Source organism: Triticum aestivum, chromosome 3B (genome assembly GCF_018294505.1).
Source record: "Triticum aestivum cultivar Chinese Spring chromosome 3B, IWGSC CS RefSeq v2.1, whole genome shotgun sequence".
NCBI classification, from domain to species: Eukaryota; Viridiplantae; Streptophyta; class Magnoliopsida; order Poales; family Poaceae; genus Triticum; species Triticum aestivum.
In genome coordinates this window covers 808,776,219-808,848,307 of record NC_057801.1, presented here as the reverse complement: position 1 = coordinate 808,848,307, position 72,089 = coordinate 808,776,219, and the positions used below count along the sequence as shown (strand labels likewise).

The window sequence follows — 72,089 nt, the reverse complement described above, 5'->3', positions numbered from 1 at the left end:
TTTATTTACATACATATTCTGCTCAGTACTAAAGTTGGTGTAAACTAAACTGTTTAAGAGAAATGATCAGAAGAGGCGTTCAAATATCACACTCGATTTGCGGGTGGCTAATTAGTTCTCTTTTGTATTAGTTTCAGAGAAAGGATAAGAAGAGTCACTCAAATATACTACTGGATTTGGCGAGTAGATAATTACTTATCTGTTGTATACAGTTTCATAGGATCAAAAGAGGCATTCGAACATACCATTTGATTTGCTGAGTAGTTAATTAGTTATCAGGATGCATTTTCACGTGTGGTGTTTCATTTCTTTCCCTGAATGTTCATGTACAGGTGTGGTGAATTTGTTTTGGCTAGGCCAAGATTTGTTAGTGAAGCATGTATGTGCAGTTCAAGAGCTATGATTTTTTTTCCTGGTAAGCTTGATGTACACTAAAAATACTTCTGTAGTCCTCGTCAATTTCTAGATAGTAATACAGTGGACTTTGATTCTATTGTTGCCGTTTTGGTTTAGAGATTGCAGTTCCAATCATATCTTATGGTTTATGTGAATATATGTTATATAGCAGAATCAATGAGATGATATTTGATGTTGCCCAGTTTCCTTATTACAGTATGAAAGTTCCTTCTCATGTCTCATTAGCTGAATGTTGTTGCGCTTTATCAGTAATTAGAGGGTAAATTTACTTGCAACAATTGTTTTTCCTTAATTCAGTTTGAAAATAAGTTCTTCTGATGTTCTCACCAGCGATTGTGCCGTAGTTGACCCACCGTAGTGAATCTCTGTTTCTAAATTACAGAGTACCTCGCCTGGATCCGGAGGTGAAGTTACAGTGAACTCATGTAGTCAAGGTACGAACCCTACCCCTCTCCCTCCCGACGGAGCTCTCCTCACGCCTTTTCGTGTTTCCCTTGCTCGAACATCGCCTGGTTTTTGGAGCATGAAGGAACTTGTGTGATTCTTGGCAGAGACCTAGGTCTGTAGGGAATATCAGTGATGATGATTTCTCTTGCCTTATGTAAATATATTCAGTTAGTTCATCTGAGACCATTACAATTTGCAAATTGTGGGAGTGAAATTGACGGCTTCAATCTTTAATTAGTTTGCATTTTCCCCTTAATTTAAGTCTTAGATACATTGCTTTGGATCTACCATGTTTACTTTGATTATATGAGATGCGTCTTTGCCGTTTTTTTATCTATTCCCAGGTTAAAAATGTTGATGTCAATGTATATGAACGTATTTCTACCTACCAACCTACCATGTAGTCAAAAGACTACAATCCCTTGAATGATTTTAGGAGATGTAAATTCTCTGAAGCTTACTGTTTGCATTTGACACCCAATGTTTGTTCCTTCTGTCCATATTGTTTGCTTACATACTTATAATCAAGCTTTGGCTCGATCCTCTTTACGATGAGAAATAATCTAACAATACATGAAAGTGCACCTTGATTCGAGAATAGAAGAAAATAGGTGTATGTGTATAGGCCTACTGAATACCTACGGTTGTTGGCTTGCCCTTTATCTGTGTATGTTTGCAGCGCTAGAACAAGTATTTTCAGTGACCATTTAGAACAAACACCATTTTTCATGCGACATTATATATTTATTTGCAGTGATATCTAAACACCATATTCCAAACGATTTTTCACTTGTATTCTACAGATGGGGATCTTTATGGGGCCATTATACATTTATATCAAGTTTACAGTAGTCTTGTTGTGAAATGAGCTTTGAGATGTCATTGATGTATATATTATCAACGTATTTTTTAACCGTGACGTTTATCTTGGTCGATATGTAAATTTTTATTTATTGAAATTACTTTAGGTGATTAGTTGATGCACAGTCCTGAGCAAACAAACCTTACTCATCCCCTTCTCTGAAATCATTGTTGCTCTGTAGTGATAATACTTTTGACTGACAGCGAGTTCATAAATTGTTGCTCTATAGTGATAATACTCTTAGATTATTTCAGCCTTATTGATTTGAATGCTGAAATATCTTTCTGACCCTATACAAAAAATATTGTTTTGTGTAAATAATGCATCGCATATTTTTTACTGTTGGCGAATGAATTATTTATGTATAGTCACTACCAAATTATCAGAATAATAAATCTATCACTCGCTCCAATTATTTGTAATTCTGGGTTAGTCTTTTCTTATCTAAACTACTTGATGTGACAAAATATCTTAAACAAGCTCTGTCATTTGTATGCTCTCTTATATGATATGTTTGATACTTCCTATATACTCCGAAAGAAAAAATAGCTGATGTTCCGCTCCCTGCAGGCCTGCACTCACGTCATGCCCTTTCCTCTCCCTGCCGCCTCGCCTCTCTCCCTACCTGCTCGTTGCCCCGGTCGTCTCTGATGGTGCTCCTAGATGTGCTATATATCACCTCCTCGCCTCCTTGGCCACTTCGGTGCCCATGGCTTTCGTGCTCGTCGGCGGGATGGTGCAAGGCGCAACTCCGACGTGGTTCCTCACTAGTTGGATGGCGTTTAGGCGCAACCCCGGTGCCCTCTGAGTACTACCTCGGCTACAACCTCCCTCTGTGAGCTCCATCTTCCCCTGCTTTGCTTCGGCGACTATATGGGACATGGCCAGGGCTATGATGACCAGTTATGGCTGATATAGGCATGCTCTCAAGTAGTCGAGGCACTTGTGGGTATTAATTTGGATCCTCCCTTGTTTCTTTGAGCTGTTTTGATCACGTTCTTATTTTAGTGGCTCTGTCCTTGGATGGTCATTTCTAATGAGTGATAACCAGGGCAGTTAAACCCTCGTAAGAACATATTGATCCGGTGATCCATCCAGAAATCCAGAAATAAGTCCATCCAGAAATAAGTCCATCCAGAAATAAGAATAGAAGCTCCTCAGGCTGCTCCTCAGCGATTTGGGATTCCTGGCCGTCGGATCTGGTTGCTTGATGGATCTTGGGCCGTCGGATCGACCCCTGCAACGACCTCGTCCGTCGGATAAAAAAAAGTTACTACGGGAATGAATAGTTACTCCCAAAATGAGATATCTCGTGCCCCATCGGTCGGAAGCCATTCTTGCTAGGGCGATGATGATTAGCCGTGGGTATCAAGTTCGGTCCTCCCTCTTGTCTCCAGAATCCTTTTTGATCCTCTGATACTTATTGTTCTGTCCTTTGGATGGTCATTCTTATTGAGTGATAACCAGGGCAGCTCCACTGTATAAACAGATTGATCTGGTGATAAGAGATGATGGGGGTAGATTATATGATCGAGGAAAGGCAAATCTGAGCCCATATGCATTGAAGCCTGAACCCTTTTTATTCGCACGTGTGCCACCGGTTGGAAGCCATCCTTGCTAGGGCGATGATGATTCGCTGGGGCTGAAATAAGTGTTCCTTTGAGCAATCAAGGCACCTGTGGGTATCAAGTTGGGTCCTCCCTCTTGTCTCTAGAATCCTTTTTGATCATGTGATACTTATTGTTCTGTCCTTGGATGGTCATTCTTGTTGAGTGATAACCAGGGCAGCTCCACTGTATAAACAGATTAATCTGGTGATAAGAGATGGCGGGGGTAGATTATATGATCGAGGAAAGGCAAATCTGAGCCCACTATGCATTGAACCTTGAACCCTTTTTATTTGTATTTAAAGGTGTTGCTTATTTATGCTCCAGTGTTTATAGCCGTCTTATGTGAATATTTCTTCTCTCTCATACCTTTATTGCATATAAGTTTTTCTTGACTTTTATTGTTTCACTACTAGGGAAAACCTTATACACAGAAATTTAGCAACAGCGCGGGTCAAAAAAGCGCGCTAGTGCTATATAGCAGTAGCGATTGAAGAAAAACCGCGCTACAGATACAACCTTAGCAGTAGCGCGTGTAGTTGCAAAAGTGCTACTACTAATATTCCCATTGGCAGAATGATAGGCTACGCATAGCAGTAGCGGGCTTGGAAGAAACGCGCTACCGCTAGGGCATAATTAGCAGCGCGTTTCCTAAGAAGAGCGCTACTACTAACGGAAATAAAATAAGATGAAAAAAATAGAAAAGTAAATGAAAATGAAAGAAATAGGAAAAGGAGAAAGGAAAAAATAAAATGTAAAGCAAAATAAACGAAAAAGCGAAAAAACGGAGGAAGGCATAGCAGCAGCGTGTGTTTGTAAGAGGCGCTATAGCTAACGTAGCTGCAGCGCATGTCCTAGACCCCCGCTATAGAAACAGAAAGGAAATTTAAAAAGGAAGATATTTACATAGCTATAGCAGCAGCGCGTTTTGCAAAAACCGCTATAGCTATCTTAGCTATAGCGCGTTTTGCAAAACGCGCTACCGCTAAGTTTGACTTAACCAAAAAACCGTTTCCCCCCGGCCACCACTTCTCCCCCAAACCCCTCAACCCACCCCGCGCGCCGCCGTCTTCCCGATTCACCGTTGCCCCACTTCGCCGCCGACGTCGACGCCACCAGAGCCGTGCGCCGTCGACGACACCGGAGCCGCCCCCAACGCCACGGAGCCACGCGGCCTCGTCAACGCCACCGGAGCCGCCATCGACGCCACCGGATCCTTCCTCGCCATAACTGCCTTCCTCGCTGTCACCGGAGACGCCCCTGCCTCCCTCACCGTCACCAGAGATGCCCCTGCCTCCCTCGCCACCACTGCCTCCGCCGCCACCACCGGAGCCATCATCTGTAAGCCCCCACCCCTCCTCTCTCTCATGCATAGGTTAGCCAGTTTAATTAGGTTAATTATCTAGGTTAGGGCAAAAATTTAGTTAGGGCTTTGACAGAGAAGCAGTTAGGTTAACTAGTTTAATTAGGTTAATTATCTAGGTTAGTGCAAAAACTTAGTTAGGGCTTTGACAGAGAACTAGTCAGGTTAACTAGTTTAATTAGGTTAATTATCCAGATTAATTAGTGCAAAAATTTATTTTAGGCTTTGACAGAGAACTAGCTGCGTTAACTAGTTTAATTAGGGTTAATTATCTAGGTAAACTAGATTAACTAACTAGGTTAAATAGGTAGGTTAATTAGGTTCGTTGAATTAACAAGCTAGGTTAAGTAGATTGGCTAGGTTAGAGGAAATTTTTTATTTTAGAGCATTAGGTCAGAAGGGTTAGAGAAATGGAGTTCCTTTGCAATTTAATTGGGTTCTGTGTTTAGTGAGGTCATTTTGCAAAGGTTTTTGATTTTTGAAAAGACCAGTATTTTTCAAGGAAAAGAATTTAGGCAAATTTTATTTTTCATTGAAGTGGTCATGTTATATCTTTTCATTGAAGTTGTTCGATTGTGCCCCAGTGGCTTTGTTGTTTCTAGGGAATGATGCTGAGTGGCCTATGTTTTGCCAGAATGTTGATTCATTTCTGTTCCGGCAAATTTCAGGTTCTCTATTTGTCCACTTTTTAGCAAAGGTCATGCCGAAATTTCCCGTGAATTTCAGAATGACTTGTGCTACAAACTAGGACATATCGAGTGCCCGGGATTTGCCGCACTAGGAAGGAGTCAACATTCCTGCAAAACAATAGTCCTTTTTTATGTCATTATTCATTTTATTAGGTCTAGAATTAATTGACTAGATTTAATCATAGGAAACATGGCTAGCAACGATGAAGGACAGGGTTCTGGTGGTTGCGACGACGTCTTCCGGGCGGCAGACGGATTTTTTAGCCTTACCGACGATCAACAGATGTTGTTGCGGGGCCCACCGGTAGCATCAGGGATTGAGACCGACACGCAGACCGGTGCTGAGACCGACACGTAGACCGGTGCTGAGACTGAGACCGGCGCTGAGATTCAGACCGGCATCGAGACCGGCGCTGAGATCGGTGCTGCCTCGGGGAGCGGAGCCGGTGTAGAACCGAAAGCAAAGAGGCAACGGGTTCCTAACAAACTCAGGACTACTAGACTGGTGGTCACGGAGGTGGACGACGGCAATTTTGAGCCAAAGGCGCCCGAGGAAGCGCGCCGCTGCTACGGCAATCAAATAGGCTGCATCATACGGACAACCGCCACCATCAACGATGAGAAACTAAAGAAGATAGAAAATATGAGGAGCTCCCTCCTAAAGAAGTTTCAACAGATATTCTTGTTCCCGGGCCGGAATGAGAAGGATTATGAAGATCCAGACAAGGACCCGACAATGAAGAAGATAAACAAACACGCCATGACCAAGTTTAGTGACGCGTTGGCCGCCTGGAAAAATCGAGTGAAAGCAAAGATCAACGACGGGGAACCCTACTCCGAGATTGTAAAGGATAATCCGACAATCACAGAAGAGCAGTTTCAAATATTCAAGGAGGCTTGCGAGGCTGAAGCTGCCAAAAAAAGTCTAAGTACATGAAGGGGCTTCAAAAGAGGAACATTGGGACCCACCACCTCGGAAGCCATGGTTACGGCGGAAAGAGGTCCAAATGGGCCAAGTGGACACGGAAGCCGCGAGTCTGGGCATCCCAGACCCCTTGGCGGATTTCACCGTCCCGCAGGAGCGTGACGTCCTGAGGGCCCGGCACCGTTGGGACCAAGTGAAGAAGGTTTACGAGACAACACCGGTCATTACGGAGTTCATGAGACTGCTGGTAATTTTAGTTTCTGATCAATTCGACTGCACACGTTACTCATATTTGTAAACGATCCTTGTGCCTTTTGCAGAGAGAGCAGCACCGGATTGCGGCCGAAAGCGACTCGCCGTCTGAGTCATTGGCGAGGCCCAAGTGGGACACTCCATTCAACCGGGCGTTGAGCATATTGAAACAACAATCGGTGGATACTCGACCGTCGTATGGACGCGTGCACAGTGTCGGAGACGGCGCCACGTGGAAGAAGTACTACCGTGAGACCACGAAGGAGAAAAAGGAAAGACGGAGGTTAATTGAAGAAAGCATCGACAAGAAGGTTGAGATTGCGGTTGAGAAGAAATCATCTCAGACAGCCGCAACAGCGGTAGCTGCCGCAAAACAGGCGATTGCAGATATATCTACTTCCTTGGTGACGGGCGTTTACACTTGGACAAGGCAAAATCCAGAAAAAAATGCAGAGGACTTTCCCCTTGCTGACTTCTTGGGAGCACCTGCTCCCGCACCGGCTCGCGTACCTGCTCCCGTACCGGCTCCCGCACCTGCTCCCGTACCTGCTCCCGCACCGGCTGCTGCACCGGATGTGCTCGGTGGTGCCTCCTCTTTGGCTGAGCTCGACGCCCTCACGGTATCTGTTACACCGGCCCCCTTCAATATAAATGTATAATCTCCCGTTTTTGTTGCCTTTCGGATGTCTCATGTCGCAGACTTTTCTTTGCAGGCCGACGAAACCCCGTGCACCATATTGTACACCATCGGCGAACAGAAGGTGGACGTGGGGAAGGGGACGATAATGGAGCCGAAGGAACCATTGTTCCACAGCCGGTCGATCCCCCGGACGTCTTCAAGGTTTCCGTGGCCAGTGTCAAACCGGGCCACGAGAATTTGCCTCCTCTAATACTGGTGGGGGATGACGACAAGACCCCGCGGCGGCTTGGTGATTGTTGCAATGGGTGGGTCCTGTTGTGGCCAAAGAGTCTGCTTCGTCTGGAGGCGACCGGGAGCACACCCACGAGCACGCAGCCTCAGCAAGGTATGAACATCAACACCCCACCTACCCAATTAGCGTTGGGTGTCGGGTTGGGTAATAGCGGATGGGGTAAGCACGTGGATCCATTAGTCGCTGATGACGTCACCATGGATGAGGATGAGGATGACGATGGCGCTGAACAGTATGAATTACCGTCTCAACGTATTATTGACGACCATCCGGTGGTAAAGAAGTCTAGGAAGAGAGCGAGGAAAGGCAAAAAAGTTGATTCTATGATCCAGCCGCCTCAGCAGCCTCGGCTTCAGGACCGTGTAGATATCCCCGATGCGGATAAATGGCATATCCCCGGTCGACCAATCCTACCTGAAACAGCGCTACGGGCCAGATTCAGCGATCTAAGGAGACTTCATGACGATGTGCTGCGGGTAGAGAAAGGCCTCATCGCCTCGAAAGATCCAGGATACCCACTCTACGTGGTTAACGTTCCGCGGCAAATGTCGTACGTCGACGGCTTCCCCGCGGATAAGTTCTTCCTCCGATTCGACTACATATTCGACATGTTTCACGTGAAGAAGCTGGATTTTACCTTTGTCCGCCTTTATGCCTTGCACATGAACTACATCATTGGGGTTGAGCAGATACGTTTTATCTGTGTCACTGACCCGTACTACATGCACGAGGGCTTCTTGGGAGTCTGTGCACAGCATCGTGAATACGCGAGGGATTACATCGTCAGTTTCATGCTCGCCAATAAGGACAAGGAGGCGATTCTCGTGCCTTATCATCCCGTGTAAGTCATCCGCGCTGCTATCCTTCCTTCGATTTCAATAATTCATTTGCATGGTGGAGGCTAATTAATTTGAGGTGTACTTATTTTGCGCAGCGGCGGGCGCGCCGTCCTCATCATCCTCTACCCCTGATTCTCCCACGCTCTTTACTTGGACTCGTCGAAGAACATTCACAAAAAGGATTACACCCACATCAAAGATGTTCTCGACAGTGCTATGTTCTACTACCAAGCAAGGGGTGGAGAGGTTAGGGGCAAGAAGAGAAGGGGCGGCAGGGCCGCCTTCAGCCATAAGATCGACTTCTGCTGCATCCAGCAACCGAATGATTCTCTTAATGATGGATTCTATGTCCTACACCACATGCTGGAGTACAGACGGGATCAACAGAACCTTCAGATGGCACCTAGATCTGGTGATGCCCATATTCTGCAATGGGCAAAGGACATAGGATATATCGAGGATCATCGACTTCGAGCTGAGTTCTATAACATCCAGCGCGAACTTGCCCAAATCATCATGAATGAGGTCGTCGGAAAAACAGGGATGTTCCATGCAGAAGGACAAATGTCGCGGGAAGACGTCTGAACATGGATAGCCTCTCAGCGTCTCGACATGAAGCCTTTCACTAAGCTCGATGACTATCTCCCTGACATGGATGGATGGCACGACATGATGGAGTGATTGTCGATATATGACATTGTGTCCGTTTAGTCCATACTTTCTTTTATGAAAAAACTTTGAGTTATGCACGGTGAAACTTTATTTGTGATGTAATTAAACCGTCCTCCTCCTCGACTAGCGAAAATCACTCTAGTTAGGTCATTTTGGGTACGATGAACTTTGTTATTTATGCTTATGATATGTTGTTTCTATTTTTGCCAAGTCTGTCTCTTTCTGTTGCTCAACTATATATGTTGCATATCATCGACTCATGTGACGATGCAGGTGCATAGATCATAGATGGCGAAGAAGTGCTACGCCAGGAGTATATATACGACAAGTGGCCGGAGTGTCATGCCCAGGTGTACCGGTTTTCGGTTTCCAAGCGACACGCAGTACTTAGTTTAGGTTCACGCTAATGCGAGAGAGGGATACGAACTCATGTACTCAAAGTGATGGCTATTCTCACGTATATCATTGTTTAGATGGATGACGATGTATTTGCAAGTAAGCGAGACTTGTATCACTATTTTCGAGAGTGATGACGAGAGACCACTTTGTGTTGGATGATGATTATGATGATGACATGATTTGATGAGACTAATTGTATGTATATGCTATGATTACATTTGTATGTGGATGATATGCTAAAGATTATTGTAGAAAGCCTATTCAAATACAAAACAAATAAAAAACAAATATGCAGGAAAAAAACTAATAAAACTAGTAGTAGCGAGGGGGGGAAATTTAGCAGTAGCGCCGACTTACCAGTAGCGCTTCCGATCCTGCTGAAAAGCGCTGCAGATAATATCAATAGCGCCCTTTTCCAAAGAGCGCTACAGCTATTCATCAGTAGCAGTAGCGTGGGTCAACAGGCGCTACTGCTATACGTTAGCTGTAGCGCCTTATTAGTAGCGCCGGTACCCGCGCTACTGAGAGGGCCAAAACCCGCGCTGCTGCTAGGCTTTTCCCTAGTAGTGTTTGTTGATGGCCCTTGATTTCATCTGGTTAAGAGTAAGCAAGTTGTCGGTTCAACGACTTGTCTTAATTTGTTGATAAACCATCAGAAACCACGGTGTCATGTTTCTAATAACAACGTCTTTGGGCTGGTTAATGTTTGTATTGGAGCCCACTACCTTTTATTTCGCTTGTTTCTTACCATCTTCCTTGCTTCTCTGGCTGTTTCACGGTTGGGACGGTGGCATGGCATTGGGGCTGTCTTGCGGGTCGGCCGGAGAGGGAGCACACCGAGTGGGCTTCTAAGATGGCTGAGGTGATTATTTGCTCCCTTGTTTGTCTTTCCCTTTGTGATGTGTATGTGCTCATCAAGGGCTTTGTTGTTTTTTAGGGATTTGTCTAGGGTTTCCTGGTTAATCCATTCTGATTTTGGTCTGCTCATGCTCTTGGCTTCCGGACCGTGGTGCTCAAGGTGGTCTGGCTGTCGCCGCCGCCCCTGCTCGACGATGCTGCACCCTTGCTCGATCACTTTATAAAAGTAGCGTATGTAGAAGTGAAAATGAGTCAAACAGATGATCAGTGCCTTAGTCCTTCAGTACTTGAGGTATGTGGTGACTGTACTAATGCTGTTATGTTTTTAGTGGCCAATATTTCTGACGAGTGTATAAACCCACAGTTGACCATGGTCCGCATATGAGTTTAATTGGTGTCTAAGATAATTAGTAGCATGATTTTATAAAGCTCTAGTTCCATGGTTCTGAGCACTTGTGTTTAATTGGAATCACTTGTTATTATAGAACTATGTTGTTGACTATAGTTCCATGTAGCTTGAGTATTTATCTGGACTTGAAGTCTACAAGTGTTTTCTTAAGTATACCAGAACCACCTCACCGAGAATAATTAATTTCGTAACTATTAAGTAAACTGAATTGAGCATTTCTTAGATTTTTCAGTTCAGAGCTTTTATTGTCTCTTTGGTAATATGTTGGAGTTTACTTTTCCTATGGCATACGTTTATTTTGGAAGTTATTTGCATGTATACTGGTATGCGGTTGTCTGCGTGCCCCCTTACAGCTGCTTATTATCTATGAGTGGTGAAAATTATTTTCCTGAGTTTAATTGTATGTATCAAGCCGCTTGGTGGAAAGACTTCCTATTGTATCTTGACATGTGAATTGAATGATGTGGTTATATTAACATCGCTCTTTGTTTTGTTGTCTACTTCTTTATTTCCCTTTGGATGGGCGCTCATGTCGGCATGGGGCACAGCGGCCGCCGAGGGAGCCGAGCCGGCGGATGTGGAGGCTGCCGAGCGGCGGTGCTCGCGTGAAGGAGGAATATGATGATGCGTGGAGTGGCGTGGGGTACCAACCATCTCCATCGAGTGGCGGTGCTCGCGTGAAAGATGAGTTCGTGTTAGTCCCCCTATCCGATCTGGATTTTATGGATCTTTCAAAAAATGTTCTTGTTAGGGATTTGAGTTTTTTCCATTTAACATGCTCTCATGTAAGGTAGTAGCACTCTCTCGACTTCTCTTTGCAGGCCGACGAAACCCCGTGCACCATATTGTACACCATCGGCGAACAGAAGGTGGACGTGGGGAAGGGGACGATAATGGAACCGAAGGAACCATTGTTCCACAGCCGGTCGATCCCCCGAACGTCTTCAAGGTTTCCGTGGCCAGTGTCAAACCGGGCCACGAGAATTTGCCTCCTCTAATACTAGTGGGGGATGACGACGAGACCCCGCGACGGCTTGGTGATTGTTGAAATGGGTGGGTCCTGTTGTGGCCAAAGAGTCTGCTTCGTCTGGAGGCGGCCGGGAGCACAGCCACGAGCACGCAGCCTCAGCAAGGTATGAACATCAACACCCCACCTACCCAATTAGCGTCGGGTGTCGGGTTGGGTAATAGCGGACGGGGTAAGCAGGTGGATCCATTAGTCGCTGATGACGTCGCCATGGATGAGGATGAGGATGACGATGGCGCTGAACAGTATGTCTATACTGGCGCCTCCTCAGGATTTGAGCGTCATGAGTCGGTGCCTGAATTACCGTCTCAACGTATTATTGACGACCATCCGGTGGTAAAGAAGTCTAGGAAGAGAGCGAGGAAAGGCAAAAAAGTTTATTCTATGATCCAGCCGCCTCAGCAGCCTCGGCTTCAGGACCGTGTAGATATCCCCGATGCGGACAAATGGCATATCCCTGGTCGACCAATCCTACCTGAAACAACGCTACGGGCCAGATTCGGTGATCTAAGGAGACTTCATGACGATGTGCTGCGGGTAGAGAAAGGCCTCATCGCCTCGAAAGATCCAGGATACCCACTCTACGTGGTTAACGTTCCGCGGCAAATGTCGTACGTCGACGGCTTCCCCGCGGATAAGTTCTTCCTCCGATTCGACTACATATTCGACATGTTTCACGTGAAGAAGCTGGATTTTATGTTTGTCCGCCTTTATGCCTTGCACATGAACTACATCATTGGGGTTGAGCAGATACGTTTTATCTGTGTCGCTGACCCGTACTACATGCACGAGGGCTTCTTGGGAGTCTGTGCACAGCATCGTGAATACGCGAGGGATTACATCGTCAGTTTCATGCTCGCCAATAAGGACAAGGAGGCGATTCTCGTGCCTTATCATCCCGTGTAAGTCACCCGCGCTGCTATCCTTCCTTCGATTTCAATAATTCATTTGCACGGTGGAGGCTAATTAATTTGAGGTGTACTTATTTTGCGCAGCGGCGGGCGCGCCATCCTCATGATCCTCTACCCCTGATTCTCCCATGCTCTTTACTTGGACTCGTCGAAGAACATTCACAAAAAGGATTACACCCACATAAAAGATGTTCTCGACAATGCTATGTTCTACTACCAAGCAAGGGGTGGAGAGGTTAGGGGCAAGAAGAGAAGGGGCGGCAGGGCCGCCTTCAGCCATAAGACCGACTTCTGCTGCATCCAACAACCGAACGATTCTCTTAATGATGGATTCTATGTCCTACACCACATGCTGGAGTACAGACGGGATCACCAGAACCTTCACATGGCACCTAGATCTGGTGATGCCCATATTCTGCAATGGGCAAAGGACATAGGATATATCGAGGATCATCGACTTCGAGCTGAGTTCTATAACATCCAGTGCGAACTTGCCCAAATCATCATGAATGAGGTCGTCGGAAAAACAGGGATGTTCCATGCAGAAGGACAAATGTCGCGGGAAGACGTCCGAACATGAATAGCCTCTCAGCGTCTCGACATGAAGCCTTTCACTAAGCTCGATGACTATCTCCCTGACATGGATGGATGGCACGACATGATGGAGTGATTGTCGATATATGACAATGTGTCCGTTTAGTCCATACTTTCTTTTATGACAAAACTTTGAGTTATGCACAGTGAAACTTTATTTGTGATGTAATTAAACCGTCCTCCTCCTCGACTAGCGAAAATCACTCTAGTTAGGTCATTTTGGGTACGATGAACTTTGTTATTTATGCTTATGATATGTTGTTTCTATTTTTGCCAAGTCTGTCTCTTTCTGTTGCTCAACTATATATGTTGCATATCATCGACTCATGTGACGATGCAGGTGCATAGATCATAGATGGCGAAGAAGTGCTACGCCAGGAGTATATATACGACAAGTGGCCGGAGTGTCATGCCCAGGTGTACCGGTTTTCGGTTTCCAAGCGACACGCAGTACTTAGTTTAGGTTCACGCTAATGCGAGAGAGGGATACGAACTCATGTACTCAAAGTGATGGCTATTCTCACGTATATCATTGTTTAGATGGATGACTATGTATTTGCAAGTAAGCGAGACTTGTATCGCTATTTTCGAGAGTGATGACGAGAGACCACTTTGTGTTGGATGATGATTATGATGATGACATGATTTGATGAGACTAATTGTATGTATATGCTATGATTACATTTGTATGTCGATGATATGCTAAAGATTATTGTAGAAAGCCTATTCAAATACAAAACAAATAAAAAACAAATATGCAGGAAAAAAACTAATAAAACTAGTAGTAGCGAGGGGGGAAATTTAGCAGTAGCGCCGACTTACCAGTAGCGCTTCCGATCCTGCTGAAAAGCGCTGCAGATAATATCAATAGCGCCCTTTTCCAAAGAGCGCTACAGCTATTCATCAGTAGCAGTAGCGTGGGTCAACAGGCGCTACTGCTATACGTTAGCTGTAGCACCTTATTAGTAGCACCGGTACCCGCGCTACTGAGAGGGCCAAAACCCGCGCTGCTGCTAGGCTTTTCCCTAGTAGTGTTTGTTGATGGCCCTTGATTTCATCTGGTTAAGAGTAAGCAAGTTGTCGGTTCAACGGCTTGTCTTAATTTGTTGATAAACCATCAGAAACCACGGTGTCATGTTTCTAATAACAACGTCTTTAGGCTGGTTAATGTTTGTATTGGAGCCCACTACCTTTTATTTCGCTTGTTTCTTACCATCTTCCTTGCTTCTCTGACTATTTCACGGTTGGGATGGTGGCATGGCATTGGGGCTGTCTTGCGGGTCGGCCGGAGAGGGAGCACACCGAGTGGGCTTCTAAGATGGCTGAGGTGATTATTTGCTCCCTTGTTTGTCTTTCCCTTTGTGATGTGTATGTGCTCATCAAGGGCTTTGTTGTTTTTTAGGGATTTGTCTAGGGTTTCCTGGTTAATCCATTCTGATTTTGGTCTGCTCATGCTCTTGGCTTCCGGACCGTGGTGCTCAAGGTGGTCTGGCTGTCGCCGCCGCCCCTGCTCGACGATGCTGCACCCCTGCTCGATCACTTTATAAAAGTAGCGTATGTAGAAGTGAAAATGAGTCAAACAGATGATCAGTGCCTCAGTCCTTCAGTACTTGAGGTATGTGGTGACTGTACTAATGCTGTTATGTTTTTAGTGGCCAATATTTCTGACGAGTGTATGAACCCACAGTTGACCATGGTCCGCATATGAGTTTAATTGGTGTCTAAGATAATTAGTAGCATGATTTTATAAAGCTCCAGTTCCATGGTTCTGAGCACTTGTGTTTAATTGGAATCACTTGTTATTATAGAACTATGTTGTTGACTATAGTTCCATGTAGCTTGAGTATTTATCTGTACTTGAAGTCTACAAGTGTTTTCTTAAGTATACCAGAACCACCTCACCGAGAATAATTAATTTCGTAACTATTAAGTAAACTGAATTGAGCATTTCTTAGATTTTTCAGTTCAGAGCTTTTATTGTCTCTTTGGTAATATGTTGGAGTTTACTTTTCCTGTGGCATACGTTTATTTTGGAAGTTATTTGCATGTATACTGGTATGCGGTTGTCTGCGTGCCCCCTTACAGCTGCTTATTATCTATGAGTGGTGAAAATTATTTTCCTGAGTTTAATTGTATGTATCAAGCCGCTTGGTGGAAAGACTTCCTATTGTATCTTGACATGTGAATTGAATGATGTGGTTATATTAACATCGCTCTTTGTTTTGTTGTCTACTTCTTTATTTCCCTTTGGATGGGCGCTCATGTCGGCATGGGGCACAGCGGCCGCCGAGGGAGCCGAGCCGGCGGATGTGGAGGCTGCCGAGCGGCGGTGCTCGCGTGAAGGAGGAATATGATGATGCGTGGAGTGGCATGGGGTACCAACCATCTCCATCGAGTGGCGGTGCTCGCGTGAAAGATGAGTTCGTGTTAGTCCCCCTATCCGATCTGGATTTTATGGATCTTTCAAAAAATGTTCTTGTTAGGGATTTGAGTTTTTTCCATTTAACATGCTCTCATGTAAGGTAGTAGCACTCTCTCGACTGTGGCTGCACGTTCAACTGGCCAGTCAAGGAGCTCCAGCAAGCAGGTCCGCCTTCTCCCCTTTCCCCTGAGCTCTTGCAACTACACAAATCATCTTCCTGGTATTTTCTCACTTTTGATTCACAGACTATGTACTGTAGTTAGTTCTGGTGATTATCAATCGATCTAAGACCACTGTACGTGCATATCTCAGACTTGAGAAGAATGCACATAGCCTTGTTGAGAACATAATATTATTTCGATGATTATCTTGTTTGTGCGCTTGTTTTGATAAAACACAAGGGTTATAGAGGAATTGAAACATGTTACATTGAAATCAGAGAGCATGTCGTTGTTGCTTAATTCCGCTAATCGTGGCTGTCACTGTATACCTTGAGATTCAGGTAGAAGCAATAGAATCCAAGAAAAAAAATACCTACCTGCATGTGTTCCTTAGAGAGTTTGTTTTCTTCATACCTCACCATTCTTGATATATATGGTCATCTCTGTTCTAGATATCACCCTCGACGGTCTCTCTTCATGGCACAAAACTGAAACTACGCCATGAATATATTTATTCAGTGAATAGCGGATTCCAATCATTCATCAACTAGCTTTGTTTTAATCACAACAATAAGTCATGATATCTTGAAATTGCCTGATTGGTGATTATACATTTTATATGATGTTTTTCACCTGCAAGCTCTGCACTTCTTTCCTTTCAACTTTATCTCTCTTGCTTTATTTCATGAATATATTCCTCTTCTCATTCCATCATTCAGTATGTTTGCAACAAAATACTGATTCATAGTCTGTTTTTTAAATGCTTGGCACATCCTAAACAAAATCCTGATTAAAGGATAGGCTTGGCATATCTTTTTTATCACTACGGTTGCTTTTATCCGCAACTGATTTCTCTGATTCATTTCCCATGCTGTAATGCAATTGTTTTGGGCAATTCCCCAAGGCCTTATGTTTTATGTTATTGGGAACTGCAGGACACCAAGCGAGTGTTTAGGATCCACACGCGCATGGTCTAGGTGGGCGAAAATCAGTTCGCCCACACGCGCATGGACTAGGTGGTGGATGTGTGGGCAGAAACTAGTTCGCCCACATATCGCAGCTGGCAACAGCGTGATGCGGGGCGTGTGGGCAAACTCTCCAACGCCCATACACTAGCCCCGTCCTACGTGGCACATCAAATCCACCTTTTCGTGTCAAGATTCGTGCAAAAGACAATCAACGACTATCTAGACGTGTGGGCGAGTTGGAGAACGCCCACACATGTGTGCGTTAGTGTTTCCGTAGAAAAAAGTCCCCTTCGGTTATAACCGAGGACCGAGCCGAATTCTCGCTGGACCGAAAGCCTCGGTTAGTGAATTCTCAGAAGACCGATCGGTCCATAAAATTTGGAAACCGAAATTAAAAATAGACCGAGGCACCGAACCGATCGGTTCGGTGTAACCGAATGCCCAGGCCAATAGCACATATGGCTCTAGGCAACCCTCCACATTCTGAAACCATCTAATAACCAATATAAACTATAAATTATAGTGCACAGTTTTTATTTGTAGGTTAAACGTATATCTGAAAAGTTATTATGTAGAAATATATATTACTTGTTTTGCATATTCATAAATTTCAGTATCAGCTTCTGTGATTTTTACTCCGGCATTATACTCGAAAAGACTCCAAGCATCTTCATCCCCAAGACACTTCATCTCTAGAGTGTTTGATATGGTGCATTCCATGCGAGCACATACTACCTGACTCCTCGGCGTAAGAACAACTTTTTGCCGATGCCCAAGAGCCATCGGCAAACCAAGAGCTGTTAAATCTGGGTAGACTTCATCTTGCACATCGTCTAACAGAACCAAAAAACTGACATGCTCTAGGTACTCCATAATGATTTTAGCTCGGTAATGCTCCTCTAACAATGAGATTGTCTCCCAATCCAATTTCAAAAAATATGCGAAATGATTTTGCATGACTCTCAGGCAACTGCCACCATCAAGAAATATGACGTGACGAAATGAATCAGCATAGCTATCAGCAATAAGCGAAAGAAGCCGTGTCTTGCCAACAGCGGACGTGCCCCATAATCCAAATATGGACTCATCCGATCGTTCACTTTGTAAAAATGTCCATCCCATAAAGGCCACGAATACGCGGGACTATTTGCCGAGCACGAATTGGGGTTTCTAACATTCCTCGCTCCTCTGAGGTCTTTGCCTGATTAGCCACATGACGAGCACTGAACTCCCACATCAAAATGCTGATTTCATACATTATGGCACTAACCTGATTCAGAGCAACAACACAGTCAATAAGTCACACATGAAAAAGCACTTATCTAATTTTCACGAGTGTGGAAGAAGTTAATTAGGTTATCCAAATAAATAAATATCAATGCAAGAATCACATGCATGCTAGAGACAGATTTTACTTTCTAAAATTGTGGAGAAAGCATGACATGGAAGTAAAGTTATCATTGTATAATTACCTCCATAATAATATAATGCACATAGTATGGTATGGAATGAGTCAATTGTCAAGGGAGGTTAGTAATTATGTAGTGTCAGGCCTCTAGACAAAGCAGCAACATGGTCAATATGTGGAGTGACTCTTATTTGCTTGGACATGGATCAGAAGATTAGCATACCTGTAACTTGGGCATCCATAGGCAGATCATCTTGGGCACTGAGGGAGTCCTGGACTAGGGGGTGTCCGGACAGCCGGACTATCATCGTCCGCCGGACTCCAAGACTACGAAGATACAAGATTGAAGACTCCGTCCCGTGTCCGGATGGGACTTTCCTTGGCGTGGAAGGCAAGCTTGGCGATACGGATATGTAGATCTCCTACCATTGTAACCGACTTTGTGTAATCCTACCCCTCTTCGGTGTCTATATAAACCGGAGGGCTTTAGTCCGTAGGACATAACCTCCATTACAACAATCATACCATAGGCTAGCTTCTAGGGTTTAGCCTCCTTGATCTCGTGGTAGATCCACTCTTGTACTACCCATATCATCAATATAAATCAAGCAGGACGTAGGGTTTTACCTCCATCAAGAGGGCCCGAACCTGGGTAAAACATCGTGTCCCTCGTCTCCTGTTACCATCCGCCTAGACGCACAGTTCGGGACCCCCTACCCGAGATCCGCCGGTTTTGACACCGACATTGGTGCTTTCATTGAGAGTTCCTCTGTGTCGTCACCGATAGGCTCGATGGCTTATTCAATCAACAACAACGCCGTCCAGGGTGAGACTTTTTTTCCCGGACAGATCTTCATATCCGGCGGCTTCGCACTGCGGGCCAATTCACTTGGCCATCTGGAGCAGATCGAAAGCTACGCCCCTGGCCGTCAGGTCAGATTTGGAAGCCTAAACTTCACGGCCGATATCCGCGGGGACTTGATCTCCGACGGACTCGAGGCACAGCCGAGCGTGCCGCACTGTCGCGGTGGGCATGATTTAGCTCTGCCGCCGGATAGTGCCTTGGTGGCCGCACACGAATCCGCTCCGGCCCTCAGTCCGGAGCCGATCGCCCAGATCGAGGATCGGTGGCTGGACACCGCCTCGGGGGCTGCAACTTCTGCGGCGATGGAGCCGAACACTGACCTTGTCCCCTATAAAGCTCGTGACTCCGAGGTGCCGGACTCCCTTCCGGACTCCGAACCTCCTGCGCCCCTGCCAATCGAAACCGATTGGGCGCCGATCATAGAGTTCACCGCTACGGACATCTTTCAGCACTCGCCCCTTGGCGACATTCTAAATTCGCTAAAGCATCTCTCGCTATCCGGAGAGCCCTGGCCAGATTATGGCCAGGATGGTTGGGATGCGGACGACGAAGAAATTCAAAGCCCACCCACCACCCACTTTGTAGCCACTGTCGACGATCTAACAGACATGCTAGACTATGACTCGAAAGACATCGACGGCATGGACGACGATGACGGAGATGATCAAGAACCAGCGCCTACAGGACACTGGAAGACCACCCCAACACACGATGTATATATGGTGGATACCCCAAAAGGAAGCGATAACGAGGACCAACGGGGCGCGGCAAAAGATAATCCCGCCGATAAACAACCAAAACGGCGACGTAGACGCCGCCCTAAGTCCCGCCTCGACAACAATAGCGCTCCTAATGACCCAGCAATAGAGCAGGGCAAGCCAGTGGACGACGAACATGCAGCCAAGCAACCGTCCGAACAGGACGAGTCGGATATCCAATCCATGCCCGGCGAAACCAACAGTCCAGACGACCTCACGCCAAACACACCACCGGAGAACAAAAATCTTCGGAAAAGACTCGTTGCCACTGCAAGAAGCTTGAAGAAGGAAAAACGGAATCTCAAAACAGCGGAAGACATACTCAGAATGAGGTGGAGCAAAGTGCTCAAAACCGCGGACAAATACGGCAATAGCAATCAATAAAAGAGCTACCCGAAGCGCAAGCTGCTGCCAGAATTTGACGAGGAAGCCATAGAGCCCCCAAAGTCAAAAAACAAAGAGGCCGCCTAGCCGGATAGACGGCCAGATGATAGGCCAAAATCTACAAGCGGCGCCGCACACAAGCCGACTCATGACCCTGGAAAAACAGATGGCCCAGCCAGGTCCATTACGGGCCAAAAAAGAGGGCCCCAGGAAGCAACACAACACGTCAAGTGTCCGAAGACAGCGGTACACCCAAATACAGGGGCGCCGCACACCCACTATGTTTCACCAATGAGGTCCTGGATCATGAATTCCCAGCAGGGTTTAAACCCATAAACATAGAGGCTTACGACGGAACAACAGACCCTGGAGTCTGGATAGAGGATTATATACTACACATACACATGGCTAGAGGAGATGATCTCCACGCCATAAAATATTTGCCCCTCAAGCTCAAAGGGCCAGCCCGTCATTGGCTCAAATGCCTCCCAGAAAACACTATTGGAAGTTGGGAAGAGCTTGAGGACGCGTTTAGAGCAAATTTTCAAGGGACTTATGTCCGCCCTCCGGATGCAGCCGATCTAAGTCATATAACTCAACAGCCCGGAGGTCAGCGCGCAACTTCTGGAATAGGTTCCTTACCAAAAAGAACCAAATAGTCAACTGTCTGGACGCCGAAGCCTTAGCAGCTTTCAAACACAACGTCCGAGACGAATGGCTCGCCAGACACCTGGGCCAAGAAAAGCCGAGGACAATGTCCGTGCTAACAAGCCTCATGACCCGCTTTTGCGCGGGGGAAGATAGCTGGCTAGCAAGATGCAGCACCAGCGACCCAAGTACATCTGAGATCAGAGATGGAAATGGAAATCACGGCGCAGAAAAGATCAGCGCCGGAATAAAGAGAAAAGCCCAAAGAACACGGCGGTCAACGCCGGATTCAAAAACTCGCGGCCAAACAACAAAACACTGCCTCTTAAGGATAACAGTGATGAGCTATCCAACTTAAACAAAATTTTGGGTCGGATATGTCAAATCCACAGTACCCCCGGAAGGCCTGCAAACCACACCCACCGAGATTGTTGGGTTTTCAAACAGTCCGGCCGATTAAACGCCGAACACAAGGGGCTCGACGCATCAAGCGAGGATGATGATAAACCCCACCAGCAGAGCACCGGAAAACAAAAGACTTTCCCACAAGAAGTCAAAGCAGTAAACTCACTTCATGTGATAATACGGAAAAAATGCGGCACCCGCTAAGACGGGTCCCGCACGGTCCACCCCAGCGGAACCTCGAGATTGGATGTCAAAACCAATAACTTTTGACCACCTGGATTATTCTAGAAGTGTCCGGAATGCAGGATGGACTGCTCTGACATTGGATCCTATAATCGACGGACTACAATTTACACAAGTCCTGATGGACGGAGGTAGCGATTTAAACCTGCTATATCCAAACACAATCCGCAAGTTGGGGATAGACCGTACTAAAATTCGACATAGCCGCACTTCCTTTAAAGGAGTGACGCCAGGCCCTTACGCCAAGTGCGCAGGCTCCTTATTACTAGAAGTTGTGTTCGGGTCACCGAACAACTTCCGACGCGAAAAACTCATCTTTCATGTCGCCCCGTTCAAAAGTAGCTATCAAGCACTATTAGGATGTGAAGCTTTTGTCCGCTTCAACGCCATACCACATTACGCGTCTCTTACACTTAAAATGCCCGGTCCACGTGGCATCATTTCATTGCGAGGGTCATTTAAAGACCCCGGACACGGCTAGACGAGTCCGGCATAAATAAGTTAGGGGCTCCCTAGCCGCACATCCCTTCACAAGGGGCTGTGCGTATAAGCAACAACGAGCTCATATAGACTCCGCTTTACTTATTTATTAATATTTTTCATATACTTTTTTTCGCACGATTTCCTTTCAAACTAAGTTCCTCTCTTTTTACAGATGAACAACGTGCACACCCATCCAGGATAACGGCACAACGGAGACACAGGCGCAGACGTGCAGTAGGGACCCGTCGCAAGGATTCTTTTCAGATTAAGACCCTGCGTAAACCTTTTTTACTGTCTCTTGTTGCTATAATCCCCTGGTTTCTCATTATAACCAGAGTGGAGCCTGACGTTTTGGCATCGGCCGCGTCAGAGGACCTTGCCCGTACCTGGACACTAGGGGCTTAGGGCATTGTTCTGCCCATTATTATAAAGACCGAGCACCTTAGGGAGTGTTCGGCGTCTCGAGTTAGGCCTTATATGCATCAGCTCCGAATCATGTCTTTGGTCAAATGTTGGGTTTGCCCGGCTCCTGTGTTTTGCTGCCTTACGTTCCGTATCATCGGCTAACGCGGCACCAGGAGAACTACTGCGATTGTGCCCCAGTTCGGCTGGGCGAAGCACCTCAGTAGAGAAAGCCGAAAACTGACTGTCATGATACAGCGAGAGACTGGTCAACCACTCGATCGACCACCGGAATGTTTAGAGTTCCCTTGCTTTGACGAAGGACCGTTGCCCGGTCAGGCACACACGCGCCCCGAATTCGGAGAGCGCGGTGCCCCCAGGGGCTATATCGTAGCCCCACCCTCGAACTCCAATGGCTAAGTGAAAGTGATAAAGCATCATAGTCCGGTTGCCTCGTTCGCTACGCTACCACCTCCTCAACAGGACCGAGACGTCGGATTAAGAGTGACAATGCGCTATTTTTGCGAACACCCCCGCACCTTGTGCGTGGGGGCTGAAGCCAAAGACTGCCATTTTTTAGGTTATACACACGTATACATAAACGGCCGCATAGGAGATATTTCAATACTTGGAACGCACAAGTATAAAAAGCGATTACATCATAACCATTGTTTTACAAAATACAACGTTCATTTGAACGTGACATTTTTCGAGCACAGCGACTCTATTACACGAGCACCACGCATAACTTCCCCAAAATAGTGCTCGGCGGGTAACCGGCTTTCGTCCGAACCCTGGGTTGCAACAGCGGTGGCATCCATCTCTGTCCAATGTGTCTTCACACGGGCAAGGGCCATCCGTGCACCTTCTATGCAGGCCGACCGCTTCATCTCCTTGATATGCGGCACCGCCCCAAGAAATTGCTGCAATAAGCCAAAATAGCTCGTCGCCTTGGGCCTCTCTGGCCAGACATGAGTCACGATATCCGTCATGGCAAGTCCAGACAACCTGTTCAGCTCAGCCCATTCGGCCAACCGACCGGTCAGCGGAAGTGAACGATCCGGACTATGGAATTGAGACCAAAACAGCTCTTCCGTCTTGTGATCCTTCTGACTCCGGAAGTGCACAACGGCATCCGCCGCACTTGCCGCTAAGTCCATATATGGATCCTCCGGACCCCACAGCTGGCCAAGTTGGGCATAATTTGGATCCGTAAACCGGCGACACAGCAGAAAAGGCTTGCCAGCCACAATGTCTCCGGCCTGACGCAACTCCTCCTTCATAGCCCGCATTGCAGAACGGGCATCCTTGGCCTCGGCGGTGGCCTTCCCCAGGTCTTCTCGCTCCGATAGGCGCTCCTTTTCAAGAGCCTCATTGCGGTCGGTAGCATCCTTCAATTTTACGGCCAATTCGGCCATCTCTTCCCTGCTTCGGCAGTGTGCAGCCCTTTCGGCTTCTAACTCTTCGGCCGCCCTCGAGGAAGACGCATCACTCCTTCCGGCTTGCTCCTTGGCTTGAGCAAGTTCTGCCCGAAGGCTCTCCACAGCAATAGCACCATCTGCATCAAGCATAAATATTGTAAGAGGTGGGCTTTGACTCGCTTAAACAGGTGACTGTGGAGAGACAACTTACCTTGCGACTCGTCAAGTCGCTTGTTGACTAGCGTGATGTCCGCATCCGCTACATCGAGTTGCCGCATTAATTCGGCAACTCCATCAGTCCGGCTAGCCCCCGGACTATCCGCCACCTGCATAGGAAAGGCAACACTCAATACCTGCGATTTTGATCCTCGGCACGCTGTCGCTTTCGACAACCTACCGAGTCTCAGGGGCTACTATCTATACAGGGCGCACTTTCATGTGCAAAACTATCAAAAAGGTGCGTCGTTTTTACGTACCTCAAACCCCGCCAGCAAACTCCTGACGGCATTATGCAATCCGCTTTCGGCGGACGAAATCCTTCCAATCACCATGCTCATCAATGCATGGTGATGTTCTGAGATGGACGCCCTCTCAAGCAGATCCTTTAGCTCCCCCGGCCGAACACTAGTGGGCGCCGAACTCTTCGGCTCTGCCGGGCTCGGGGATACCCTTCGTGACGACACTTCAGGCTCGTCCGCCCTATCCGACGGCGCACCAGACGGAGGCGTCTCGCTCTCCATTATCTCCGGACGAAGATCCCCCGAAGACGAGCTCATCTGAGAAGGTCGCAGATCCGAACTACAAGGTAAAAATTTCGGTTATCCTCAGAAGCACAAATAGGGATGTTTTCTTATTGATGAACTCCCCTTTTCCTACTCACGGCTTGCTGGAGGGCTGATTCTTTAGAGAAGATTGTACGGCCGGGGTCTCCCCGGACGCAGGACCCTCTGGTGAAGATTTCTTCCCCCGCTTAGAGACCTTGGCCTCCGGGTCTTCGAAGGCGGTCCTCTTCTCCCCCTGGAGGGAGGGATTCTCGATCCCCCTTCTTCAAGCGCCCCCTTGGGCGAGGTGATATCTCCTCTATTTTCCCCTTCGCCTTCTTCTAAAGGCGCGACCTCCAACATTCTGACCAGCACGGGCTTCGGTGCGGTCTCTGGGAGGGGAGCCGGACACCTTATCATCTTTGCTTGCGCTACCCACTCCTGATGAAGGATAACGGGTTAAAAGGCGAATTATAGAAAAGCAAACAAACGGTATGTCCAGACACTGAGCTGCTTACCTGAGTATCCGGGCGATTGCAGCTTAGGCCTGCATCCTCGGTCAATTCCGGACACGCCACCTGCGGTCCGAAGAACAACTTGTACATCTCCACGGGTGTCGTACCCATGAAGTGTTGGAGAATCCGTGGTCCCTCCGGATTGAACTCCCATAACCGGAGAGGATGGCGTTTGCAGGGCAAAAGACGCCTGATTAGCATGACCCGCATCACCACGACCAGATCGATCCCCCTCGCTTGGAGGTCTCGAATCCGTCCCTGCAATAGGGGCACGTCTTTTGACAGCCCCCAATTGAGCCCTTGGTTGACCCACGACATCAACCGTCGTGGAGGTCCCGGGCGGAATGAAGGCGGCGGCTTTTGCCTGCTGCCCTTCGGAGCAGTGATATAGAACCACTCCTGCTGCCACAAGCCGAGCTCCTCTTGGAAGGAGCCCTCGGGCCATGGGGCATCGGTCCTCCTGCTTATGGCCGCCCCGCCGCACTCTGCTTGACGCCCCCCAATCATCTCCGGCTCCACATTGAAGGTCTTCAGCCACAGGCCGAAGTGGGCGGTGACGCGGAGGAAGGCTTCGCAGACGATAATAAATGCGGAAATATGGAGGATGGACTCTGGAGCCAAGTCATGAAAATCCAGCCCGTAGTAGAACATGAGCCCTCTCACGAAGGGATCCGTCGAGAAGCCTAAACCCCGACGGAGGTGGGATACGAAGACAACGTACTCACCGGGCTCGGGAGTGGGTATGGCCTGCCCTTGGGCGGGCAACCTGTGCGAAATCTCGTAAGACAGGCACTTGGCCTCATGCAGCTTTAGCACGTCCTCCTCCGTGACGGAGGAGGGCATCCACCGGCCCTGAAGGTCGGAGCCGGACATTGTTGAAGGTCCGAAGCACTCGAATCTGGGACTCTGGGTGTTGGAACTTGGAGCAAGGAGAGGATTCGATGGAAGATTGAAGAAAAGAAATGAGCCTTGGTCCTGTTATAAAGAGGGGGAATACCAAGAGCCGTCTCCGTGACCGTTCGGGATTCACCTTCGATACAGGAGGCGTGGCAACGGGTGCGGTTGGGTTACCCACACCAGTATTGATGAGAATCCCGGAATAAGGGGAACATGATCTCTGCTTCGACAAGACGTGCCAAGGAAACCGCTTCGCTAAACGTGCTGAGGTGGTATAATAAAAAACGATTCAAGTAAAGGCTTGGTAGTGGTGTGACGTCATGCCGCAAAATACGTCAGCAGATTGAACTTGTGTACATTTTATTCTCTCTATGGTGGAATGTGGAATTTATTTTGCAGAGCCGGACACTATACTGGTGTTCACAATCTTCTTTGGATTATTCGGAGGAGGAACCCGCCTTGCAATGCCGAACATTATGCGCGCCGGACTCATCGTCATTGAAGCCCGGTTCAGGGGCTACTGAGGGAGTCCTGGACTAGGGGGTGTCCGGACAGTCGGACTATCATCGTCCGCCGGACTCCAAGACTACGAAGATACAAGATTGAAGACTCCGTCCCGTGTCCGGATGGGACTTTCCTTGGCGTGGAAGGCAAGCTTGGAGATACGGATATGTAGATCTCCTACCATTGTAACCGACTTTGTGTAACCCTAGCCCTCTCCGGTGTCTATATAAACCGGAGGGCTTTAGTCCGTAGGACATAACGTCCATTACAACAATCATACCATAGGCTAGCTTCTAGGGTTTAGCCTCCTTGATCTCGTGGTAGATCCACTCTTGTACTACCCATATCATCAATATAAATCAAGCAGGACGTAGGGTTTTACCTCCATCAAGAGGGCCCGAACCTGGATAAAACATCATGTCCCTCGTCTCCTGTTACCATCCGCCTAGACGCACAGTTCGGGACCCCCTACCCGAGATCCGCCGGTTTTGACACCGACAGACACCAATAAGCAGACCATGAAAGCAAGCATTAATTGATGATGCACTAGAATCATGTGTCTGAAACGAGGGAAATTGTCAGATCATGTAACCAAAATTATACTCTTTGTGTGTACCCTACAAGACAACTCCGCCTATGTTGTCTCAACATAGCCGGTCCCAAGCCCGAGTAAACGAGGGTTGTGATAGGCTTGGTGAGCCAACATCAAAAACTCAGGCACTCTTAATGGAGATGAACCTAGAAGAAAATCTTTGGGGCGTAACCCTCTCAGCGATGTGCCATATCAGAAATCTGGTGTGTGTCAAATGGGCAAGGGCCGGGCCGTCACCCACCAGGTGGCGCGTAATATCTTGATCTAGATACGGTGATAAGTGAGCAAGGATTAGGTCGTCACATCGCATCCTTAGTGGCGCGCTACATCGACGCCCGCGTGTAGTGAAAAATGAAGGGTCTTCGCATTTGACTCGACGACTGTGAAGAATAAGGAAGCTAGCCGAGCCTAGGAGGACTCGTTTAGGTAGCTGGAAAATAGGAACCCTGACAGGTAAACTTCAGGGGCTAGTTCATACAGCGGTGAGGAGAGGTGTTGATATCATTTTGAGTCCAAGAAACCAAATGGATAGGATAGAAAGCAAAGGAGGTGGAGATACCGGCTTCAAGCTATGGTACACGGGGACAACTGCAAACAGGAATGGAATAGACATCTTGATCAACAAGAGCCTCAAGTGTGGAGTGGTAGACGTCAGGAGGCGTGGGGACCAGATTATCCTGGTCAAGCTGGGGACTTAGTTCTAAATGTTATCAACGTGTATGCCCCACGAGTAGGCCACAATGAGAACACCAAGGAGTTCTAGGAAGGCATGGAGAACATGGTTAGGAGTACCTATTGGCAAGAAGCTCTTCATAGGAGGATACCTCAATTGGCACGTGGATACATCTAACATAGGTTTTGAAGCGATGCATCGGGGCTTTGGCTATCGCATCAGGAATCAAGAAGGAGAAGATGTCTTAAGATTTCCTCTAGCCTACGACGATCATAGCTAACATCCACTTTAACAAGAATCACATCTAGTGACTCTTAGTAGTGGTCAACACTCTAGTGAGATTGATTTCATCCTCTTGAGAAGAGAAGACTGGCGTGCTTGTCTTGATTGTAAGGTGATACCTGGAGAGAGTGTTGTCCCTCAGCATAAGCTTGTGGTGAATGACTTTCTCTTTCGGATTTGTGTCCCAACAGGATAAGCGCGCCAAAGTCACTAGAACGAAGTGGTGGAAGCCCGGGGGTAGCTCAAGCAGCCAAAGAGAGGGTCATTAAGGAGTATAATGTCAAGAGAGGTCGGTGTAGACCAAACTTGACATAGGAGGAGTCCGTAAAGTGAGATCTGAATGACTGGAGTATCACCAAAGAACTAACCATGAACAGAGGTGCGTAAAAGCTAGCTATCCATGTGCCAGAGCCATGAGTTCGTTGTGAGATGTTATGGGTTTCAGCATAGCCTACCCCAACATGTTTGGGACTAAAGGCTTGGTTGTCGTCGTCGTTGTTGTTTTTGTTGTTGTTTTTACCCCTACAAGACATAAACACGCACTGCATATGGTTGAGTAGTTGATATATAAGAGCATTTGAACATATTGGTCAGCATAAAAATTACAATATACTTATAAAACAATGGAAACTCTAGTGGTGGCCAAAATGCATAAGCAGATGAATGCAATAAAATAATGTATGGCATAATGATGCAACGCAGTGGCGTTCACAATTTTTTCAATGATTGTTAAATAAATGTATCCAATAAATGCATCAAATATATTGTGTGGATCATGGATGAGACACTTCCCCATCTCCAAGCACATGCCCTTCACCACACAACCAAACAAACAACCATGTCACATGAGCAAATCCAACCTTAATGTGGTGAAATTGTTAGCAGAACTAGACTGGATGAAGAAACACAAATATTTGGAAAGGAACGAGGAAAGTATTTGTTGGACTGGTACTCACCACATTAAGTTTGGTAAGAAAAATCGTGCACGGTTGAATCAAATTCCACTTTACACATGAGTCTATGGAATTATCAGTTCATACCTTTCTGGTTAAATTGGCCTTGTCCTTTTCGCTAACATGAGAATAAAAAAAAGAGGCACCATTGCAGCACATAAATGACCAAGAGTATGCCCACTGACAATATGAAGTGTCCACATATAAATTGGTTTGTCTGCAACCTCTTCTACTCTTGCAAGAATGTAAAATCCTGAAATTATTATTTTCAATTGAAGAAAAAAAATCAGATTGTATAACTTAGGTCATATTGAATTGCACTTTCAGTAAGAACAACCAGAAGTTCATGTCGTATGAGAAATGAACTATCAAAAAACCAAGTACATTGAGGTGAATCACAAATAGCAACCTACACAAAAAATGAAAATGCATGCATTATTTTGAGCAAGAATAATACTAACTTGCTGCCCATAACCAGTAGCTCGTTGATTCAAACGACTTTGTTCCTGCCCAATCATCAAACCTTTCGATAATAAAAATTGCCTTGAAAGATGTGAAAACGATCATCATCTAGACAAACAAACCAACATGTCATCCTTCAGTATATTAAGCATCAAGAGAGTAGAACTAAAAAGGGGGGTACCGATTATTCCTTTCCAAGCAATTTTACATACAAACATGGTGCTGAATGTTAGTCCTACTGCATAGATGTCCTACTACATAGATGGGAGAAGGGTTTCCCCTCTGGTCCATGGTCTCCATGGCGTGGGAGGGGCGAGAGCCCCTCCGAGATTAGATCTGTCTCTCTGTCTCTCTCTGTTTCTGCGTTCTCAGATTCTGCCCTTTCACCGTTTCTTATATATCCGGAGATCCGTAATTTCGATTGGATTGAAACCTTCATCAAGATTTTTCTCCGAAAATTAGCCTTCTTGCGGCGAAAGAAGAGCATCAACCGCCTTACGGGGTGCCCACGAGGGTCAGGGGCGCGCCCCCTGCCTCGTGGCCCCCTCGGGCACCGTCTCGCGTTGATTCTTCTTCCCAAATACCACAAATATTCAAAAATATTCTCCGTCCGTTTTTATCCCGTTTGGACTCCGTTTGATATGGGGTTTCTGCTAAACATAAAACATGCAACAAACAGGAACTGACACTGAGCACTGGATCAATATGTTAGTCCCAAAAATAGTATAAAAAGTTGCCAAAAGTATATGAAAGTTGAATAATATTGGCATGGAACAATCAAAAATTATAGATACGACGGAGACGTATCAACCACTCATCACTGCTCAATTTAATCTCCAATCTCTAATCACCCCTCATCATTCCAAATCATCTAACTTCCCGGCCGGTCACCCATCCTCTCACTACTCCAGCCTGAGCACGCATAACTTCCGAGTTCTATTCTCCCTCGTTTCCAAATGTGCACTTGTTGTTTTCCTGACAATAGTAAGATGTCAATTCTATTAACCCTCAGGAGTTCAGCTTGAGCATTAAGTCACATGTTCCACTGTTTGAGTTTTAAACTATTATTCTAAAAAACAATAATTATTTGGTAACACTAATATTTCTTGAATAAGTAGTTTGACCATAGTTTGACCACAGTTTGACCAGATTTGACAGAAATTCAAAATACTGAAATAATTATTTAGTAAAAATAATATTCTTGAATAATTATTTAGTACCACTAATACTTCTTGAATAAGTAGTTTGACCATAGTTTGATCAGATTTAACCAAAATTCAAAAAAACTGAAATTTGAGCATATCTTTTTTCCCTTTCAGAATGTGAGGATTCTAAAAATTTGCAAACAGGCCGTAGGCAGTCAAAATCGAGTGCGGATTTTCGTGCTGATTATTTTGATATATTATGCGTTTTGTTCGACATCGTATGCAAAAGATATGGCCGTTTTACTTTTTCATAACACTTTTTTGCAAAACATGTCCAAATTTAAATTTTTTGATTTTACTAACTACTAGATGTAGTGACATATCTACATCTCGAAGGATTTTAATTTTTGAAGTTTTTTATCATTTTCTTTTGCTTTTTACAAAACTGAAAAGGCGATCAGGGGGGTAGAGTTTGAAAATGGGACCTTTAGTCCCGGTTTGAGATACGAACCGGGACTAAAAGGCATTGCACCCTTTAGTCCCGGTTCGTGTCTCAAACCGGGACTAAAGGTCTAATCTTTAGTCCCAGTTTGAGATACGAACCGGGAGTAAAGGGCATCACACCCCTTAGTCCCGGTTCGTGTCTCAAACCGGGACTAAAGGGCTCATTTGAACCGACACTAATGCCTTTAGCCGCACCAACCGGGATCAATGCTCACACTAGTCTCGGTTCGTGACTGAACCGGGACTAATGGGCTTATCTGACCCAAACAAAAGCCCTGTTTTCTACCAGTGCTTGTCTATAATATAGGGGGACTGTTGATCCTAGTATATGTGTCGTGCAGTCCAAATCATTTTTATAGAGTGCACACATCTAGGGGGAGCCTCTCTATATTTTGTAGATGTTGGGTTTGCTTATGTTCATTTTTATACTCTTGTGCAAATCCCGCATTGTCATCAATCCACCAAAAAGAGGGAGATTGTAAGGGCATATTTCACCCTATGTGGTTTTGGTGATTGATGACAATGCATTTGCGGACTAATCGTGTGCATTGAGCATTTCAGATATCTCATGTCTAGGCACAAGACGATTCGGTGCCCCTTGGAGCCTAGTGAAGACGGCGTTTCTCTACATTTGTTTTCGGTGGATTTGAGTCATAGGAAAGCCGTACTATTAAGAGGGGGTCCACTTCGGAAAGGTTAGGGTGGAAGCAACACATACACGTCTGTCCCTTTGCACCACCTTTCCTTTGCTTCTTTGGAGCACCGACCGTTTATAAAAGTCTTTGCAAAATGAAGGACTCCAAGTGGTATTGTGTTGTGGCATGCGGTAGTACTGCTCAAGGGAGCAGTAGTACCGCAGTGGCCCACGGTAGTACCGGCCAGGGACACGGTAGTACCGCGCAGTGTGGTAGTACCGCTCCTCGGGCGCGGCTGTACCGTGCCCTCTAGCCCAACAAAGTAACACGTGCGGAAGTAGGGGCAGATGTAATTTTTTACATCTGCACCCTGCGCTGTAATACCGCTACCTGCATGCGGTAGTACCGTGTCGGATTTTTGCACAGATCGAAACTCAGCGGAAGTAACCACGGATGTAATTTTATTAATCCGTGCCATCCCGGCCTAGTCGAACCATGCCTTGCGGTAGTACCGCTCGGGCGGTACTACTGCTCGTTGCTTCAACGCAACAGTGGCTCGTCTGGCTCCTGCTGTGCAAGCGGTAGTACCGTAGTGCCTTGTGGTAGTACCGCATGTCGCGGGCTGAGTAAGTGGGTAACGGTTGGATTTTTCCTCTCACTATATAAGGGGATCTTCTTCTCCAAGTTGACCACCTCTTCCATCCCTAAGCTCCATCGTTGCTCCAAGCTCCATTTTCTCCCGATCTCTCTCCCTAGCCAATCAAAGTTGTTGATTCTCTAGGGATTGGTTGAGATGGCCCGGATTTACACTTCCACCAAGAGAAATTTGATTTGCCCCACTAATCCCTTGCGGATCTTGTTACTCTTGGGTGTTTGAGCACCCTAGACGGTTGAGGTCACCGCGGAGCCATATTCCATTGTGGTGAAGCTTCATGGTGTCGTTGGGAGCCTCCAATTAAGTTGTGGATATTTCCCCAACCTTGTTTGTAAAGGTTCGGTCGCCGCCTCCAAGGGCACCAATAGTGGAATCCCGACATCTTCCATTGTGCCTCCACACCGCTCCAACAGAGACGTACTTCCTCTCAAAGGGAAGGAACTTCAGTAACACATCCTCGTCTCCACCGACTTCACTCTTGGTTATCTCTCATCTTTACTTGTGCAAGCTTATATTGTGTTGTATCCCTTGCTTGCTTGTGTGCTTGTTGTTGTTGCATCATATAGGTTGCTCATCTAGTTGCATATCTAGACAGCCTACTTTGATGCAAAGTTTAATTTGTTAAAGAAAAGTTTAAAATTGTTAGTTGCCTATTCACCCCCCCCCCCTCTAATCAACTATAACGATCCTTTCAGATGACTATGTGGTATATCCTACACAAAACAAGTTTGAAATATATAAGAATAGCGGATGAGGTGGCGGTGACAATGGCATGTTGGAATAATCATTCTTTGGTATCTCCCTACCTCGAGGATGTTCGATTGGACACCTACGGAAGGCCAATGAGGGTAGGTGATGTGAGATATGTTGGCTCCCTTCAGGTCTTGACAGTTGGCATGTCAACGAAAGGAGGTTGTTGGCTCATGTTTTGTGCGGCGACTTTGACCTCTCTATAAGTGCAATCTACGACAAAGTCTAATTTGTTCAACCCTCTGTATCTGTGGTGATGGATCGCATGCCTTCACTGCCCGGGGTGATTCATCAACAATGCTCTTCAGCGATTACTAGTTCTCGTTGCAAGCAGTTGGTGGCTATTGTTGTCTTCAAAGCCTTATATTGTGAGGTTGATTACAGTACAAGTATTCCCCCTTACTGCATGTTCATGCAAGTTCCAACAAACAACGAACATTCAAAGGAAGAAGCCTGGTCAAAAAGGCTTTCAATGTGATCTTAGTTTTACAGGTCATTTTATGTCAACCTATCCCCCTTTTGTACTAACTACTGTTTTCGTTGATAAATATCATATGTAAGATGCCCTTTGGGTGTCTTCTCTAAGAAAAGGTATAGACAAACATACTCTCTAGAAACTTCCATCGAGATGTCTGTCAAATGTTTCGCTCTGGATCAAATTCTTTGTCACGATGTCTAATGACACTATAATGGTTATGAAATTCTACATATATTTACCTTTACTATTTATTAAATTAGATGGGAGATGGTTGGTATCATGGATCATCCACAGCTCTCACATATAATTTCCACGTAAAGACACTCTAAACATGAGAAACTAACTTGAAATCAACATAACTAATCTGCAACAAATAAATTTAACCACACCATAAAATCTCTAAAAATGTAGACTAATCCATAGAGGCATATAATTTCATATTTATTTTTAGTTTTCCCTATGTCTACAAAGACTCAATATAAATATTTTCCTAAATGCGAGTGTATCAAAATGGTAACAAGTTATGTAACTTATATTGTAAAATGTAACTTTTGAATGAGACTAAACTAACTGAAATAATAACACTTATGTGGTCAAATTTGTTAAATGTAATAGAAAACTATATTTACGATACTCCTTCATATATCTACAACTTCCTGGTTATGTCACAAACAAACCAGCAAAGACGAGTGTGTAGAGACCCCTCTATGAGCTGCCAGCACGATAAAGTATAACATTAGATTGTTTCATATATTAATTAGAGTTAAAACAGGAACCAAAATTGGCATAAGCATCAAATCGGTACCATGGCCTACAGTAGCTTTCACAGTGGTTAAGTTTGAGCCCGGCAAGACCCAAAAAATGAAGGGGATTATTGAGACCACATTCATTGTATTAGGGATCCCTATAAAATAAGACATAACACTGATACGCGTCGGTGCTATACAAACGGTTTTTAACCCCTTTCCGCGACGGCGTTCAGAACCGTCACCTAGTGAGTGACTGCGACAGGGGGGTTGACGGTGTCCTGGACTAGGGGTACTCACCACGTCGTCTCCTGACAAGCTGGATCGGGCCGAGGATCCCCATGGCTATTCACTAATGGGCCACATTAGGCAGCCCATGCCGCATACAAAGAAGACTCCACACGACTTGGCGCAAGCCAAGGACTCTCCTAAAAATCCTAGGCCTCCGGTGTGTTATATAAACCGAGGCCAGGCTAGTCAATAGATCAACTTGTATTCATTAGAACAATCTCGTGGTAGATATATGTACTCTGTTCTATCCCCCCATATGAATACAATCAAAAACAGAATGTAGGGTACTATCTCTTCGAGAGAGCCTGAACCTGGGTAAAACCCTGTGTCCATGTTACCATCGCACCAAGACGCTTAGTTTAGGACCCCTACTACGAGATACGCCGGATATAGAACCGACATTGGTGCTTTCATTGATAGTCCGCTAGGCGATCGTCGCGGTTCGATGAGATTTTCAAACGACGCCAAATCAGGTGTTGTTCTTTCAGTTTATTTTGTTTTACATAGATCAATTTGTTTGCAAAAAGATCTCTGCTTTCCCATGCTATTTTGTCCGCAAGAGAATTTTTAGTCAGCTCTCGAGTGCGGCAGCTAGCCATCTATCCCACATAAAACATCTGCGGAAGACCTTGATATGCGTGCAAACCTTCAGCAGGAGGCGGACATCCAGAAATAAGAGAAGGGAGCACCACCGAGCCTCCTCATCGATTAGAGCTTGTCGACCGTCCGATCGCTTTCCTGGACCGATCCCGGCCGTTGGATCTCGCCTCGGATCGTCCTCGCCCGTCGGATATTTACCCGGTCGTCTACAGTCGTCGGATTTTTTAGTAGTGGAAACTGCTTGCCACCGCGTGTAAAATCGGGTGCCCACCGAGGGCATTTTCGACATTCCACCTGGTTGGAAAAATATCCAACCGCGACAGGGGTGATTGGGTGGGCACCGGGTCGTTCTCTCCCCCACCCGTCCACTCTCCTCTCTTCCCCGACCCCCTCCCAACCCTAGCCGTCGCTACCCAACGAGCCCTGCAGCCACCGCCGTGCGACCGTTCTCCTCTCCTCCCCGTTCCCCTTCCCCTCCCCCCAATCTGAATCCTCCCAATCCATGGCACCGCCCAGCTTGCTGCCCTCGGCCTCCTCACGCTGCCGCCGCCTAACTCACTGCCCTCGGCCTCCTCACGCTGCCGCCGCTCGTCCTCCTCGACTTCCCCGTGTGCGTTCTCCTCCTCCTCTCCCTCTACGCCAAGCCGCCGGCGGCGGCGGCGGTGTGTAAGGACCTAACTATGATCTTCGCGAATTATAAGAAGAATTGTGGCCAGATCGATGCTTAAACACTCTCTCAGATCCCCTTTGTATTGATAAGTATGAGCTATAAGAGAGTATGATGAGCCATTACGGCAATATTCTGGAGAAAGATAGATGTCGATGACAGCCACACCCCGGCTGTATTTATAGGGAAATCCATTTACCCGGCAAGACCGTGAAAAGTAACAGTAACGGGCTCCTAACGGTAAGTAAACGATCGACGGTCCGCGACGAAGCTCTGGTGAGGAGCGATCCTGATCGTTGGTTGAAGTGAAGCGTTTTTCTGAACTTCTACAGTTAACTGAACTTGCCGATGCCTGACATTGCCCCCTTCTTGAGACACGACGAGTCCTCACGTCGTTGTTGCTGCCTCCCTCCATGCCTGAGTAGTTGTTCTGAAGAACTCTGGGAATGAGTATTTGATAAAATCGGCATCTTCCCAGGTGGCCTCCTCTTCTGAGAGGTTTTTCCAGTGAATCAACCATTGCACCACAGGCAAGTTGTTGCGTGGTATTTGTCTGACTTGCAGCACTGCTGCCGGACCAGTTTTGATGGTGCCGTCTGCATTAACCATGGGCAGCATGGGACTGGGAATTGTCTTGCTGCCGATGTGTTTCTTGAGCTGGCTGACATGGAAAACTGGATGTATCTGCACTCCCTGGGGAAATTGGAGCTTATATGCCGAGTTTCCCACCTTTTGGATGATCATAAAAGGGCCATAATACTTATTCTGGAGTTTTAAAACACCTCGAAATCCAAATGCAGCCAATCGATATGGAGCCATTTTCAAGTATACCATATCTCCCACTGATAAGGTTCTTTCCACTCTCTTAAGATCTGCATATCTCTTCATTCTTTGTTGAGCTTTGCATAAGTTCTCCTTCAAATGTTCCAGCATCTTCTGTTTGCAGGAGAGAAAATCATGTGCTTCCTCATTCTCAGGACCAGGAATTGCAAGTTCTGATATTAAGGGTGGAGGAAATCCATACAAGGCTTGAAAGGGAGACATTTTTAGTGATCTGTGATAGGTAGAGTTGTACCAGTACTCAGCTAATGAAAGCCAAGCTACCCACTTGTGAGGCTGATCAGTAGCCATGCATCTCAAGTATGTTTCCAAGCACTGATTCACCCGCTCTGTCTGTCCATCAGTCTGGGGGTGGTAGGCTGTGCTATACCTTAGCTCCACTTTTAAAGCAGTAAAGATATCCTTCCATAATTTACTTGTAAAGATCCTGTCTCTGTCAGATATAATCAGTTTTGGAGGGCCATGCAGCCTGACAATATTGTCCACAAAAGCTTGTGCCACAGATAAAACTGAATAAGGATGAGATAGAGGAATAAAATGACAGTATTTTGTAAACCTATCCACTATTACCATAATCACATCTTTGCCACTGGATTTAGGCAAACCTTCCACAAAGTCCATTGTTATGTGTTGCCAGGCCATATCTGCCACAGGCAGGGGATCAAGTAACCCAGGTTGCAAGCAAGTTTCATGCTTTGCTCTTTGGCATATGGGACAAGCAGCAATGAAGTTTTCCACACCAGCTTTCAGCCCAGGCCAATAGAAAATGCCTTTAACTCTATGATAAGTAGCCCTTCTTCCTGAGTGTCCCCCCACAGGAGAATTGTGTAAAGCTGCTATTAGTTTGTTTCTGAGTTCCACTGACTTGCCCACTAATAACTTTCCCTTGTACCTTATGACCCCAGCATGGATTGTGTAGTCAGAATTTGTGCTCTGCTTTTGCACCAATAACTGTTCCCTCAGATTCCTTGTGTTTTGATCCTGTTGATAACTAGTTATTAGTTCCTCAGCCCAAGTAGGAGTGATAGCAGAAATAGCAAAACACTTAGGAATGAGCCTTGACAATGCATCAGCCACTCTGTTTTCCACTCCTTTTTTATATTGTATTGTGAAGTTGAACTCTAGCAACTTCATCATTAGTTTATGTTGCACCCCTTCAGTGATTTTCTGATCTGTAATGAACTTCAAGGACTGCTGGTCAGTTTTAATCACTACTTCGTTGCCTAGCAGATAATGCCTCCACCTTTTAAGTGCTTCCAAAATAGCCAGTGCCTCTTTCTCATAAGTGGAAAGTGCTTCATTTCTAGTGCAAAGAGCTGAGCTGTAGTAAGAGATTGGTTGGCCATCTTGTTGGAAATATGCCCTAGAGGCAATAATAAATTGATTATTATTATATTTCCTTGTTCATGATAATCGTTTATTATCCATGCTGGAATTGTATTGATAGGAAACTCAGATACATGTGTGGATACATAGACAACACAATGTCCCTAGTAAGCCTCTAGTTGACTAGCTCGTTAATCAATAGATGGTTACAGTTTCCTGACCATGGACATTGGATGTCGTTGATAACGGGATCACATCATTAGGAGAATGATGTGATGGACAAGACCCAATCCTAAGCCTAGCACAAGATCATGTAGTTCGTATGCTAAAGCTTTTCTAATGTCAAGTATCATTTCCTTAGACCATGAGATTGTGCAACTCCCGGATACCGTAGGAGTGCTTTGGGTGTGCCAAACGTCACAACGTAACTGGGTGGCTATAAAGGTACACTACGGGTATCTCTGAAAGTGTCTATTGGGTTGGCACGAATCGAGATTGGGATTTTGTCACTCCGTGTAAACGGAGAGGTATCTCTGGGCCCACTCGGTAGGACATCATCATAATGTGCACAATGTGACCAAGGGGTTGATCATGGGATGATGTGTTACGGAACGAGTAAAGAGACTTGCCGGTAACGAGATTGAACAAGGTATCGGTATACCGACGATCGAATCTCGGGCAAGTACCATACCGCTAGACAAAGGGAATTGTATACGGGATTGATTCAGTCCTTGACATCGTGGTTCATCCGATGAGATCATCGTGGAACATGTGGGAGCCAACATGGGTATCCATATCCCGCTGTTGGTTATTGACCGGAGAACATCTCGGTCATGACTACATGTCTCCCGAACCCGTAGGGTCTACACACTTAAGGTTCGATGACGGTAGGGTTATAAAGGAAGCTTGTATGTGGTTACCGAATGTTGTTCGGAGTCCCGGATGAGATCCCGGACGTCACGAGGAGTTCCGGAATGGTCCGGAGGTAAAGATTTATATATAGGAAGTCCTGTTTCGGCCATCGGGACAAGTTTCGGGGTCATCGATATTGTACTGGGACCACCGGAAGGGTCCCGGGGGCCCACCGGGTGGGGCCACCTGTCCCGGGGGGCCACATGGGCTGTAGGGGGTGCGCCTTGGCCTACATGGGCCAAGGGCACCAGCCCCTAGAGGCCCATGCGCCAAGATATAGGAAAAAGGGGAGAGTCCTAAAGGGGGAAGGCACCTCCGAGGTGCCTTGGGGAGGATGGACTCCTCCCCCCTCTTAGCCGCACCCCTTCCTTGGAGGAAGGGGCAAGGCTGCGCCTCCCCCCTCTCCCCTGCCCCTATATATAGTGGAGGGGAGGGAGGGCATCCATACCTGAGCCCTTGGCGCCTCCTTCCCTCCCGTGACACCTCCTCCTTTCCCGTAGGTGCTTGGCGAAGCCCTGCAGGATTGCCACGCTCCTCCATCACCACCACGCCGTTGTGCTGCTGCTGGATGGAGTCTTCCTCGACCTCTCCCTCTCTCCTTGCTGGATCAAGGCGTGGGAGACATCGTCGAGCTGTACGTGTGTTGAACGCGGAGGTGCCGTCCGTTCGACACTAGGATCATCGGTGATCTGAATCACGACGAGTACGACTCCATCAACCCCGTTCACTTGAACACTTCCGCTTAGCGATCTACAAGGGTATGTAGATGCACTCTCCTTCCCCTCGTTGCTAGTCTCCCCATAGATAGATCTTGGTGACACGTAGGAAAATTTTGAATTTCTGCTACATTCCCCAACAGTGGCATCATGAGCTAGGTCTATTGCGTAGATTCTTTGCACGAGTAGAACACAAAGTAGTTGTGGGCGTCGATATTGTTCAATATGCTTGCCGTTACTAGTCTTATCTTGATTCGGCGGCATCGTGGGATGAAGCGGCCCGGACCAACCTTACACGTACGCTTACGTGAGACCGGTTCCACCGACAAACATGCACTAGTTGCATAAGGTGGCTGGCGGGTGTCTGTCTCTCCCACTTTAGTCGGATCGGATTCGATGAAAAGGGTCCTTATGAAGGGTAAATAGCAATTGGCATATCACGTTGTGGTTCATGCGTAGGTAAGAAACGTTCTTGCTAGAAACCCATAGCAGCCACGTAAAACATGCAAACAACAATTAGAGGACGTCTAACTTGTTTTTGCAGGGTATGCTATGTGATGTGATATGGCCAAAAAGGATGTGATGAATGATATATGTGATGTATGAGATTGATCATGTTCTTGTAATAGGAATCACGACTTGCATGTCGATGAGTATTACAACCGGCAGGAGCCATAGGAGTTGTCTTTATTTATTTGTGACCTGCGTGTCAACTTAAACGTCATGTAATTACTTTACTTTATTGCTAACCGTTAGCCATAGTAGTAGAAGTAGTCGTTAGCGTGACAACTTCATGAAGACACGATGATGGAGATCATGATGATGGAGATCATGGTGTCATGCTGGTGACGATGATGATCATGGAGCCCCGAAGATGAAGATCAGAAGGAGCAAAATGATATTGGCCATATCATGTCACTATTTGATTGCATGTGATGTTTATCATGTTTATGCATCTTGTTTACTTAGGACGACGGTAGTAAATAAGATGATCCCTTACAACAATTTCAAGAAGTGTTCTCCCCTAACTGTGCACCGTTGCGACAGTTCGTGTTTCGAAGCACCACGTGACGATCGGGTGTTAGATTCTAACGTTCACATACAACGGGTGTAAGACAGATTTACACACGCGAAACACTTAGGGTTAACTTGACGAGCCTAGCATGTACAGACATGGCCTCGGAACACGGAGACCGAAAGGTCGAACATGAGTCGTATAGAAGATACGATCAACATGAAGATGTTCACCGATGATGACTAGTCCGTCTCACGTGATGATCGGACACGGCCTAGTTTTACTCGGATCATGTAATCACTTAGATGACTAGAGGGATGTCTATCTAAGTGGGAGTTCATAAGATGAACTTAATTATCCTGAACATAGTCAAAAGGTTTTTGCAAATTATGTCGTAGCTCACGCTATAGTTCTACTGTTTAGATATGTTCCTAGAGAAAAATTAGTTGAAAGTTGATAGTAGCAATTATGCGGACTAGGTCCGTAAACTGAGGATTGTCCTCATTGCTTCATAGAAGGCTTATGTCCTTAATGCACCGCTCAGTGTGCTGAACCTCGAACGTTGTTTGTGGTTGTTGCGAACGTCTGACATACACGTTTTGATAACTACGTGATAGTTCAGTTAAACGGTTTAGAGTTGAGGCACCAAAAACGTTTTTGAAACATCGCGAAACATATGAGATGTTTTGAGGGCTGAAATTGGGATTTCAGGCTCGTGCCCATGTCGAGAGGTATAAGACCTCCGATGACTTTCTTAACCTGCAAACTAAGGAGAAAAGCTCAATTGTTGAGCTTGTGCTCAGATTGTCTGAGTACAACAATCATTTGAATCGAGTGGGAGTTGATCTTCCAGATAAAACAATGATGGTTCTCCAAAGTCATTGCCACCAAGCTGTTAGAGCTTCGTGATGAACTATAACATATCAGGGATAGATATGATGATCCTTGAGGTATTCGCGATGTTTGACACCACGAAAGTAGAAATCAAGAAGGAGCATCAATTGTTGATGGTTGGTGAAACCACTAGTTTCAAGAAGGGAAAGGGCAAGAAGGGATACTTCATGAAACGGCAAATCAGCTGCTGCTCTAGTGAAGAAACCCAAGGTAAAACCCAAACCCGAGACTAAGTGCTTCTGTAATAAGGGGAACAACCACTAGAGCAGAATTACCCTAGATACTTGGTAGATAAGAAGGCTGGCAAGGTCGATAGAAGTATATTGGATATACATTGTGTTAATGTGTACTTTGCTAGTACTCCTAGTAGCACCAGGGTATTAGATACCGGTTCGGTTGCTAAGTGTTAGTAACTCGAAACAAAAGGCTACGGAATAAACGGAGACTAGCTAAAGGTGAGCTGACGATATGTGTTGGAAGTGTTTCCAAGTTTGATGTGATCAAACATCACACGCTCCCTCTACCATCAAGATTAGTATTGAACCTGAATGGTTTATTGAATCTCGATCGTAGTGATACACATTTTCATGCCAAAAGATAGTAATGATAGTACCACCTACTTGTGGCACTGCCACGTAAGTCATATCGGTATAAAACGCATGAAGAAGCTCCATATTGATGGATCTTTGGGCTCACTCGTTTTTGAAAAGTTTGAGACATGCAAACCATGTGTATTGGTGTATATGCATGAAGAAACTCCATGCAAATGGACCGTTTTGACTCACTTGATTTTGAATCACTTGGGACATGCAAATCATACCACATGGGCAAGATGACTGAAAAGCCTCGTTTTCAGTAAGATGGAACAAGATAGCAACTTGTTGGAAGTAACACATTTTGATGTGTGCAGTCCAATGAGTGCTGACGCATGCAGTGAATATCGTTATGTTCTTACTTCACAGATGATTCGAGTAGATGTTGAGAATATTTACTTGATGAAACACAAGTCTGAATTATTGAATGGTTCAAGTAATTTCAGAGTGAAGTAGAAGATCATTGTGACAAGAGGATTAAATGTCTATGATATGATCATAGAGAAGAATATCTGAGTTACGAGTTTTGGCACACAATTAAGACATTGTGGAAATTGTTTCGCAATTAATACCGCCTGGAACACCATAGTGTGATGGTGTGTCCGAACATCATAGTTGCACCCTATTGGATATGGTGCGTACCATGATGTCTCTTATCGAATTACCACTATTGTTCATGGGTTAGGCATTAGAGACAACCACATTCACTTTAAATAGGGCACCACATAATTTCGTTGAGACGACACCGTATGAACTATGGTTTGGAGAAACCTAAGTTGCCGTTTCTTGAAAGTTTGGGGCTGCGACGCTTATGTGAAAAGGTTTCAGGTTGATAAGCTCGAACCCAATGCATCTTCATAGGACACCCAAAAACAGTTGAGTATACCTCCTAATTCAGATCCGAAATCAATAGGGATTGTTTCTTGAATCGGGTCCTTTCTCGAGGAAAGGTTTCTCTCGAAAGAATTGATTGGGAGGATGGTGGAGACTTGATGAGGTTATTGAACCATCACTTCAACCAGTGTATAGCAGGGCACAAGAAGTTGTTCCTGTGGCACCTACACCAATTGAAGTAGAAGCTTATGATAGTGATCATGAAACTTCAGATCAAGTCACTCCCAAACCTCGTAGGGTGACAAGGATATGTACTACTTCAGAGTGGTACAGTAATCCTGTCTTGAAGGTCATGTTGCTAGACAACAATGAACCTACGAGCTATGGAGAAGCGATGGTGGGCCCAAATTCCGACAAATGGTTAGAAGCCATAAAATCCGAGATAGGATCCATGTATGAAAACAAAGTGTAGACTTTGGCAGAACAACTCGATGGTCGTAAGGCTGTTGAGTGTAGATGGATTTTGAAAGGAAGACAGACAATGATGGTAAGTGTCACCATTGAAGAAAGCTCGACTTGTCGTTAAGAGGTTTCCCGACAAGTTCAAGGAGTTGAGTGCGGTGAGACTTTATCACTCGTAGCGATGCTAAGAGTCTGTTGGAATTATATTAGCAATTACTGCATCATTTATGAAATCTTGCAGATAGGATGTCAAAACATTGTTTCCTCGATGATTTTTGAGGAAAGGTTGTATGTGATACAACCGGAAGGTTTTGTCTATCCTGAAATATGCTAATAAGTATGCAAAGCTCCAGCAATCCTTCTGAGGACTGGAGTGAGCATCTCGGAGTTGGAATGTATGCTTTGATGATGATCAAAGATGTTGGGTGTATACAAAGTTTATGAGAAACTTGTATTTCCAAAGAAGTGAGTGGGAGCACTATAGAATTTCTGATGAGTATATGTTGTTGACATATTAATGATCAGAAATGACGTAGAATTTCTGGAAAGCATATAGGGTTATTTGGAAAGTGTTTTCGATGGAAAAACTGGATTAAGCTACTTGAACATTGAGCATCAAGATCTATAAGGATAGATCAAAACGCTTAATAGTACTTTCAAATGAGCACATGCCTTGACGTGATCTTGAAGGTGTTCAAGATGGATCAGTCAAAGAAGGAGTTCTTGCCTGAGTTGTAAGGTATGAAGTTAAGACTTAAAGCTCGACCATGGCAGAATAGAGAGAAAGGAACGAAGGTCGTCCCCTATGCTTAAGACATAGGCTCTACAGTATGCTATGCTGTGTACCGCACCTGAAGTGTGCTTTACCATGAGTCAGTCAAGGGGTACAAGTGTGATCCAAGAATGGATCACAGGACAGCGGTCAAAGTTATCCTTAGTAACTAGTGGACTAAGGAATTTTCTCAATTATGGAGGTGGTAAAAGAGTTCGTCGTAAAGGGTTACGTCGATGCAAGCTTAACACCTATCCGGATAGCTCTGAGTAGAGATACCGGATACGTATAATGGAGCAACAATTTAGAATAGCTCCAAGTAGAACAGTTATTTGGAATAGCTCCAAATAGAACGTGGTAGCTGCATCTAGGAGATGACATAGAGATTTGTAAAGCACACACGGATCTGAAAGGTTCAGACCCGTTGACTATAACCTCTCTCACAAGCATAACATGATCAAACCCAGAACTCATCGAGTGTTAATCACATGGTAAATGTGAACTAGATTATTGACTCTAGTAAACTCTTTGGGTGTTAGTCACATGGGGATGTGACCTTGAGTGTTAATCACATATCGATGTGAACTAGATTATTGACTCTAGTGCAAGTGGGAGACTGTTGGAAATATGCCCTAGAGGCAATAATAAATTGATTATTATTATATTTCCTTGTTCATGATAATCGTTTATTATCCATGCTGGAATTGTATTGATAGGAAACTCAGATACATGTGTGGATACATAGACAACACAATGTCCCTAGTAAGCCTCTAGTTGACTAGCTCGTTAATCAATAGATGGTTACGGTTTCCTGACCATGGACATTGGATGTCGTTGATAACGGGATCACATCATTAGGAGAATGATGTGATGGACAAGACCCAATCCTAAGCCTAGCACAAGATCATGTAGTTCGTATGCTAAAGCTTTTCTAATGTCAAGTATCATTTCCTTAGACCATGAGATTGTGCAACTCCCGGATACCGTAGGAGTGCTTTGGGTGTGCCAAACGTCACAACGTAACTGGGTGGCTATAAAGGTACACTACGGGTATCTCTGAAAGTGTCTGTTGGGTTGGCACGAATCGAGATTGGGATTTTGTCACTCCGTGTAAACGGAGAGGTATCTCTGGGCCCACTCGGTAGGACATCATCATAATGTGCACAATGTGACCAAGGGGTTGATCACGGGATGATGTGTTACGGAACGAGTAAAGAGACTTGCCGGTAATGAGATTGAACAAGGTATCGGTATACCGACGATCGAATCTCGGGCAAGTACCATACCACTAGACAAAGGGAATTGTATACGGGATTGATTCAGTCCTTGACATCGTGGTTCATCCGATGAGATCATCGTGGAACATGTGGGAGCCAACATGGGTATCCAGATCCCGCTGTTGGTTATTGACCAGAGAACATCTCGGTCATGACTACATGTCTCCCGAACCCGTAGGGTCTACACAATTAAGGTTCGATGACGGTAGGGTTATAAAGGAAGCTTGTATGTGGTTACCGAATGTTGTTCGGAGTCCCGGATGAGATCCCGGACGTCACGAGGAGTTCCGGAATGGTCCGGAGGTAAAGATTTATATATAGGAAGTCCTGTTTCGGCCATCGGGACAAGTTTCGGGGTCATCGATATTGTACCGGGACCACCGGAAGGGTCCCGGGGGCCCACCGGGTGGGGCCACCTGTACCGGGGGGCCACATGGGCTGTAGGGGGTGCGCCTTGGCCTACATGGGCCAAGGGCACCAGCCCCTAGAGGCCCATGCGCCAAGATATAGGAAAAAGGGGAGAGTCCTAAAGGGGGAAGGCACCTCCGAGGTGCCTTGGGGAGGATGGACTCCTCCCCCCCTCTTAGCCGCACCCCTTCCTTGGAGGAAGGGCAAGGCTGCGCCTCCCCCCTCTCCCCTGCCCCTATATATAGTGGAGGGGAGGGAGGGCATCCATACCTGAGCCCTTGGCGCCTCCCACCCTCCCGTGACACCTCCTCCTCTCCCGTAGGTGCTTGGCGAAGCCCTGCAGGATTGCCACGCTCCTCCATCACCACCACGCCGTTGTGCTGCTGCTGGATGGAGTCTTCCTCAACCTCTCCCTCTCTCCTTGCTGGATCAAGGCATGGGAGACATCGTCGAGCTGTACGTGTGTTGAACGCGGAGGTGCCGTCCGTTCGGCACTAGGATCATCGGTGATCTGAATCACGACGAGTACGACTCCATCAACCCCGTTCACTTGAACGCTTCCGCTTAGCAATCTACAAGGGTATGTAGATGCACTCTCCTTCCCCTCGTTGCTAGTCTCTCCATAGATAGATCTTGGTGACACGTAGGAAAATTTTGAATTTCTGCTACGTTCCCCAACACATCTTGCATTAGAACAGCACCAATTCCTTTTCCTGATGCATCCGTTTCCAACACAAATGGTTTACTGAAGGGGAGTGCCAACACAGGTGCTGTAGTGAGTGCTTGTTTCAGTTGAGCAAAAGCTTGATCATGCACCTGTGTCCACTGGAATTGCCCCTTTTTCAGTAAATCATGCAGTGGTCTGCAAATTAAGCCATACCCTTTGATAAACCTCCTATAATACCCAGCTAGGCCCAAGAAACTTCTCACTTTAGTAACTGTGTCAGAGGTGGACCATTCAGCAATAGCAGCAATCTTTTTAGGGTCAATTGCAACTCCTTTTTCTGAAATGACATGCCCCAAATATTCCACTTGTTGCACTGCAAACACACACTTGGAGAGCTTTGCAAAAAGCTTGTTTTCTCTCAACACCTCCATTACTATTTTAATGTGCTCCAAGTGTTCCTTGAGGTTTCTGCTGTAAATGAGAATGTCATCGAAGAAAACTAACACAAATTTTCTCAGATAAGGCCCAAAGATAGTGTTCATCAGTTCCTGGAAGGTGCCAGGTGCATTAGACAACCCAAAAGGCATCACTAAATACTCAAAGTGGCCTAAAAAGGTTCTGAAAGCTGTTTTGTGTATATCTTCTAGATGCATCCTGATTTGGTGATATCCAGATCTCAAGTCCAATTTAGAGAAGTATTTAGCTCCATGTAGCTCATCCAACAAATCCTCAATTACCAGAATAGGAAATTTGTTTTTAATTGTCAAGGAGTTCAACTTCCTAAAGTCAGTACACAATCTCATGGAGCTATCCTTCTTTTTGACCAACAGTACTGGTGCAGCATATGGGCTCTGACTGTGCCTAATCAGGTGTGCTGCTAGCAGCTTCTTGATCTGCTCCTCCATTTCCTTCTTTTGATGTTGGGGCACTCTATAAGGTCTCATATGGGGAGGGTTAGCACCAGGTACCAATGGAATTTTGTGGTCTAAAGCTCTGTGAGGAGGAAGTGTAGTAGGTTCCTCAAATAAATCTGCATACTCCATTACTAACTTCTGTATTTGAGGAGGTGTTTTAGTCCCCTCAGGTGCTTCCATCAAGACATTGTGCACTTGCAGAAGGAAGATCTCTGCTCCTTTTTCCATTTGCTTCTGCACTCTCTCCACTGGTACTTCCTTGGTTGTTTCAGAATTTGTGTAAATGGCCGTGGTCACAGTCTGCTGGCCCTGTTGTGTAAAACTGAAGTTTTGTTTGGGAATATCAAAGGAAACTGGACTGACTTCAGTAAACCAGTCATATCCCAAGATAACATCATGACTGGGCAGGTCTAATGTTCTGAAATTGTGAGACAACTTGATTTTTGCTATCTGAAACTCACAATAGGGTATGACAGCAGTAGACATTAATTTTCCTCCTCCAGCTACCTCAATAGCTTTAGGTTTTACTGGAATCATGTTGCAATTGAGTTTAGCTGCAAACTGTGCATTAATGAAAGAAGTTGTACTGCCTGAGTCCAGCAGAGCAACTGCTCTCTTTCCATTCATATGTATCACAATTGTTGGGGTGGGCACTGCCAATCTTTGCCCCATAGCATGAGCTGAAACAAACATAACTTGTTCTTCTTGTTCTACTGCTTCAATTTGTTCTTGTGGTATTGCATCTTCCACCTCTTCCTGTTGTTGGTCCTCACTCTCTTGTTGCAACAAATGCACATTAGGAATTAATTTGCATCTGTGGCCATGCATCCATTTGTCCCCACATCTCCAGCATTCTCCCACTTTTCTTATCTTCTGGGAATTGTTAACAGGTATCTCTGCTTGCCTTACTGGCAGTTGTGTTGGTAAGACAGGAGTGCTTTGCTTCCCTGGAGCAGACCAATTATTTTTCTGATAAAAATTGGTATAGGATGCCCCTGTTTTCTTAGGTGCTGTGGACACAGGAGGGTGACAAGGCTCTATATCCTTAGCTAAGCAATAAGCATCTGTAAGAGTTTGAGGACGAAGTGGCCTCGACTGATACTTGATCCCATCCCTTAAGCCATTCACATAGCATCTCACAAACCAAAGTTCCCCCAGCTCAGGATTTTCCTCTTGAACATCAGCCATTAAATCCTCAAACATTTTGGTGTATTCAGAAACTGTACTCTGCAACTGTTTAACTGAATTGAATTTCTCAGTTAGATCATATGAACCCTTGTCCGAGAACCGTTTAACCACCTCAGCCCCAAATTGCTTCCATGTCAACTGCTTTTTCAGTAACCCAGACCTTCTCAACCACACATCTGCATCCCCTATGACATACATTTGGGCCAGGGATATCTTGTACTCCTCAGGAGCTCCTGACATTTGAAAGTACTTGTTGCACTGTCTCAACCAGCCCACCGGATCTTCACCTGAAAATCTTGGAAAATCTAGCTTGGGACCTTTTGTTACTGACTTCATGAATTGTGCCTGCATATCTTGTTCATAGCTTCTGCGGTAGCCTTGCCATAGTTGCCTATCTCTGTTGTTCTGATAGTACTGATTGAAAGCAGGTGTATGCATCTGATCTCTAGCAGTCATGGGAGTTCCAACATTTGGTATTGTCTCAGATCTGATAGGATGTGCATAACCTGGGGGTGCCTGAACTCGGGTTGTTCTTATAGGAGGTAAATTATGCAGTTGTTCTTCTATTTGTTTGGATTTCTCTTTCTCCAGCTCCAATTGTTTCCTGAGTTGCTCTGTTCTGTCCACCTGATTCTGGATCTCTTCCTGCTGTAATGTTGGGGATTTTGGGACATGATTAGAGCTAGATGATCTCTCGTGTTGCGTGTGGGATGCTGTGGTTTTCACCAATGTCTGCAAGACAGAACTCATCGCCGACAGTTGCTTGCTGAGGTCCAAAACTACTTGCTCTACATTACCCACATGCTTTGAGATTTCCCCTTGTTTGCCACTCATCGACTGCATTTCCTCCTGCAACTTGGTCATCTCCGCACGCAGCTGTGTGCTCTCTTGCTGTAAACCTCCAAAATCATCCCGAAGGCTCAGCACCTCTTGCAAATCTGCTTCATCGATACCCTTAGCTCGCCCCATCACCTTGATCAGAGATTCGGGTGAGGAATTTTACCACTGGATCTCCCCAGCAACCCTGCCCTTGCCTCTGATCCTACCGCCGCCATGATCCACACCGCCGTAGCACACGGATCTGTGCTAGAGCTCGGAATTTTACCAATCGAGCAGTTTACCCAATCAACCGACTCTACTCGACAGATCTGTGCTCGAATTTCACCGCCGCCAACTCCTGCAACCCCGCCGCCACACGCCCGCAGGCGCCGCCGCCGATTGCGAAGAAGGGTGGGAGAAAAAGGGTGGGGAAAACCCGATCGGGAAATTTTTTTCAATCCGTCTCTCCACCAAGGATCATCTGCTCTGAATACCACTTTGTAAGGACCTAACTATGATCTTCGCGAATTATAAGAAGAATTGTGGCCAGATCGATGCTTAAACACTCTCTCAGATCCCCTTTGTATTGATAAGTATGAGCTATAAGAGAGTATGATGAGCCATTACGGCAATATTCTGGAGAAAGATAGATGTCAATGACAGCCACACCCCGGCTGTATTTATAGGGAAATCCATTTACCCGGCAAGACCGTGAAAAGTAATAGTAATGGGCTCCTAATGGTAAGTAAACGATCGACGGTCCGCGACGAAGCTCTGGTGAGGAGCGATCCTGATCGTTGGTTGAAGCGAAGCGTTTTTCTGAACTTCTACAGTTAACTGAACTTGTCGATGCCTGACACGGTGGGGAGCAGTAGCCGCAGGCCAAGGTGGCGGGGAGCAGCAGCAGCAGGCCAAGTTTGCGCGGCAGCGGAGGGAGGACGCAGAGCACGACGGCGGCTGCGGGGAGCGGTGTACAGCGCCGCCAGGGCCGTGCTGGAGCGGCTCGACGGCTGCTAGCAAGGTGAGCCCCCTTTGCTTAGATTTGGAGAATGGTGCTCCGATTTGGTCCCTATGGTAGTATCTTCCCTTGGTCTCCCAACTTTAATTTATAACTTTATGCTTTGATATATTGTCTTGAGATAAATTGAGGTCTACTGTTACACCATGGGATGTGTAGTGTTAACGGTTTCCTACTGGGCAGCTGCAGACCTGCAACATTTACATAGGAGGATTTTAGGTGTCTACACGAATGGAGCAATATCTGGTTCTGTAGTTGGAGCATAGCCTCATTATATTTCTGCATGAATTTGGGGTAAGTTCCTGGTGGTCCTATTTCGGATCGGTACCTTTACTTGCCTGATAACCTTCTTTTCCTTCTTCATCAGGTTTTGCTCTCCCCCTGTGTGCTGCACATTTCTGCTTTCGCCGGTAGGTATAGTCAGTATGAAACAGGAGTAAGACATCCTGGACTCAGCTCTCCGTTATAAGAATTTGGTTGCTACTTCCTGCTGATCAGTTACAAAGTATTAATTCGAGCCGTTTGTTATGTACAATTTCTCAAGGGCAATGCCAATGGGATGTTAATCTGCTACGGGCAGCGGCGGTGCATCAAGGTGCAAGGCAGCAGCGACGTGTTCATAGTACGCTAAAGGATGAGCTCCTACTTTTTCTGGTGCTAGCTCATTGCTGCAGGTGAGCTGCCGCCTTCTCCCCCATATGTTAGTGTTGTAGTTTGCAAACGGAATATTTTTTTAGCATATTATTTCAACCAAACATGATGTGATGTTTTAGACTTTTACAATGATGTGAAGCTCATAGCTATCATGAACCGACAAGGTTATAGATAATTAAGTAACCTCTATAATGAATTGTGATCCTCATTAGTATTTATAGACATTGGCCATTGCCCATATTTGTTACAAAAGAGTGATGTTCTATGCATATGCATTTGCAACTTTGAGCTTTAAAAAAATGAGTTGATATGTGACCCTCCCTTTCCTACTTTGAGATAGAAGTAACATCGAAAAGGTCATCCTGGGTGCCAATTGATGTATCTCATTGCTTACAGATATACATGCCTGCTTATATCACCCAAGATCTCCTTCTCCTGGTCAAGACAATTGCACATGAGAAGCCACTCATTTTAGGTCAGTCCATGGCATCTGTGTCTATTTCCCGTAGATGGTCCTTCAGTGCGACGGTTGAAAAACATAAGGTTTAATGTGTGATATTGCTTTCTTTGGTGTGGTTGTATACCATACTGTGAGCAATCAGGAACAAAAATAGGAAGACTAATTTTCACAAATTGATACTTCTTATTTTCCAGAAGTATGTACACATTCTGCACAGTGCCCTTGTATGTGTGTTCTTATCAAATAAGTTTCTTTCTAGAGAATTTGTTCAGGTCTTGTCTCACTCACACCCCATAGTTTCACATTTTTTCTCTTGAAACTTTTGGCAAGTAAAGCAAGCAATTTTGGTTTTGCTTGTGTGATGTGCTACACGCATAACTGACTGACTTTTTATTCTTGCGAACCATGACGAGTCATGCTTGTGCTATACATGGGTCATTCTTTATCCATCTTTACTGAATGAAAATAGCTATGATAATTACGATTATTGTTGCTTGATGCCGTGTCTAAGCTGCAGATATACCATTGTCTTTGTACCTTTTGTATGTATATGCTTCTACAAAGTACTTGGTTCATGTACATGCTTCACTAAACAATGTTGGCATGAAGCCATAAAATTAGTTGGCCATGGAGGATTTTGGTAGTGGTGATGAATTGCCACCTTCTCCTTGCTTGACAGCATGCCACGATTTGAATTTTAGTTGTCAGGCTAGGTAAAGCACACAGAGATCTCGATTGCTTTAGTATGTCAGTATTTTCTTTCTACTAGAATGTTTTGATTTTTGACAACTCTTGATTTGTTAATTTCCAAATTAATATCTTAAGTGGTGGTTTTTGCACATATCAGCATCAATTGGACAATACTAAATGAAATTGTGGCCTACCTAATAACCGTTTGGATCAGTACATATTATTTGTGTCGGATAGGTGGTAAATGAAACCATGGTTTACCTAATAACCATTTTCTAAAAAATAGGCGCATTGTTGTGAAATTAGTTTCTCAATATTGAAAACTAAGTACTGTAATTTCAAAATGGAATTCTACTTCCTGATGGAATAAGAGCATACTATAAATACTGCCACAGTGGTGAAAGATATACACTCAACCATATTTAGCCCGTATTCATTATTTTCCAGTAGGCCAGCTCCTCTTTTTAGCAGCGTCAGTTAGGTAATACTCCACTCGCCCACTGATTGCTCCCCCAAAATTTAGACATTCTCATCCTTTTTGTTCTATTTGTTCCTGGTCCGCTATACGCTATGTGAGCTTATGAAATAAAATGTTGATGCATGAACTTTTGTGTGCGATATTAACTGGACATTGCTTTTTTGTCTCTTATTAAATAATAGGATTACCGTCTCCCTTCTTTTTTGTCTCTTATTAAACAATCATTGGTTCTTTCTTTTCTATCTAAACTAATAAATAACTCTAATCAATTGTTTTTTATTTAATGTCTAAATATCATTCTTACCTAAAACTTGTGCCAAAACTGGGTTTCTTCATATGTGCCATACATTATCCAACCCCCTCTACTTCTGTGCATTTCTTTTGTGGTGACAGATTGCTGGTACCATGTGGATCTTAAGCTCCACCATTTCCTAATTTTGTTCTCCTGGTTGCCTCTAGGTTTTCCAGCAAGGCGATGGTGTGCGAACCTTGTGCGCCTTCCTAGCTGTATTGCGCCCCGAGGATGCGGCGGAAGTGGCACATGATGAAAGAGGAATAATTGAAGCCCCAATGCCTCCACAAATTCTTGCTCCCTTACAATGGGAGTACTAGGTTCGGTCCCCGCTGCGTTCATGCTCATCGGCGGGACGGTGCACGGCGCAACCCCGACGCAGTTCCTCACCGTTTGAACGGCGTTAAGGCGCAACCCCGGCGCCTACTCAGTACTACCTCGGCTACAACCTCCCTCGGTGAGCTCCATCTTCCCCCTGTTCCTCTGCTTCCATTAGTGTATGGGACATGGCCGTGGCTATATTGATGTGGTGCTCATCTGGTTGAGGCTCTATGCCCTGCTCATGCTTCGATTCCTACTTGAGCTCTGTACTTGCTATTCTAGGGTTCGCAGGCTGCTGTTCATGTTTAGTTGCTATCATAGGAGCTCCTATGATGCTCTGGTTTACATGTGGATGCCCTGGTCCTATAGCTATGCTCATTTGCTAAATTGATTAGTGGTGTTCGTGCTGGGGCGATGATGATCAACCGTTGATGAAATAAGTGTGCCTTTGAGCAACCGAGGCACCTGTGGGTATGAAGTTGGATCCTCCCTATTGTCTCTAGAATCCTTTCTGATCATGTGATACTTGTTGTTCTGTCCTTGGATGTCCATTCTTGTTGAGTGATAACCAGGGCAGCTCCACTATATAAACATATTGATCTGGTGATAAGAGATGACCGAGGTAGGTTATATGATCGAGGAAAGGCGAATCTAAGCCCACTGTTCAATGAACCCTGAACCCTTTTTATTTATCTATTTATAGGTGTTGCTTATTTATGTCCCAGTGATTATAGCCATCTTACGTGGTTTACATGTGGATGCCCTGGTCCTATAGCTATGCTCTTGGATTTCCTAAATTGATCAGTGGCGATGATCGACCGTGGCTGAAATAAGTGTGCCTTTGAGCAATCGAGGCACCTGTGGGTATCAAGTTGGATCCTCCCTCTTGTCTCTAGAATCCTTTTTGATCATGTGATAATTGTTGTTCTGTGCTTCGATGGTCATTCTTGTTGAGTGATAACCAGGGAAGCTCCACTGTATAAACAGATTGATCTGGTGATAAGAGATGACGGGGGTAGGTTATATGATCGAGGAACGGCGAATCTGAGCCCACTGTGCAATGAACCCTGAACCCTTTTTATTTGTATTTAAAGGTGTTGCTCATTTATGCTCCAGTGTATATAGTCGTCTTATGTAAAGATTTCTTCTCTCTTGTACCTTTATTGCATATGAGTTGTTCTTAATCTTTTATTGTTTGTTGTTGGTCCTTGATTTAATCTGGTTAAGAGTAAGTTGCACTTTGTTATACTAGAAAGACTCACTCCTTGAAGTTATCGGTTGAATGTCTTGTTTCTTTAACGTCAAATGACTGTAGGAGAGTTGAATAGCATGTTTTAATTTGTTGTGATACTATTACTTCTATTTTTATGCAAGTTACCAGTTGTAGCTATTTGTTTTTACATGCTACAAATAATAATGCTACATGATTTATTTTAGCAGTGCAATGAACCCTGAACCCTGCATAAACAGGAGTTAAATAAGGATGAACCTACAGAACTTATCTTTATTTTAGCAATGAACATACTTTGTATATAGAGCTGATACTCTGAAACTACTATTTTATTACTGTATTATATTATGAAGGTTCAAGTATTTGGGGCCTAGACAAGTGTGGTTTCAAGTGCTGATACTCTGAAACTTCTGCAACTCACTTTGTTAACTTGCACAACACCATTTCATTTTTTTGTCAGTGGGTTAAACAAGTGTGGTTTTCAGGTGAAGTTGCCTATTAGTTTATTTGGTTTTCCTGTCTCGATTTCTCTGGTCCAGCTTATAAGTTACTTAGTTTGATTATGTGCTGTCGATGCGGCTTATAAACGGATGAAACCATGAAGCATTCATGTGTCCTGTGCCTTGGGCTGTTAGCCCGATATAAAGATTTGCTTTGCCAACACAGTTTGATTTAGACACTGCCTGCAAAATAGCAAGCGTTTTTATTGGTTTGGGGTGGTCCGTGTCGGCTTGCGGGCTTGCATGTACGTATGCACGTATACGTATACTGTTGTACTGGGCTAGGATTGTTACACTATGGCACGCCTATTCCACGACTTGATCTGTCCTGACCCAAACCCTAGCTCAGTTCCGTCAATGGCTGGTCTTCGTGCCCCTCTACCGACGGCGACGTCCATCGACAGGAGCGCTAGATCCGGAGATTGATCAAAAGGTAATCACGCCTGTCTTGTTTCAATTGTTTTCTGTTGCTGCTTACTCCCTTGCTTTCTTCTGGTAGGTTACCACTAGTAGAAAAGGGGGCAATGGTCCAGGCCGGTCCAGCCCATTAGTTCCGGTTCAATCCAGAACCGGGACCAATGGGAGCATTTGACCCGGTTCGTGAGCCCTGGGGGCCGGCCGGGCCACGTGGGCCATTGGTCCTGGTTCGTCTGGACCTTTTGGACCCGGTTGGTGGGGCGAACCGGGACCAATGGGCCGCACTCCTGGCCCACCACAATTGGTCCCGGTTGGTGGCATGAACCGGGACCGAAGGCAAACCTTTAGTCCCGGTTCGTGTGACTAACCGGGACCAATGGTGGTGCCTATATATACCCCCCTCGCGCAAGAGCAGAGCACACTGCTCTGTTTTTTCTGGCCGAGGGGGAGAGGGCTTGGTGTTGCTCTAGCTCACCTCCTATGCACACAAGGTGTTCGATGGAATGCCCGAGCCACACTACTTAAGGTTTCTCCTCTCCAAGCTCGACCGCCAAGCTCCATTTTCCTCCATATTTGTCTAGGTTTAGCGGTCCGTCACGCCCCGTCCCCGTCTTCAACGTCGTCGATCACCCGCACCGATCTCATCGCCGGCACCACCGTGGTGAGCCTCTTGTTCTTATCTTCTTTCTGAAAGGAAAAATATTCTTATTTGTATGTTTAGATAGATATATACTTGTATAATTTTCTTACTTTTATTATTGCATCTTATATAGTGCGATGGTTTTGGTATCCGCCCCCGTCGGCCCTCGTCCTGTCTATGATTCGGATGTGGTATATATTATCTTTTCATAACTATTGGTTCATTTATTGTTTATGACAATTATGCCGACCAACGTGACATAGATTTTATTCATCTAGGAGGTTGTTGAACCGGAAATTCCAACCGACCCTATTGTCGAGAGGTTAAATTTAGTTGAAGAAGAAAACAATTTGTTAAAGGAAAAAATTAGAAAAATTGAGGAGGAGAAGATGATATTGGAGTTGCATGTTGCGGATGTCGTCGATGATCACAAGATCAAGATGGATGCAATGCGCTTGAAGATTAGAAAGATTAGAAAATATGCCATTCATACCGAGGCTTGGTATCATTATGCCGTTGGATCAGTTGTTACATTGGTTGCGATTATGATCGCATTTGTTTTCGCATTGAAATGTTTTACATAGTTTCAGTGTATGGTTTAATTAATTTAGATGCTCTGCAGAGCTTTATGTTGTTAGATGAGAACTATGTATGTACTTTGGTTTTAATGTGATGATGAACTTCTATTAATTTGGTCACTTAATTATCTATTCATGATGTTCTGTAATGATTTTTGACACACTTAATTATATATAATGCACACAGATGAACCGGCAATGGATGTACGGTTCAAGACACACCTCCGAGTACATTAAGGGCGTGCATAATTTTCTCGAAGTGGCTGAGGCAAACAAGCAGAATGGTTTTATGTGTTGTCCATGCCCTATATGTGGGAATACGAAGTCTTACTCTGACCGGAAAATCCTCCACACCCACCTGCTTTACAAGGGTTTCATGCCACACTATAATGTTTGGACGAGGCACGGAGAAATAGGGGTTATGATGGAAGACGGCGAAGAAGAAGAGTACGATGACAACTATGTGCCCCCTGAATACGGTGATGCTCCAGAAGATCAAGAGGAACCAGACGATGTGCACGATGATGCTGCAACGGGCGAAGCTGCTGAAGATCAAGAGGAACCAGACGATGTGCCCGATGATGATGATCTCCGCCGGGTCATTGTCGATGCAAGGACGCAATGCGAAAGTCAAAAGGAGAAGCTGAAGTTCGATCGCATGCTAGAGGACCACAAAAAAGGGTTGTACCCCAATTGCGAAGATGGCAACACAAAGCTCGGTACCGTACTGGAATTGCTGCAGTGGAAGGCAGAGAATGCTGTGCCTGACAAAGGATTTGAGAAGCTACTTAAAATATTGAAGAAGAAGCTTCCAAAGGATAACGAATTGCCCGACAGTACATACGCAGCAAAGAAGGTCGTATGCCCTCTAGGATTGGAGGTGCAGAAGATACATGCATGCCCTAATGACTGCATCCTCTACCGCGGTGCGTACAAGGATCTGAACGCATGCCCGGTATGCGGTGCATTACGGTATAAGATCAGACGAGATGACCCTGGTGATGTTGACGGCGAGCCCCCCAGGAAGAGGGTTCCTGCGAAGGTGATGTGGTATGCTCCTATAATACCACGGTTGAAACGTCTGTTCAGAAACGGAGAGCATGCCAAGTTGATGCGATGGCACAGTGAGGACCGTAAGAAAGACGGGAAGTTGAGAGCACCCGCTGACGGGTCGCAGTGGAGAAAAATCGAGAGAAAGTACTGGGATGAGTTTGCAAGTGAGCCAAGGAACGTATGGTTTGCTTTAAGCGCGGATGGCATTAATCCTTTCGGGGAGCAGAGCAGCAATCACAGCACCTGGCCCGTGACTCTATGTATGTATAACCTTCCTCCTTGGATGTGCATGAAGCGGAAGTTCATTATGATGCCAGTTCTCATCCAAGGCCCTAAGCAACCCGGCAATGACATTGATGTGTACCTAAGGCCATTAGTTGAAGAACTTTTACAGCTGTGGAATGGAAACGGTGTACGTACGTGGGATGAGCACAAACAGGAGGAATTTAACCTAAAGGCGTTGCTGTTCGTGACCATCAACGATTGGCCCGCTCTCAGTAACCTTTCAGGACAGACAAACAAGGGATACCACGCATGCACGCACTGTTTACTTGACACCGATAGTATATACCTGGCAAGCTGCAGGAAGAATGTGTACCTGGGCCATCGTCGATTTCTTCCGACCAACCATCAATGTCGAAAGAAAGGCAAGCATTTCAAAGGCGAGGCAGATCACCGGAAGAAGCCCGCCATGCGTACCGGTGATCACGTACTTGCTATGGTCAATGATTTACACGTAATCTTTGGAAAGGGTCCCGGCGGACTAGCTGTTCCGAGTGACGCTGGGGACACGCACCCATGTGGAAGAAGAAATCTATATTTTGGGACCTACCCTACTGGAAAGACCTAGAGGTCCGCTCTTCGATCGACGTGATGCACGTGACGAAGAACCTTTGCGTGAACCTGCTAGGCTTCTTGGGCGTGTATGGGAAGACAAAAGATACAGCTGAGGCACGGGAGGACCTGCAACGTTTGCACGAAAAAGACGGCATGCCTCCAAAGCAGTATGAAGGTCCTGCCAGCTATGCTCTTACCAAAGAAGAGAAGGAAATCTTCTTTGAATGCCTGCTTAGTATGAAGGTCCCGACTGGCTTCTCGTCGAATATAAAAGGAATAATAAATATGGCAGAGAAAAAGTTTCAGAACCTAAAGTCTCATGACTGCCACGTGATTATGACGCAACTGCTTCCGGTTGCATTGAGGGGGCTTCTACCGGAAAACGTCCGATTAGCCATTGTGAAGCTATGTGCATTCCTCAATGCAATATCTCAGAAGGTGATCGATCCAGAAATCATACCAAGGCTAAGGAGTGATGTGGTGCAATGTCTTGTCAGTTTCGAGCTGGTGTTCCCACCATCCTTCTTCAATATCATGACGCACGTCCTAGTTCATCTAGTTGACGAGATTGTCATTCTGGGCCCCGTATTTCTACACAATATGTACCCCTTTGAGAGGTTCATGGGAGTCCTAAAGAAATATGTCCGTAACCGCGCTAGGCCAGAAGGAAGCATCTCCATGGGCCATCAAACAGAGGATGTCATCGGGTTTTGTGTTGACTTCATTCCTGGCCTTAAGAAGATAGGTCTCCCTAAATCGCGGTATGAGGGGAGACTGACTGGAAAAGGCACGCTTGGAAAGGACTCAATAATATGCAGGGACGGATATTCTTGGTCTCAAGCCCACTACACAGTTCTACAGAACTCTACCTTGGTGACCCCGTATGTCGATGAACACAAGAACAGTCTGCGCTTCAAACACCCGGAGCAGTGCGACGACTGGATTACATGTGAACACATCAGGACTTTCAGCAGTTGGTTGGAAGCACGTATCAGAGGTGACAACACTGTTTGTGATGAGCTGTACTTGTTATCCAGGGGACCATCTTTGACTGTATTGATTTGGAAAGGATACGAGATAAATGGGAATACATTTTACACGATTGACCAAGATCAAAAGAGCACCAACCAAAACAGCGGTGTCCGCTTTGATGCAACAACCGAGAGGGGAAAGGACACATATTATGGTTACATAGTGGACATATGGGAACTTGACTACGGACATGATTTTAAGGTCCCTTTGTTTAAGTGCAAATGGGTCAATCTGTCAGGAGGCGGGGTACAGGTAGACCCACAGTACGGAATGACAACAGTGGATCTGAAAAATCTTGGGTACACTGACGAACCGTTCGTCCTAGCCAATGATGTGGCACAGGTTATCTATGTGAAGGACATGTCCAGTAGACCGAGAAAGAGAAAAGATAAGGAAGCAAATACATCATACGATGAGCCAAAGCGCCACATAGTTCTTTCAGGAAAAAGGGACATCGTGGGAGTGGAGGACAAGACAGACATGTCTGAAGATTATGAAAAGTTTCATGAAATTCCTCCCTTTAAAGTCAAGGCTGACCCCAGCATCCTGATAAACGATGAAGATTATCCATGGTTACGGCGCAATAAGCAAATGACACAAGCGAAGAAAAAGTGAAGACTTTCTCCCGCAACTATTATGATGATACCATGCCAACTTTGTAACTGACGAGTATGATACCATTGTTCGTTTTGTACATGCACATGCTATGTGTGGGTCAATTTATGATACCATGCCAACTTTCAACTTTTTCAGAGTTCATTTGAAATGCTTTAATGTCTTATGGTTCGGCCCTCGTAATAATTAAAAATAGCAACAATAAGTATTTTGTTGTAAGTAGAAACAAAATAAAATAAATAAAGCAAGAAAGAAAACAAAAAAAAGTGTTTTCAAATTTGAAAAGTAATGGCACTAACAGAAAGTTTATAATTTTCCTAAAACTAAAAGCAAAAAGAATTAAAAAATAAAGCAAAAAACAAAAGAAAATAAATAATGCAGAAAACAAAACAAAAAAACAACAATAAGTATTTTGTTGTAAGTAGAAACAAAATAAAATAAATAAAGCAAGAAAGAAAACAAAAAAAAGTGTTTTCAAATTTGAAAAGTAATGGCACTAACAGAAAGTTTATAATTTTCCTAAAACTAAAAGCAAAAAGAATTAAAAAACAATGCAAAAAACAAAAGAAAATAAATAATGCAGAAAACAAAACAAAAAATGGAAAAAAATAAAAATAGCAACAATAAGTAAAGAAAACAAAAAACAAAAAAAGTGCCCCCTACTGGGCCCCCACGGCCTGAATACGACTTGAATCCCTAATTTGGGCCAGGATTCAGGCCCGCAGAAGGCCCAGAAGGCCCATCGGGCAAAGCAGTAGCAAGTAGGCCCATAAGCCTGCAGTAGAGAGGAGTTCAAGAGGGGAGCGGCAGTGGGGCTTATAAACCACTGCGCTCCCCTCTCAACTAGCGAGGTGGGACTAAACTTTGGCCCCGATGCGGGCAGCACAGGGGCCTTTGGTCCCGGTTGGTGGCACCAACCGGGACTAAAGGGGGGGGCTTTAGTCCCGGTTGGTGCCACCAACCGGGACCAAAGGCCACCAACCGGGACCAAAGGCCGCAGCTTCCCGCCCTTTGGGCTGCCGAAAAAGAGGCCTTTGGTCCCGGTTGGTGGCACCAACCGGGACTAAAGGGGGCATTAGTCCCGGTTTGTGCCACCAACCGGGACCAATGCTCCTTGTATAATGTAGCACTTCGCAGTTTTGTAGAGTTCATCGCCACCAGTTGCCCCCCCCCCCGACGACGCCGAACACATCGACGCCGCCAGGCTGCCCCGACGCCGCCCGCCGCCCCCGCCGTCGCGATCGCCGTCGCCTGCGCCCGTCGTCGTCGCCGTCCTCCCCGAGCCTGCGCCGTCCTCCCCGAGCCCGCGCCCGCCGTCGTCGCCGCCAGGCTCCCCGGCCCGTCGCCGCCGCCCGCCCCCGCGCCTCGCGCCCCGAGCCCTTGCCCCGTCGCCGTCGCCCGCCCCTGCGCGCCGCCACCGCTGTGTGCCGCCGCGCCGCACCGGCTCTATTTTTTTTCATTTTTATTAGTTTAATTTTTTTTGTTCAATATATATATATATATATATATATGTGTGTGTGTGTGTGTGTGTGTGTGTGTGTGTGTGTATGTATGTGGCTATATATATATATATATGCGGCTCTGTTTTTTTTTCATTTTTATTAGTTTAGTTTTTTGTTCATATATATATATATATATATATATATATATAATGTATATGTGTATGTATGTGGCTATGTGTATGTAATGTTTAAAAATTGTTCAGATTATGTTTTTGTTGATATATGTATTTATTGTTCATATGTGTATTAATGTTTTCATATATGCAAAAGATAGATTTTTAGAAAAGTTAGGGGTTTTTTCTGTTCATAGATTTTTTTGTTGATATTAATTATTGTAGAATATGCAAATGTTTGTATATTCATATGAACAATGCATTAGGCAAAACCTTTGTTTTTTTTGAAATTTTCTATTTGAACATTTTTTTTGAAACAAGCAATACTAAAAGAATGAGAGGAAAAAGGAAAATAAGAAGAGGAAGAAAGGAGAAAAGGAGGAGAGGAAGAAGAGGAGAAATAAATAAGAAGAGGAAAAAAGAAGAAAAAGAAGAGGAGAAGAAGAAAGGAATAGAGGAGAAAGAAGAAATTCTATTTTTCTTCTTCTCCTCTATCCTTTCTTCTTCTCCTCTTTTTTTCTTCTTTTACTTCTTCTTCTTCTTCCTTCTTCCTTCTTCCTCTTTTCTTCCTTTTCCTTAATTATTTTCCTTTCTCGAGGGAGAAGAAGGAAAAGAAGAGGAGAAGAAGAAAGAAAGGAATGGAGAAAGAAGAAACTTCAACATGAGGGGGTGGTACCGATACCCCCTCCCCGATAACATTATTTTCCCATGTATATGTATGTTGCGTCGTTGTCGATATAACCCCCTCTAGATACAACTGCAGCACCCCCCTCGGCCCTCTCGCTCGACCAAAACTCTCGAGGACACCCAAACCCTAGAGAGAAAACGATGTTGCAGGTCTCCTACGTACCCCCTCCCGCCGCGCCCCTACCCAACAAATTAACTCTCTCGAGGCCACCCAAATTTATCAAGTTAAAAGAGCGTTATCGTCGAGGCCACCCCAAACCCTTGAAGCTTTGTGTCGAGGCGACCCCAAACCCTAGAGAAGCAGCGTCGAGGCCACTAACATGATTCCTTATTGTGATTAGCTAGCTAGTTCTACGTTTGCCACTATGTACCATGTTTGAATAATAATTGACATGTTGTCAATATTTGCAGAAACTATGGAGCACTCCCGAGACGAAGAAACAGAAGCGATGTTGGGGGAAATAATCGCAAATGGAAGTGATGATGTTGCGTCATTTCTCATCGACACCGTTGGTCAGCTGGATGAAGAAGAGGGCTATGATTATGATGGCTTCGACCCATTAATGCCGGTACAAGAGGAGGACTATGTTCATGATGGCTCCGGTGACACAATGGAGGTACAAGACGAAGGAGACCGTGCTGACTGCTCCGGTCACCGAACCGAGTCCGGCCAGGTATATATATATTAGTTAAGCCCGTGCTGACAAGTTAATTGATGCATCCATTGTTTTGGTATATGTACACATATTAATTACTGTCGTCTTTCTTCCTTATAATTTCTAGCCCTCCGGATCGAGCACAACTTCGGTAAGGAGACGAGGCCCGAAGAAAAAGTTGAGCTCGGATGAAAAGTTTGAGATCATAGAAATCGCGCCCGACGGCGAACCGATTGAACCCATCCGGACAAAGAAGGCATTTTCTGCTCAGTGCGGGGTTCTTGTTAGGGACAGGATCCCGATCAGCATCCAGCAATGGTATAAGCCTGCTAAGGATGAAGACGCTGAGGTGTCTTATGTCAATGATATGCAGAAAGAAGATCTTTGGACTGAGCTGAAGGCAAATTTCACCCTACCGCCAGAGGAGGATCCGGAGAAGCCAGTTAAAGAGCAATTAATCAAGTCTTGTGCTCTTAAGAAGATGGCAGGCCTAATGAGGAGGTGGAGGAAAGAGCTGAACCAGTTTGTCAAGAAAAAAGAGACACCAGAATTCATCGGCAAATATGAGAAGATCAAAGATCACTGGCCCGCATTTGTGGCCCACAAGACATCGGAAAAGAGTAAGAAGATGTCGGAGACAAACAAGAAAAATGCTGCGAAGAAGAAGCTTCACCATCGCACGGGGTCAGGTGGCTACCTCAAAGCCCGGCCTAAGTGGTCCAAGGCTGAGCATGATCTGCTTGAAAAAGGGATCGAACCAGAGACAATGCGCTGGCCAGACCGTTGCCGGACTTGGTTCTTCGGGGCTGGCGGAACCTTGGACCCTGTAACAGGGCAGTGTCAGTGGACGGACGAGCAACTGCAAACACCAGTCAAGAACCTTCGACACTATATCGATGCAGCGCAGCGAGGGACGTTCCTTCCAAACAGGGAGAAGGACGAGCTCACAATGGCCCTTGGGAATCCCGAGCACCCTGGACGGACACGAGGCACGCCAGGCTCCCTTCCGTGGAAGGTTGGTTTTCCGGACGCAGGGGGTTACAAAACCCACGAGAGGAGGAAGAAACTGGAGCAGGACCAAATGCAGGCGCTGCTTGGAAGGGTAATGGGGCTAGAGGATCGAGAAGAGGAACGAGAAGCAGCAGATCGCAACAAACGACATGCCGAAGCTTCCCCCGAAGCTACCCCGCCATCTCAGCGGAGAAGCAGCGTTGCTTCCACCGAGCTGCTTCAGCCGGAGCATGTCTTGACGGCTCCTGCCAGCTATCCCGTGGATGGTATCACGGAGTCTCAAAATTGCCACATTATGGCGCGATGCATGAATTTGAAGGTCAAGGCGGCTGTTGGCCAAGTTTATCCTAGTGGACCCGGCACAACTTATCACTGCCAGCCGATTCCAGAAGGATTTGCTAAGGTGATGGTGGATGAAATAACGGAGGGATTTGAGGACCTCGCGCTTGAGCACCCTACCGGTGAAGGGGAGACTAGGCTGGGTTCTGCTCTGAAGACTCCATGCCTATGGCGGAAGGAGCTCATCGACCTTCTGAACTGGACGCCTCCGCCTCCTCCTCCTCCTCCGGCGAGTCAGGGCACTCCGCCTCCTCCACCGCCTCCTCCTCCGGCGAGTGACGATCAGGGCACGCGTGGCGGCACTCCGCCTCCTCCACCGCCTCCTCCTCCGGCGAGTGACGATCAGGGCACGCGTGGCGGCACTCCGCCTCCTTCTCCGGCGCGTGGCGGCACTCCGCCTCCTCCTTCTCCGCCTCGCCAGCAAGGGCGGAAGAGACCCGCCGCCGCCCCGGCTGCTCCGACGCGTCGTAGTCCTTCTCCTCCGCCTCGTAAGCAAGCACGAAAGAAGACAGACGCCGCAGCCGCTCCGTCTGCTCCGGCGTCTAGCAGCACAAGAAGAGAGAGGCAATACAGATACGGTCCACCTCTAAAGCCTGTAGAGAAGTTACCGTACGAGAGGACCAAGGAGGAAAACAATACGATCGTGCAGGCCCAAGTGAAGGAGTTCTTTGAAGGGGTGAAAGCAAAGATACATCCACCTCCGGAGGAGAAGGTAGATCCGGTGAAAGCAAAGCGCACTCTCGATGCCCTGAGGAAACCACCAAAGTCTCCGCTGAGAACCAACTATGAGCGCATTACTGAACAGACATATCTCCAAGCCAAGCGGTCGGGAACTACTGTCAGTGATAAAAGGTCAAAAGAACAACGAGCAAAGGGGAAAAAATTGCCCAGCTCGGCGAACAAGCACAGCAATCGTGCCCCCCGCTCAATGTGTCTAATCCTCCGGGGACGGTGGCCGGTTATGGCAATCTTGAAGATTACCTGCCTGACGATGTACTTCCTGATTTCATGGAGGTGGACTTATTCAGATACGAGTACGGGAAGCCTCTCGTCAAAGATGAAAAGTCTCTGACAACAATGATGCGAAGATTCCATAGTTGGTACATGAAAACCTGCAGAGAGTCTGAGGGGACGAACACTTTGTATCTGAAAATTAAAGAGGAGCACGACCTCGTTTCAAATGATGTGTTGGCTATTCCATTTGAGGAGTTCTTCGAGTTCTTCAATCAAAAGGCCCTCGATAAATTAATGGTCTTTTGCTACTGCCTGTAAGTACTATTTCTGTCATTAGTCTGTATATATAGCTCGGCTCTTTCATTGCATGTATTTATAATTAATTATCCTCAATATATTATGCAGATTGAAGATCGTCGAGTGCAAAAAAAATGAAATCTATGATATTGGGTTCATTAACACAAATATCATAGATGTATTTCTGGTTGAAAAGAACGTCGAAGAGGCCGAGGACAACTTGCTACAATCGTTAATCAAAAATCAAAACAAAGATACCATACTCTTTCCTTACAACGGCCCGTGAGTGTTACTGTCGTGTGCATATTCGGTTTCCCTTATTACTCGAGCGAGGTTAATGTAACTGATGAGTTATGCATGCGTGTGCAGGTACCACTATATTCTTCTGGAGATTAAGCTTGAGCGTGGACTAGTAACCGTCTTAGACTCCAGACGGAAAGATCCCAGCACCTATGCGGACATGACTGAAATGCTCAGCAAGTAAGTTCAATCGATCATTATCGCACCATATCGGCAACTTTTTGTTCATTTCCTGATATCTCAAGTAATAATAATTATTTTCTTTGTCTTGCAGGGTTTGGAAACAGTTCACCGCACAAGCTCCGGGACTGCCGAAGGAGCTGCAATATGTATACCCGAAAGTAAGTACTACTGGCGCGCATCTCCCGTTGATTCTATAGCTATACTTTCATCAATGCCATTTATATAATGCTTCATTATCAGTTTGATTGACCTCTATTTCTCGTAAAGTGCTTGTGGCAGGAGGAAGGGAATGATTTCTGTGGATACTACGTGTGCGAGTTCATCCACAACGCGACTTTGAAAAACAAGCGGGGCTACTCTAGAAGACAATATGAAGTGCGTAAGCAATAATATTCACAATTTCATTTTATTACACCATCATTTCTGTTGAGTTTCATTCATATATATGTATTAATTAACCCCCTTCTTCAAATTAATTAGACGTGGCAGATGCGGGATGAACTCCTACCACCAGATCGCATGAAAGCAATTCAAGAGGAGTTGGCGGGATTCTTTCTTGAACACGTCATCAGTAAAGCCGGAGAATACCATGTGGAACTTCATTTCAAATGCTAGTGGTTTGTAATTAAGAGATCTTATATAGATTGTACATGTATGTAGCCAGTAAAACTTGTTGTTCGACCAATCTCTCGGAGAAGGAGAGGTCGATCGATCACTTCTCTCGGTATGCATGACGAACTTCTGTACTGAATGGTTCTCTCGATCACTTATGTATATATACTATACGTAGCGTCGACCAAGCACGGACATAAGAGAGGACACTTCTCTCTATTAATTAGCTAGCTAACACAATATACGAAACACCTAAATTAACCCCCCAAAACCCCCAACCCCCCTCCTTTCAAAAAAAAACAAAAACCCCAGCCACTGGAATGCAGACACGTGGATGCCTTTTGGTCCCGGTTGGAGCCACCAACCGGGACCAAAGGCCCACTGATTGGACTCGGCGCACAGGGCCACATGGAGGCACATTGGTCCCGGTTCGTGTTTGAACCGGGACTAATGGGTTGAGGTATTAGTAACGACCCATTAGTCCCGGTTCCTGAACCGGGACTAAAGGCTCTTACGAACCGGGACTAATGGGTGGTTTTCTACTAGTGTACAGCCCCGCCAGTGCCGCCTTTTGTCGATTTATCTGGCATTTTCTTGGCCTTGTGGAAACAACACATCTACCTGTGAATCTCCAGGCTATGTACCAGGAGGGTGGCTTCAATGATGGCCCTATCAAGAGTATACATATGGTCATGACCGAGTGGCTATTTTGTTTTCTGTTTTCTTTTTAACAAATCATACGTTGTTTACACGGGGTGGCTGTCTCTTCTACACATTGTTGTCTCCTTAGGAGATCAAAGAGCTTCTCTTGGTTGCATATAATATAAATAGGCTAAATTGTAGCTTTGTAATGCTGATGGACTGTATCTTTTGACACTGCTCTCTAGGGTTATATGCTGCTTGCTGGTTGTTTTAACATATTCCGCATGTGTGCTCTTCTATAAGGAAATCATGCCAAGTCGACGGTGCCTAATGAGGTCGTAGACATGTTTGTGGACACTTTGCATCAGAGAAATTTATACAAGTGTGCCAGGATCCATGTGAGGTCCCCTGCAATAATTCCGAGGGCAGTGGAAGGCACGTATACGTTATGGTTTACTAGATCAACAATTGTCCATCACATTGAGGGTGTTTCATTTGGTCATGTATGTTAACATGCTTAGTTGCTTCACCTTTATTCTGTTTCTGCTCCAATAACTTCCTCATATTATACTACCTCTCTCTCAGTTTACAGGGCGTGCGCGTACCCCTAGGTCGTCAATTTGACCAACCTAATACAAGTCATATATTACAAAAAATATATCAACATAAACTTCGGAGTTTCTACTTTCAAAAGGTACAATTTTTGTGTTATATAGTTTATATCAGGGTGATAAAATTGGCAACCTAGATATACGCGTAGGACTTGTAAACTGAAACGGAGGTAGTATCACTTTTGTTCTTAACCATTCTATCGAATGGCTGTGCTTTTGATTTCGAGCTTCCGGTCGAGCGACTTTTATTTGATCTAATGAACAAACTGAGATCGATTATGCCTTATAGTTTCATGCTTGTATTGAATGGTATTATGTCTCACTTCTATTGCATTTGAATGCTTCTCTTTCGCTGTATTGTTACCATATATGAATAAAACGTTTGGACTGGCACCCTCGCGCTAAGGCGCGATCCCGATCTAGTTGGTATGGTGGCGTGCCTCCAACAGCGGCGGTAGGACGTCTGGCGGCCGAACTCTGCGGCAAGATCAGATCGTCTCGCGGCCGAACTCTGCGGCAAGATCAGATCGGGACGATCTGGATGTAGTCCCCAGGAGAGCCACAATGGGAACCGGCTCCTCTACCGTTCTGCCAAGCACGGCACCCTGCCATGCCTTCTTAGGGCATCTCCAGCCGTTGGCCCCTCAGGGGGCGTCTAAAAGCGCCGCCTGGGGGTGAGCCGGCGAACAAAAAAGGCCCTGGGGGCGAGTCCTCGCCCAGCCGTCGACCCCCAGGGCCGCTTACAGGGGAGTGTAAAAAAAAAGAGGGGCCCGTTCGGCGAAGTTATAACAAAGAGCAGTTAAATTTCGTCCAAACATGGCGAATTTCGGCCAAATTCGCCCATTTTCATTACATTATTAAGCTAATCTAAAAAAGAAAGGCGCTGAAGTCGTCGCCGCCGTCGCTGCCATCGTCGTCGTCGACCTTCTCCTCCTTGACGCGGACGCCCCAGCTGGACCCGACGTCGCCATGGTGGACTGGCGGCGGCGCGTCGTCGTCGTCGCTGTCGCACAGGACGACGACTCCATCTTCGTCGCGGCCGCGTCGGCGCTCCTCGAAGCGGCGCAGTTCGGCGCGCCGGCGCTCCTTCACCTTCTCCCGGCGCGCCTTCTCCATCGCAGTGGAGTCCTGGCGCACCCATTCCAGGGCCGCGTCGTCGTCGACGAGCTCCGCCTTCGCCAGCGCCAGACCCGGCTCCGTCTTCAACGGCGCCAGTCCCGGCTCCGTCTTCACCGGCGCCAGTCCCGACTCCGTCTTCGGCTTGACGAAGCACGGAGGAACCGAGGACGAAGCGCGTCGGCCGCCCTGGTGGATGACGATGCCGGCGCTGCGGGTGCGCCGACCGAGCGGCGACTCCGCCGCAGGCTCGGCCTTGACGGCGAGCAGGGCCGGAGCGCCGGAGGAGTGCGAGGAGGATCGGGAGGAGGAAGAGGAGGAGGAAGACCCGAACCGCCTTGGCGCCCATGTCCCGACGCGCCGGTGCGTCGCCGGGGGGTATGCCAACGGCGGGTCATTGCCGCCCTCGAGGTGTGTGAGCACGCCCTCGAGTGTGCGGCCGGGGACGCCCCACCAGAGGTGGAGCCCCTCGCTGTTTTGCCGCCCACCGACCACCGGCGCGCCGTTGGTGGACGCCAGACGCTGCTGCTGGCGGCGCTCGAAATACGCCGCCCAGGCGGCATGGTTGTCGGCGGCGTACTGGGGGAGGGAGCGTTGGGCATCGGGGAGGGACGCGCGGACGATCTCAACCTCGTCGGCGAAGTACTCCGGCTTCGCCGCGGCGTTGGGCAACGGGGGAATGGGCACTCCCCCGGCGCTGAGCCTCCATCCCGATGGCCCGGCGCGCATGTCCGGCGGCGCCGGGATGTTCGCCTGGAACAGGAGCCAGGACTCCAGAAGGCGGAGCGAACGGCGGCCGAAGCCGTTGGCCGCCGCCTCGTCCCCGGAGAAGCGTTCTGCCATGGCGACGGCGACGACGCGCGGGAGAGGTAGGGAGAGGGACGGTCTGGACGGCGGCGAGGAGCGGGGCGGGGCTGGTGTGGGCACAGGAAGTGGAGTAGAGGCCGCCGGCTTTTATTGCCGGGCCGTGCCGTGTGTACGCGTGCGAGGGAAGGGAGGCGTCGGCGCCGCCCCGTGACGTGCCGCCCGTGAAGGAATCAATGGCAAGGCTGACCGGCGGCAGCCTTCCCATTGATTCCCCGCGGAAACTGAGGCCGTTGGGGGAAGACGAGGCACCGGGTCGCTGACGCGGCTGGCCCGCGGCTTCTTCGCGCCAAAACAACTCGCCCCGGCGCCCCCGGGCGCCCCCCAGCGCGCCGGGTTCGGGCTGGGTCCGCCGGCGCTGTTTTCGGCCCAAGCCGGCGATTTTCGGCGTCCTGGGGACGCGACTGGGCCGTTCTTTCGGCGCCGGCGCGAAAAAATCGCCTGGGGAGGCCTTCTTGGAGGCGCGGCTGGAGATGCCCTTATAGCGCTAGCGCACACACGTATATATGGGCCTTGCCAAAAACCAATCAACTGCCCAGCCCATCCGTTGAATGCATCACACACCTGAATAGATTAACCTTGCTAAAAAACCTGAATAGATTTATGAATTAACTATAATTAACACAGTACATGACTAACGAAAATGAACTCACGCTGGAGCGAATATGTCCTTTTCCTATTTTTTATTTATTATTTTAATCAGTTCAATTGGTACTTTTCTTTTTCTTTTTATGTGCTTTTATTTTCACCATGCCCGCCGAACACACATAATTATAGTTGCTTGCCAACCGATCCTGCACAACTACAGTCGCATGCACGTGCACTGGCGAGCCCGTGGATTCCCCCCCCCCCCTCCCTCCACCTCCAGCTCCGGCGTCTGGTCGCGGGGAAGTGATTTTTGGTGCTTCAGATCCGGCTAATAGATAGGTACGGTTTTAGTTCTCGCGGGGGCACCATTTGGATGGGTGGCAACGCTTCTTCTTCAAGCCAGTCTTCTGGGCTTCTATCATCCTCTAGTTCGTCTGTTGGGACAGATTAGACAGAGCTCCGGCTTAGATTCCTTCCAGCTCCTCGGAGCGCCGAGCTTAGGGTTTCTTGTCGTGCGTACGCAATGATGTTATTTGGTGTCAGGTTCTTCAGATCTATTCAAGGATTCAACGACGACGACTACGAAAGCACATAAAAATAAAAGTACCAATTAAACTGGTTAAAATAATAAATAGAACATAGAAAGGACACATTCCGTGCCGTGTAAAATAAGACTGAGATTAGCAAAACATTTTTCTGAAATGAGTTCATTTTTGTTCGCAATATTACTTAAAAGCACATAAAAGCAAAAATAAATCTGTTGGTATGCAATTATAGTTTTTTAGGGGCTGTATTACTTATAGTTTATTTATTAATCTTTTTTAGATTAGTTTATTCATTAATCTGTTCATGTTTTTTTAAGTAAATTAATCTGTTCAGGTGTGTGATACGGCTGGGCTGGGTAGCTAGATTGTTTTTGGCAAGGGCCATATATGCGTGCGTCCGCTAACGCCAGGAGGCACGGCAGGGTGCCGTGCTTGGCAGCACGGTAGAGGAGCCGGTTCCGCCCGGCCCCTTTTTCTGTTTCGCGTGGGATCAACCGAGGACATGGCAGTTCGTCTTCACGTGATCCATCACGGAAGATTTGTTCCTTCCTTCTTTTTATTGTTTAATTATTATAAAGTATGAATTCAGGCTATCGTTTGACCAGTTGTCGATTCGTGCACTTTCCATATACTAGTATTAGTGCTAATTGTTGGCAATTTGGAGCCTGGATTTATGAACGCTGGTTCGTGAATATAGCATGCACGATATGACCTCCTCTATGTATTGTCGATCTG

At 46.2% G+C, this 72,089-nt stretch overlaps 1 protein-coding gene and 1 long non-coding RNA gene across 2 annotated transcripts; one reads left to right on the top strand and one right to left on the bottom strand.

Annotated features, from left to right (window-relative positions):
• Window positions 1-36,268: 36,268 nt before the first annotated feature.
• LOC123067971 (uncharacterized) lies at window positions 36,269-49,668 on the bottom strand. The gene is made up of 4 exons (XM_044490523.1): window positions 46,861-49,668; window positions 46,677-46,767; window positions 37,092-37,230; window positions 36,269-36,935 (listed from the first exon to the last, which is right to left on the bottom strand). The coding sequence occupies exons 1-4, from the start codon at window positions 49,666-49,668 to the stop codon at window positions 36,269-36,271; spliced, it is 3,705 nt and encodes a 1,234-aa protein (XP_044346458.1).
• Window positions 49,669-51,068: 1,400 nt separating this feature from the next.
• On the top strand, window positions 51,069-54,198 carry LOC123066752 (uncharacterized). The gene is made up of 3 exons (XR_006431419.1): window positions 51,069-51,210; window positions 51,587-51,665; window positions 53,287-54,198. It is a non-coding gene; the product is annotated as an uncharacterized lncRNA (long non-coding RNA).
• The last annotated feature ends 17,891 nt before the right edge of the window (window positions 54,199-72,089 follow it).

Bases quoted from the DNA above. Each gene is read 5' to 3' on its own strand.
- LOC123067971 (XM_044490523.1), bottom strand. From the start codon at position 49,668: ATGGGGCGAGCTAAGGGTATCGATGAAGCAGATTTGCAAGAGGTGCTG. The intron at 46,768-46,860 runs GTGAGAAGTTTC...TTACTGAAAAAG, and splicing joins CCTCTGACACAGTTACTAAA to GGGCAATTCCAGTGGACACA. The intron at 36,936-37,091 runs GTATAGCACAGC...TACCTATCACAG, and splicing joins GCTTTAAAAGTGGAGCTAAG to ATCACTAAAAATGTCTCCCT.